We start from the raw sequence: 64959 nt of genomic DNA, 5'->3' as shown, positions 1-64959 counted from the left end.
CTTCGCCATTGATAAAATGATCAGTTTTATCTGCGGTTACAACTACAAAGGTGGTCGTTATTACAACCATCGTAGGTCGTCTAACTCTGATCCTTTGTAACTCCATATCCATCCGATAGATTTTCTCTGGAAGACTTCCTATTAACTTGCAGGAAGCTATTCTACCAGATTGGCAATTAATCCCTTAGTCGACAACTCTTGGTTGCGCTCTGGGTAGTAGGTTTCAGTAACTATTGTAGTATTGAGAATCACCCCATAGTTGCGACATGTTCCGAAACCTAGTTGCAACACTCCGTGAAGTTTGTTGGCTTCTTTGGTAGTGTCTTTTGGAGTTCTTGACTCTTCTGGTGGATGTAAATATATTGGTCTCTAGTAGAGATCCTTTACCATTTGATACCATCTCTTTGTGCGAAATCGTCCCGTTACATATGGCCCATGCCCAAGGTGTCATGTATTTGAAGCCAAGTAGGTCTCTAGGTAGTTGACAGAATCACTCCGTTCTACTTCTTAGACCTAGCCGAATGTCTTCTTTCACATGTCCTGCGAACAGGATCCGGTTGGACAGACAGCGACGACGTATATGGTGTTATTCTAACACCTTCAATTCTGTGGTAATATAGTCACAGGACACAACTGAGATTGATATATATGATGACGTGCGGGCCCCGTAAGGGAGCCGGAGGAGGGTGTTGGAGACCAGAGATCCTGATTCTGAGTGGGATTATCCTACTTAGGGTGGTTCCTAGGTATCGGGTTCTGGTATTCCTAACACAACGATAGCAACAGGAATAGCCATCGGACTACCAGAAGGTACCTATGGACGAATAGCACCCCGCAGTGGTCTCGCAGTCAAACATCGACTCATGACAATGGCAGGTGTGATTGACGTCGACTATACAGGTGAAATCAAAGTGGTCCTGGCCAACCTGGCTCAAGAGGACTATGAAGTCCAAAAAGGCGATTGAATCGCACAGTTGATCATTGAAAAAATCAACAAAGAGGATCTCCACGAAGTAGATCAACTGGAAGAAACCACAAGAGAAGATAAGGGATTTGGAAGCACGGACCAAAACCAGCCCGATACCACAAAAAGAATCAAGATCAAAGAGATCATAGCACAAGCCTTTGGATGGTACTATCGAAGAGGAGATACAACTGGAATTCTCAAATGGATATATGAAGACGAAAAAGCGGTCCTAGCAAAAATCAATATCAGCACGGAACTAGCAATCCAAGGCAAGAAATACCGAAGCAAAAAGGGATGGAAAGAATTGATTCTAAACGAATATCATCAATTTAAAAACCTCTTCTAAGAAGAGGAAGCTACTGAGCTACCACCTTGAAGGCTAGGAATCGATCACGAAATTCAGCTGGACAAAGACGAGAAAACTGAAAAAACAAAAGAGATTCCCTACAAGAAGTTATACCCACTAGGAGAAGCGGAGCTCGAAGAACTTAGGCAGTACATTGAGCAAAACCTAAAGTGAGGATGGATTAGAGACTCTTTCACATCAGGAGGATCCCCAATACTATTCGTCAAAAAGAAAGATGGAAAAATGAGACTCTGTGTAGACTACAGAGCCCTCAATTCGGTTACCAAGAAAGATCGATATACACTACCCTTGACTGGAGAGGCACTGGATAGACTACGGTCAGCAAAATACTTCACCAAACTTGACATCAAGGATGCATACCATAATATACGCATCAAGGCAGGAGATGAATGGAAGACTATATTCGCCTCAAGATACGGAATGTTTGAATACTTGGTTATGCCTTTCAGGCTAACCAATGCACCGGCTTTATTCCAGAGATGGATCAACAAGGTACTCAATAAGTACCTCGACATATGTTGCATCGTATACTTGGACAACGTACTCATCTACTCGGAAAACATGCAACAACACTAGAAGGATATCAGCAATATCATGGCTGCAATACAAGGATCAGGAATGAAGATCAAACCAACAAAATGCGAATTCCATAAAGAAGAAACGGAATACCTTGGATTTATCATCAATCGAAGCGGGATCAAGGTCGACCCAGTCAAAATAGCAGCAATATGGGATTGGGCCAAACCAAACAACAAAACAGATGTTCAATGCTTTATGGGATTCTGCAACTTTTATTGAAGGTTCATAGAGAGATTGGTCAGGCTTGCAAAACCACTCTATAACTTGACAAAGAAAGACAAGAAATGAGAATGGGGAGAAACGGAACAGAAAGCATATGATGCAATATGAACGCATCTAACATCGGCACCTATACTGGTCCATTTCGACCCAAACTAAAGGACAATGATCGAAATGGACGCCTCAAAATATGTATGCTCAGGCATACTATCGCAATAATACGAAGACGGAAAATGGAGGCCAGTATCTTACCGATCAAAGACAATGACCCCCGCAGAGTGCAACTACAATGTTACGAACAAAGAACTATTAGCAATAGTTCAAGTATTAAAGGAATGGAAGAGATACGTTTTGAACAATGACCATCCAGTCCGAGTTCTAACCAACCATAAGAATCTGGTCCCGTTCATGATTACGAAAGAACTGAACAACCACCAGATAAGGTGGATGGAATACCTTAGCAAATACAGCTTCAAAATCGAATACCGACTAGGCAAAGAGAGTGGAAAGCCAGATGCTATCACAAGGATTACAAGCGACAAACCACAAATGAAAAAAGACGAAAGAATCAAACAAAAAACACGAACACTATTACCAAAAACTTACTTTGAGGCAAGCGAGGTTATCCAATTCACATCAACTAAGAAAAGGGAAATTGAGAAGGCAAATGAAAGAGACAAAACAATTCAGGCAATAAGAGAAGCATTGAAGGAAGAAAAAAAGGAGATGAAAGGAATTGCTCTGGGTTTATGCCAATGGAAGGATGGAAATATGTAGTACAATGGAAAACAATGGATTCCGGAAAAAGAAGAGATATTGTTAGGCGGAGACAACTTGATAGACTTCAAGATTGTCTAGGCCAATCGAGATTCGTTTCTGTAGACGAAGATTGTCTAGGAAGGCTCAGACTTTACTCGTTTCGTTTATGACTACTAGGAGTGAAGTAAAATAGGTAAAGTAGGGTAGAATCGTAAAAACAATATTATATTGTTAAGGTCTCTTCTCTGTTACTTGATGATGTCTAAAGCTTGGGAGGCACTTCAATATTTATATTCCGCATTTGAGTGTTCATGGACTACATCTATTTATCATACAACTATGTACTTCTTCAATCGTAATTTACGACGTTGAGTTTTCTTCCAAGGTGCGAACACCTGTGGACCCTGAAAACCATCACACCGTCTTCGGTAATTACGATATTTCTTCTTAAGAAATGTGCTGTCCCCAATAGTAATATTCCGATTAGCAGAGTCTTTAGACTTATGGCCTAGTTCTTAAGTCGAACTGAGTTGGCCCCAATTGTCTTCACTATTGATAATATGATCAGTTTTGTCCACGGCTATATCTGCAAAGGTGGTCGTCATTACAACCATTGTAGGTCGTCTGACTCTGATCCTTTGTAACTCCATACCCAATCGATAGATTTTCTCTGGATAACTTCCTATTAACTTGCAGGAAGCTATTCCACCAGATTGGTAATTAATTCCTCAGTCGGCAACCCTTGGTTGCTCTCTGGGTAGTAGGTTTTAGTAACTATTGTAGTATTGGGAATCACCCCATGGCTACGACGTGTTCCGAAACCCAGTTGCAACACTCCGTGAAGTTCGTTGGCCTCTTTGGTAGTGTCTTTTGGAGTTCTAGACCCTTCTGGTAGATGTAAATGTATTGGTCTCTAGTTGAGATCCTTTACCATTTGATACCATCTCTTTGTGCGAAATCGTCCCGTTACTTACGGCCCATACCAAAGGTGTCATAACCTTGAAGCCAAGCAACACTCTGAGTAGTTGACGGAATTAGTCTGTTCCACCTCCCAGACCTAGCCGAAGGTCCCCTCTCATATACCCTGCGAACAGGATCCGGTCAGACAGATGGCGATGATGTATATGGTGTTATTCTAACATCTTCAATTCTGTGGTAATATAGTCACAGGACGCAACTGAGATTAATATATATGATGATGCGTGGGCCCCGTAAGGGAGCCGGAGGAGGGTGTTGGAGACCAGAGATTCCGATTCTGAGTGGGGTTACCCTACTTAGGGTGGTTCCTAGGTATCGGGTTCTGGTATTCCTAACATGAGCTCCCTCCTCTTAAGGCTTTGCCCCAAATGCCTATTTGGTACATAAAAATAAAAAATAAAAAATAAACATAAACATAATTTAACCATTAAATTTTTTTAAACATTAACTCCTTTCGGACCCGATGAGAGTAGGGTAAAAAACCTTCCACGTTTGCTTGGCCACTGTAGGAAAACCTTTCTCTCATTGTCCTTCCTCTGCCCGCCTTGGTCTTTCCAGATTATCACGGTGAAATTCATCCACCATTTTCCTTGCATTATCCATACCAGCAGCAGGTTTCCTGGTGTTCTCATCTTCAGAACATTCTTGCCATTTGACAAAGTACCATAGTTCACGTACCTCCTCCCATTGTAAGTCGCTCTCAATGTCCTTGGCCTCTCTGGGAGGTTGTTGTCAGTCTGCGTATACCGACTCTCTGTAGGACTCTAATAGAGATATGTGAAATACTGGGTGTATGTTCCATCGATCCGAGATATTGAGTTTGCAGGCGCGGTTTCCTCGTTTCTCTAAGATCACGAATGCTCCATATAATTTAGGACTGAGTTTCTTTGACTTTCGGTGTGTACGAATGTTCTTTGCGTTTAATATTACTTTATCGCCAATTTTGAATTCAGGTTGCTTCTTTGCCTTCCTATCGTAGTATTTGGCTATAGCTTCTCGTGTCTGTTGGAGTGATTCTCTTACTTGCTCGTGGATCGTTTTTATCCAGTTTGCATATAGTGTGGCTCCTGGATTTTGCTCCTTGCGTTCCTTCATTCATTTAGTTTGTGGATGGAATCCATAGTTTGCGTAGAAGGGTGTCATCCTGTGTGCATTGGTTACTGAGTTGTTGTAAGCATGTTCGGCTTGAGGTAACAGCTGGTACCAGTCATCCTGATCATAGTTGACAAAACTTTGCAGGTAACCTTCCAGCACTTGGTTGGTTCGCTCAGTTTGTCCATCCGTTTGAGGATGGTACGCTGTAGACATCCTCCTTTTTATATTAAGTATTTTGCATAGGGATTCCCAGAATTCTCCTGCAAACTTTGAATCCATGTCTGAGACAATTTCTGTTGGTAAGCCATGTAGCTTCCATATTTCCTTTGTAAAGGCTGTTGCCACATCTTTTGTGGTGGTTGTTCCTTCCAATCTGGTGAAGTGAGCCATCTTTGTGAATCAGTTAACTACTACTATAATTTGGGTACATCCTTGACTTTGGGGTACTTGTGTAATAAAGTCAACTGAAATTGATGCCCATGCTACGTAGGATATTGACAGCGGTTGTAGTAGACCATACTTCACGTGTTGTGGGGATTTGTTGCGTTGACAATCATCACATGACCGTACGTAATCGTTTACCCAATCTGCCAGGCCTTTCCAGTAAAAATCCCTCATAATTATCTCAAGGGTTTTTTCGTGCCCAAAATGTCCTGCTATTTTAGCGTCGTGACATCCTTCAGCTATTGTTATATAAAGGTCCTGATTTTTTGGTACGAATAGTCATTGCTTGTAGTAAAGCAACTTGTCGGACAAGGTCCAGGCTTTCAGGAAAGGTTTGTCATAGTCTTGTAAGCTTTCTAACTCATTTCTTCTTTTAAGCCATTCTCTATCCCCTGGGATGGCATTTAGGACATGCTCTAGAAATTCCGGGTTGAATTTCTTTAGTTCCTTACGGGCCAGTATGGTGCTAGTCATGAGTGTTTGTTCAGGTACTTCGGTTGCATTATACTAATGTGTATTTTCGTTTATTGACGCATGTAGTTGGGTCACTACTGGCTCTAATTCTCAGATAGTAATAGTCCTTGTTGCAATGTCTGTACTGCCGAATCCTAATGTACTTATTTCGGTATTCTCTAGGTTGTCTATTTCCATCATCTCTGCAGTATTAATGTTTTCTATCACTAGTTGGGCAATTCGATCACCGGCCTTGATGTGACAGTCTGCATCTTGATGGTTAAATAGTAGTATTTTGAGTTCACTGGTATAATCTGCGTCGATTACGCCAGCATCAGTAGAGATACCGCTTTTGACTGCGAGTCCGCTTCTAAGAGCAATCCTTCCATTCATTCCAGTCGGTATACCAATTGCAATACCCGTTCCAACAACTAATTGTCCTTGTGCTGGGACTGTATTTTCCTGCATTGCGTAGAGATCATGGCCTGCTGCCATTCTTGAGCCTTTAGTTGATAATCTTGCCCTGGTGTCTAACCGTTTTACTCGAATCACCAAGTCTGAGTTATTCCAGTTAGGAGTTTCCTGTATATCACCTATGCTTGTATCATTTGTTTTGCTGCCCGCTATTAAGCATATTTGAATTTTCCCTTTTGCAGTTCTTGTTACTGAACTGATTTGGAAATGTTCGGGTTTCAATATCGCCTGTTCGCGATGTGCAGCTCTCTCCTTAGAACGGTACTCCGGCCGTTGACTGAGTGCATCAGGTTTTCTCCCTCTTATTCCTGAGCAGTAAACAATTCTGAAGTTGTAATCCACTAACTTCTGCGCCCAACAGATCTGGCGTCCGCTCCAGACCTTCGAGGTGAGGAAATATTGGAGGTTTCGGTGATCGGTATACACAGTTATAGGTTTTTCAGTTCTAATCAGGTATTGGCGCCATTCTTTGAAAGCTTTCAATATCGCCATTAGTTCTTTGTCATGGATCTCATAATTTCGCTCTGTGGAATTCAGCTTGTGGGAATGAAAAGCTACAGGATGTAGTCTTTTTTCCACAAACTGGGATAGGATGCAGCCTAAGGCAAAGTCGCTAGCATCCGTTTCTACTACTATTTCTCTTTCTGGGAAGAAATGGTGCAAAATTGAGGCCAAAGTAAATCTTCTTTTAAGCTCCTGGAAGGCCTTTTCCTGTTCTGGACCCTACCGGAACTTCTTTGGATCACCTTTCAATGTTTCCGTAATAGGAGCGCAAATTTTAGAGAAGTTTTCTATAAAACGTCGGTAGGAGTTAGCAAATCCTTGAAATATTTGGACTTCTTTAACTGACATAGGTGATTTCTAGTTTAATACTGAATCCACCTTTCGGGTACTCATGGATACCCCATCGACAGCTATCATGTAGCCTAAGAACTCCACCTTTTTAACGTGGAAGAATTATTTCTTTATTGGTATCGTGAGCTGGAAATCTGTTAATCGTTGTAATACTTTTGTTACTAGCTTGATATGTTCCTTCTCATTTTTAGAATAAATCAGAATGTCATCCAAATAACATACAACCCCCTGATCTAGATATTCCCAAAGAACCTCATTTATCATATCCTGACATGTAGCTGGAGTATTAGCTAATCTGAAAGGCATGACCTTATCCTCGTAATGTCCATAGTGTAAGCAGAAAGCCGTTTTCCATTCATCTCCTTCTTTGATTTGGATGAGATTGTAGTCATCCTTTAAATCAATTTTGGAAAAGATGCTAGCTCCTGCCACGCAATCACGTAACTCCGACATTAATGGTAGTGGGTATTTGTTTAAGATGGTTATCTTGTTCAGGTTTCAGTAGTTTACTACTAGTCGTAGTCTTCCCTCTGCCTTTGGTATAAAGAGAATTGGGGTACCAAAAGGCGATTGGCTCTTTGTGATCTTTCCTTGTCGTAACATATCATCAAGGTATTCTTGTAATAACTTAAGTTGTTTATCAGACAGAGGATAAATTGGTCTCCAAGAAGGTTTCACTCCCTCGACTAATTTAATTTCATGATCGAAGGTTCTCTTAGGGGCTCACTTTGCGGCCGTTTGTGGGAGAAATAATTTCTTGAATTTCCAGTAGTGTTTTGGAATGGAATCGAAGTTGATCTCATTAGGATTCTCTGCAACTCCAATTTTTCCTATTTGGATCATGTTCTCATCCCAAGCGACAGTTTCATCGTATTCGAATATATCCGCAATTCCTTCATCCTCTTCTTCCACGCAGTTTTTGCATTTAGAGTCCCGAAATTCCCATCTTGTAGGTACTCCTATGTTGGATAGGGGGTGCTCTGAATGCTACCACCCGAAAGGGATTATCATCCTGTAATCACCTGCTGCTGCGATTTCGCACGCAACTTCAGATATGTGTTTGTTTCGTCCTATTTCAAGCCAAATAGGGTGTGTGTAGAACTTTCCTCCTGATGGAGTTGATACTCCATTAAAGTCTTGAATGTTGACTGGATTCAGTCTTTCTGTGAATGGGATTTTTAATTCTTTTACGAGTTCTTTGTTGATTAGAAATACATTGGATCCTGAATCTAATAGCACTTGTATTCTGTAGCACTGACAATTCGGGTTTATAACGTGAATGTAAGCATGTCCCTTATGACAATCATATCTTGTAGGCTTTGGTGCGCTAAAAGCGCGCTTTTTTAGGTAAGGCATCGAATCATTGTTTTGTCGTTTCGACATGTCTGAGGTTTGATAACAACTGGGATGTTTGTTACCGCGCCCGCATAGTTTCGACCATTTAGGTCTCCTCAGACAAACTTGTTTCCACTTGGTATATCAGGCAGCCCACTACTAGCTGTCTTTACCCCCTGCCGAGGGATTCCCATACCTTCCACTTTTACTTTCTGTGGAACTGATCCAGGGGGTCTCTGCCATCGTCCAGATATCATGGAAGCAAAAGCTGGGTGTGTAGGGCTGGTCAGCTGTCTCTTTGATAACCTTCCTGGGCTTATTATCTACCCTCGCTCAACCGTAGACAGTGTTCTCACTTTATCGAGTTCCGTTCGGTACCAGCGCGGCTCCTAAGAAGCAGTAACTAAAGATAAGGTCTAGAGCTCTTGTACCGATTTCTCATGTAGATCGAAGATGTGCTTTGCTTATCCTCTAGATCCTTCATCTTAGCCCTACTGTCACTCCTCCCAGAACCCTTGGTGCTGTCTGTTTCCTGTCCAGACTTTGGTCTTTATTGGAGACCTTTCAGTATTCAGATCACATGCCTGACTACACTAATAGTCATGCGTTAGGTCATTAGGGTGAGCTTGTGTTACTCCCTTGGGAAGCATAGAGGTGCTGCCAATGCGTACACTACTCTTTATTAATCCCCTTGTCCTTGCGGCAAGAAGGATGCGTGTATTCCCACTCAGGCCATGATTGCAAGGTCGCTTTCTTCGCTTCGACGTCCTCTTAATTTGCCGTTGATTTCAATTCCTAGAGAGTATGTCTCTTCTAGACTACCCGAACACTGTAGTTGTTGGTACCAATGAGATGACTTAAGTCATCTCTTCGTCATCACCTAGTTCCCAGAGTTTATTACCTCTTGGAACTTGGGCGGTAGAAACTTTTCTGGGACGGTTAACTGTTGCCACCTTTCTAGGTCTTAGTATCTTGAATGGACGGTCATCTGCCCTTGTTCTAGACATCTGAATTTGTCCCCAGCAGGTTTTGTAGTCGTGGTTTTTCTTGCCACAATGAGTACAATTGCCATCCTGCTTTCTTTCATCAATAGTTGACTGGGGGATTTCTTCGTAGGCAGCGTTGAAGTTTGTATGTGTTAACTTCATAGTTTCAGTGGATTTCTTTACCAGTTTATTGGGTTCCGATCCCCATTTCCTTTTCTTGGAGGGACCACCTTCCTTTACGAAGGGTTTCTCCCTTTTTTCCTTTGGTTGAATTTTGTCTGCAGGTTTCTTATCTGAAGATGTCCTTACAGGTTTCGATTTGTCCCGGTCTAGGTGGTCCCATTCCTGTTGTTCCTTCTCATCCCTTCCTGCTTCCTGGACTGCTTTTTCCCATTCAGCATGGGTATCATACTTGTTTAAGGAGAGTCGCCATCTAATCTTGGAGGTCAACTTCCTATTACATGCCATTTGTTAGGCTGGTCCCGTTAATCGGGCGTGGAGATTCAAATTATGCATTTTCCCCATGAAGGTCTGAATATTATTTTTGTACTCAACAGATTCCATATCCCATATGGCCTTTCGTCCTTCTTCAAGAGGTGCGTACTGACTAGTAAATTCGTGCTCAAAGCGAGTCCAGGAAGATAGTTTCGGGTCTTGTTCTTCTCCTCGGAGACCATCCATTGCGCGTCGATACCATACAGCTATTGGACTGACCTGATCCCCTTTTGTCCTACCCAGGGCATAGATGATGCGTTCTTGATCATCATCCCAGATTTTTGGGTTTCGTTCGAAGTAGTCTACACATTGGGTTAACCAATGGTAAACGCATTGACTAGTCTTTGCTTGGAAAAATAGGAGCGGGTCTGCTGGTCGTTTAACTGTTTGAGCTAATACTTTTGCAAGTACATCAGCTGTTCCACGCTGTTCAGAGGTTAGTCCCCATCTGAATCTGGATAGTCTTCCTCCATGTTTTCCTCTGTTTCCATTATCATCTCCATTACCACTCCCATCATCTGGGTTGCCGCCCGGTATTAAAGGAGTCAAAGGTTCTCCTTCTCTCTGTTTCCCTTTGTCTCAAGGAGGGATTTCCTCATGTTCTCCCCGTTCTGCAGTCTTTTCCCATTCTTCTAGGACTGATTCCAACATAGCGTGCCAACTACCTGGTTGTCCACTATCTAGTGCCTTAAGCCTGTCAAGAACTAGAGATAGAATATCGGATATATGGGCCTGATCCTTCTGGATGGTGCGGGTAAAGTCACTTTACCATTCTGAGTCCCTTTCTTGTCGTGCGGCTAAATTGGATATCAAGGTTCGCATTGCAGTATTTTGTTGGGTATGTTGTGCTCTAAACTCTTGGAAGGCATATTCCAGGATGAGGTCTTATTTCAGAGCTTCTTGCTGCAGTTGGGTAGTTACCTCTTCGTAATGCTCTTGCCGTGCATCTTATGCTGCCAATTTGGTGGCAATCTCCCTATTGATCCTTTCTTGGATCTCTCGGACATTCGCTTCTACCATTGTACACTGACATAACATGATAGCAATATCATTGTCATGTATATCTTGTCCTTCCAACAATCGTTGCTGGACAGCTATCAGCCCTCGAGTGTTGGCTTGAGAATCTACTGACAGGGTGTCAAAGGCAATATTGGCAGTATCAATACTGGTTGATATGTCTTGTCAGATTTGACCTATGACAATTCCTACCCTAGCCGCAAGTCTTGCGAGATCTGCTGCATAGGTATTTGGATTTGTGTGATAGATCATGAAGTGGGAGAAGGGCCTCTTGAGGACGGAGGAACACTGTGAGCCCTGCCCTCTTGTCCTCCAATAGGTTTTCGAAGAGCGGGAGGGAGAGAGGAAGAATGACTGAAACTTGTAGAGTTATCATCTCCCAAGGTATCCATTGGTTCTCCTGGAAGGATCTGTTGAGGAGGTTGAGCCATCTCCCTTGCTCGTTTGTGAGCTTCGTTTTCTCGTAAGCGAGCTATGAAGTCCACGTTCTGGGAGGTTTCCATTTAAGTAGAATATGCGGCAGGACACTTAGTATCCTAGCCATATCATGTGGTAGGAGGAGATAGGTTTTAATGGGAGTTTGGATGAGTTCCGAGTCTCCACGCTAGAGGTATAGTAGTAGAGAACCTGCTGCTAAGAGAGCTTTCCTCGCTGGTATCTCAGTCAAGGAAAGGTTTCCAACTGAATTCTGGTCCATAGCAGGTTTCGTATATTCTTTGAAATTGTTCCTCCGTAGGAACTAAGTTGGGGTCAGTATACCACAAAGGAGCTTCTTGTAACAGAAATGGTACTTCTGAAAGCTCAAACTGACTAGAAAACACTTGACTGATAGATGGCAAGTATACCTTAGTCGGTGGTTCAAAAATTGATTTGATTGAGGATAGTTCTTCAAGGGTATCAAGGCCGACCGTAATATCAATAACTTCACTGAAATTGTGAATCGAACCCATGCAAGTGGTAACCGATTAGAGAGCCTTGGTAACAAGAAAATCTAACAATATACTGTTAGGCGGAGACAAGTTGATAGACTTCAAGATTGTCTAGGCCAATCGAGATTCATTTCTGTAGACGGAGATGGTCTACGAAGGCTCAGACTTTACTAGTTTCGTTTATGACTACTAGGAGTGAAGTAAAATAGGTAAAGTAGGGTAGAATTGTAAAAACAATATTATATTATTAAGGTCTCTTCTCCTTTGCTTGATGATGTCTAAAGCTTGGGAGGCACTTCAATATTTATATTCCACGTCTGTGTATTCGCGGACAATATCTATTTATCATACAACTATGTACTGCTTCAATCGTAATTCGCGACGTCGAGTTTTCTTCCAAGGTGTGAACACGTGTGGACCCTGAAAACCATCACACCCTCTTCGGTAATTACGATATATCTTCTTAGGAAACGTGCTGTTCCCGATAGTAATATCCCGATTAGCAGAGTCTTTAGACTTATGGCCTAGTTCTTAAGTCAAACTGAGTTGCCCCCAATTGTCTTCGCCATTGATACAATGATCAGTTTTGTCCACGGCTATATCTGCAAAGGTGGTCGTCATTACAACCATCGTAGGTCATCTGACTTCAATCCTTTGTAACTCCATACCCAACCGATAGAATTTCTCTGGATGACTTCCTATTAACTCGCAGGAAGCTATTCCACCAGATTGGTAATTAATCCCTCAGTCGGCAACTCTTGGTTGTTCTCTGGGTAGTTGGTTTCAGTAACCATTGTAGTATTGGGAATCACCCCATAGCTACAACATGTTCCGAAACCCAGTTGCAACACTCTGTGAAGTTTATTGGCATCTTTGGTACTGTCTTTTGGAGTTCAAGACTCTTCTAGTGAATGTAAATGTATTGGTCTCTAGTTGAGATCCTTTACCATTTGATACCATCTCTTTGTGCGAAATCATCCCGTTACTTACGGCCCATGCAAAAGGTGTCATGTCTTTAAAGCCAAGTAACGCTCTAAGTAGTTGACGGAATCACTCTGTTCTACCTCCCAGGCCTAGCCGAAGGTCCTCTTTCATATATCCTGTGAGCAGGATCTGGTCGGACGAACAGTAACGACGTACATGGTGTTAGTCTAACACCTTCAATTCTGTGGTAATATAGTCACAGGACACAACTGAGATTGATATATATGATAACGTGCGGGCCCGTAAGAGAGCTGGAGGGGGGTGTTGGAGACCAGAGATTCCGATTCCAAGTGGGGTTACCCTACTTAGGGTGGTTCCTAGGTATCGGGTACTGGTATTCCTAACAGATAGGGACAGACATCATATGACAATACCTCGATATCCGAATGGCAGGACATGGAGGAACAGCTAAAACCACAGAATTCATCACAAGGTCATTCTATTAGCCAGGACTGCGCGAAGATGTCAAACAATATGTCAAAAACTACGACATATCCCAAACGACGAAAACGGTTAAATACGTACCATTGTAACGATCCCCTTTTTAGATAGTTAGTTCTTGGCGACGGGGAACGATACTTATCTTTTCTGTCTTCTTCTTTCTTTGTCTTACGATAGCTCTAGGCCTCTGCCTAAGTTACCGATACTACAAGACCTTTGTCTTCTATCGGAAACGCCTATCGTAAGCTTTCTCTAACTCGTCTGCATGACGAGCACTTCTTGGCGTAATGATAACGTTGCAATAAAGATAAAGATCGTAAAGGTGTTTTATGTTCATTAAAGTAATAAGTAGGAAAAGTACTTAGAACAAAGCGTGAAGAACCTATCTTCCTCGGCCTCATTGACCTCCTTATATAGTATTCTTCCCGCCTGTAGTCATGTGACCTAAAGTGGTCACATGTGCAAAACCAAATCATAACAAACTAGTCATGTGACCAAAGTGATCACATGCTCAAAACCCATGACCTTATAGCGAGGTCATGTACAAAACTCATAAACCAATCATAACGCAATAAACAAGTCATATGACTCGACTGAGCCATATGCACGAAACCCATGACCTCATAATGAAGTCATGTGCAAAACATAAATCATATGCGCAAGGCTTACCCGCAAGGCATACTCGCAAGGCATACTTATCAGGCGCATGTCCCATGACTCATACTTGAGCCATGTGTGAAAGCATCACAAATCCCACACATAACAAATCATATAACCCTAATGAGTCATATGTGTGAAACAATAACATACCTGTGACTCATAACTATGCGTCACGTGAAAACCCTTTTCTCGCTAAGCCACATTCGTGACAACCATATGGATTACTCAAATCAAACAAAGTTCCTGAACAACTATGGGAAACAATTACTATGGATTTCATCACGGACCTACCAGCATCGGAAAATTGCGATAGCATCCTGGTCGTGGTGGATCGTCTGACCAAAATGAGTCATTTCATTCCATTCTGTTAGGAATACAAGAACCAGATTCCTAGGAACCATCCTAAGTAGGGTAACCCCACTCGTAATCGGAATCTGTGGTCTTTAACACCCCCCTCCAGCTCCATTACGGGGCCCGCGCATCATCATATATATCACTCTTAGTTGCATCCTGTGAGTATATTACCACAGAACTGAAGGTGCTAGAATAACACCATATACGTTGTCGCTGTCCGTCTGACCGGATCCTGTTCGCAGAATATATGGGAGAGCACCTTCGGCTAGGTCTGAGAAGTGGAACAGAGTAATTCCGTCAACTAGTCTGAGAGTTACTTGGCTTCAAAGACATGACAACTTTAACATGGGCTATAAGTAACAGGACGGTTTCGCACAAAGAGATGGTATCAAATAGTAAAGGATCTCTACTAGAGACCAATATATTTACATCCACCAAAAGAGTCTAGAACTCCAAAAGACACTACTTAAGAAGCCAACGAACTTCACGGAGTATTGCAACTGGGTTTCAGAACACGTCATACCCATGGGGTGATGCTCAATACTACAATAGTTACTGAAACCTACTACCCAGAGAGCAACCAAGGATTGCCGACCGAGGGATTAATTACCAATCTGGTGGAATAGCTTCCTGCGAGTTAGTAGGAAGTCATCCAGAGAAAATCCATTGGTTGGATATGGAGTTACAAAGAATCAGAGTCAGATGACCTATAATGGGTGTAATGACGACCACCTTTGCAGATATAGCCATGGATAAAACTGATCATTTTATCAATGGCGAAGACAATTGGGGCCAACTCAGTTCGACTTAAGAACTAGGCCATAAGTTTAAAGACTCTGCTAATCGGAATATTACTATTGGGGACAGCACATTTCCTAAGAAGAAATATCGTAATTACCAAAGAGGGTGTGATGGTTTTCAGGGTCCACAGGTGTTTGCACCTTGGAAGAAAACTCGACTTCGCGAATTAAGATTGAAGCAGTACATAGTTGTATGATAAATAGATGTAGTCCACGAACACTCAGACGCGGAATATAAATATTGAAGTGCCTCCCAACCTTTAGATATCATCAAGCAACGGAGAAGAGACCTTAACAATATAATATTGTTTTTACGATTCTACCCTACTTTACCTATTTTACTTTGTTCCTAGTAGTCATAAACGAAACGAGTAAAGTCTGAGCCTTCCTAGACAATCTCCGTCTACAGAAACGAATCTCGATTGGCCTAGACAACCTTGAAGTCTATCAAGTTGTCTCCGCCTAACACAGTCAGAAAAGATATCGACACAAGAGGTTTTATACAAACATTCTTCCGAGAAGTCTACCGACTTCATGGTCTCCCAAAGAATATCATTACCGATTGAGGAACACTATTTATATCAGGACTATGGAAGAAAGTAACTGGAGAAATGGAGATACAAAACAGGATGAGTACAGCATTCCACCCGCAAACGGATGAACAAACGGAATGGGTAAATGCGATACTCAAACAATATTTACGGGCTTACGTCAATTATCAACCTGATGATTAGTACAAACTGTTATCAATGGCCAAATTCGCATACAACTATGGAAAACAAGAAACGATCTCCACCACACCCTTCTTCGCGAATTACGAACAATATCCACAAAGTCAGACCATATATCATACGATTAATGGTATAATACTGGACAAAGCAGATATGGGAAAACTACATGAAATATTACAATACGAAATGAGTCAAGCACAACACCAACAAAAAGAACAATGCGATAAGCACCGAAGACCAGATCCGAATATACAACCGGGAGATATGGTATGGCTAATACCACACAATATCCATATGACACGACTATCAAAGAAATTGAACTACAAGAAAATCGGACCATTTAGGATACTGGAAAGAGTGGGCAGCAGAGCTTATAAACTCGCCCTTCCTCCCTTGATGTGAATACACAACATATTCTACATCTCACACCTCGAATTACACAATGACAATAAGTTTCCCTCACAAACAATTATTCCTCCTCCTCCGATCAAACTTGATGGAGAACCAGAATACAAGTTCGACGAAATAGTCTATTCTCACTTCTTCCATGGTTACCTCCAATACTGAGCCAAGTGGACAGGATATTAGCCTGAACATGATAAAACTTGGTACTTCGCACAAAACTTCAAACACGCACAAGATGCTATCTCAACCTTCCACCAGCGATATCCAGGCAAGCCCGGCCCAGGTAATAATCACGTTCAACCAAGACAAAGGTGAGGGAAAGGCTCCAGTGCTATTGCAACAACATGAGGGCTGCGGCGATAGCCCTTGCCAAACCACACTGACCAGCTCTAAATACTCAGTGATGGGGCCGACCAATGAAGAACTCAGAGAGAGGGAAAAACAAGCACAGCATAATGCCATGTCATGGATGGTATGCTATGATGACGGTTGCCAAACACATTTTGGCGACAAAGAAGGCTCAGGATGGTTCCCGAGGGAATGTCGAAAGCATGGTCCACGCCCGGACCACGTCCTGAAGCATTGGCAGCAATGCTTCAGAAATGGGTGCAGGATGCACAGGGCACAGAAAATCTCTGTGGGATACTACCCGCAGAAGAATGGAAGCAGGGAAGAGTTGGAAGGAGAAGATGCCAGGAAGGCATGGGCTGCGAGGACGTGGTCCAGGAAGGGAGGGGCCCAAAATTCCTTGACAGACATGGAACCGGATGTCAGGAGCCTACACATGCAAATCCGGGTACTCCGAGAACAACTTAGCCAGGCCGCGGCCACAATTTTGGCAAACAACAAAATGATCGTGGAGCTAAAACAGCTGAATAATAATAAGTGGCACATGATTGAAATGGCGAATCTGACCTTAGAATCGGTAAGGGTCAGATGGAGGACAGCAGATGAAAAGTTCCACAAGCTGAGAAGGACTATGCACTCGGCAGGATGGGAACTATTGAAACTGGGAGAAAAGGCCTGATGGGACTCAGGCTTAGGAGATAGGAGCTAATATCACGAATATGGCTTGGTGAGGAAAAGGTTTTCATGTGACACATAGTTATGAGTCACAGGTATGTTATTGTTTCACACATATGACTCATTCGAGTCATATGATTTGTTATGTATGGGATTTGGGATGCTTTCGCACATGGCTCAAATATGAGTCATGGGAGTGCGCCTGGCGAGTATGCCTTACGAGTATGCCTTGCAGGTAGGCCTGGCGCATACAATTTATGTTTTGCACATGACCTCATTATGAGGTCATGGATTTCACGCATATGACTCAGTTGAGTCATATGACTTGTTTATTGCGTTATGATTGGTTTATGAGTTTTGCACATGACCTCATTATAAGGTCATGGGTTTTGAGCATGTGACAACCTTGGTTATATGACTAGTTTGTTATGATTTGATTTCACACATGGGACCACTTTGGGTCACATGACTATGGGTGGGAAGAACACTATATAAGGAGGCCGATGCGGCCGAGGAGGATAGGTTCTTCACACTTTATTCTAAGTACTTTTCCTCGTCCTTGCCGTCGCTTCGCCCTGAGTATTTCTTTCGCACCCATGATGGGCCTTGATGCCTTGGATTCTGGGGGAGATATCTGAGTTCGCTCAGTAGTTCCTGGGGTTCTTGGTGTTGAGGTTTGTTAGGTGTTGCATGGCAGATTACTTGTTTGCTTCTCATTTCATCACCTGCTGGTTATCTCATGATACTGTGTTAGGAATACCAGAACCCAATACCTAGGAACCACCCTAAGTAGGGTAACCCCACTCAGAATCGGAATCTCTGGTCTCCAACACCCCCCTCCGGCTCCCTTATGGGGCCCACACGTCATCATATATATCAATCTCAGTTACATCCTGTGACTATATTACCACAGAATTGAAGGTGTAAGAATAACACTATATACGTCGTCACCGTCCATCCGACTGGATCCTGTTCACAGGATATATGAGAGGGGACCTTCGGCTAGGTCTGAGAAGTGGAACAGAGTAATTCCATCAACTAATCTGAGAGTTACTTGGCTTCAAAGACATGATACCTTTGGTATTGGCCGTAAGTAACAGGACAATTTCGCACAAAGAGATAGTATCAAATGGTAAAGGATCTCAACTAGTGACCAATACATTTACATCCACCAGAAGAGTCTAGAACTCCAAAAGACACTACCAAAGAAGCCAACAAACTTCATGGAGTGTTGCAACTGGGTTTCAGAACACGTCGTAGTCATGGGGTGGTTCTCAATCCTACAATGGTTACTGAAACCTACTACCCAGAGAGCAACCAAGGGTTGCTGACCGAGAGATTAATTACCAGTCTAGTGGAGTGGCTTCCTGCAAGTTAATAGGAAGTCATCCAAAGAAAATCTATTGGTTGGGTATGGAGTTACAAAGAATCGGAGTCAAATAACCTACGATGGTTGTAATGATGACCACCTTTGCAGATATAGCTGTGGATAAGACTGATCATTTTATCAATGGCGAAGACAATTGGAGCCAACTCAGTTCAACTTAAGAACTAGGCCATAAGTCTAAAGACCCTGCTAATTGGGATATTACTATTGGGAACAGCACGCTTTGTCAGAAGAAATATCCTAATTACCAAAGAGGGTGTAATGGTTTTCAGGGTCCACAGGTGTTCGCACCTTGGAAGAAAACTCGACGTTGCGAATTACAATTGAAGAAGTACATAGTTGTATGATAAATAGATGTAGTCCATGAACACTCAGACGCAGAATATAAATATCGAAGTGCTTCTTAAGCTTTAGACATCATCAAGCAATGGAGAAGAGATCTTAACAATATAATATTATTTTTACGATTCTACCCTACTTTACCTATTTTACTTCGCTCCTAGTAGTCATAAACGAAAGGAGCAAAGTCCGAGCCTTCCTAGACAATCTTCGTCTACAGAAACAAATCTCGATTGGCCTAGGCAACTTTGAAGTCTATCAAGTTGTCTCCCCCTAACATACTGGCACTTCGAGCTATTCATCACAGTCGCTTACGAGCCCCTTTTGGTAAAATGTCTTCGGTTTCCTATCTATCGTCTACTCACAGGTTTTGTGTTCATTTGGGGGGATTGAACTTTGTGTTTGGGGGGATCACCAGTGTTGTTCTCTGGGCCAGCTCATGTTCTAGTTGGGTTTTAACGGAGTCCTTAGTTTTCACAATACAAAACGACCGCGGGTTCGCTTGATGACCATCCTGTGTCCTCAACCGTCATACCAGCCACATCACTCCTCAGATAGCAGGGTAGTACCTGCCCAGCCCCTCCTCATTACATTATGTTTCTACAGTTGGAATCCTATGATGTTGTTTATCACTATTCCCTTGGAGTTTTTGTCCTTGTAGCATTTGCAGGGGTTCAGTCAGGTGTCTCCTCCTTGCCTCGGTAGGGATGGCTTTGACTCTGAAAACTCTTACCCCCTGGTGTGGTGTTCATTACTGCCTGGGATAGTGTGGGACGATTGGCCGCCAGACACTCGCGTTGTCTGTGTGGTTGGGTGGTTCAGTTGTGGATTGTAGTTGGCGGCTTCACCCATTGCAAGTGGGGCCTACCTTCTATTTGTCTACTCCTGTTCGTTCACCCTCCCCCTTCATGTCACGTCAGTTGGGGGTGCCTCTTGCCCATTAATTCGGTCTGTGCTTATTGCTGGACCTGTGGGGCTGGCTTTGGCTGGTTCTGCTGACATTTTCCCAGCTTAGTTGGACTTCGGTTCGACTGAGTTGGATGGTGTAGCTGGTGCAGGTGCCTTCAGGTGTTGGTGCTGCCTCCTTTGTAACTCCTGGCTAAGGCTGGTAGGCCCCCTCAGCTACAAGGTACCGGGAGTTAGGGCTCTGTTGAGTGGCCAAGACCAGTGGCTGCTTGATGGGGCTAGGTATATGCCGTCCTGTGGCTGTCGGATGGTGGATCTGTCTGAGAGGCTGAGGGGACTGGATGGGCTCTGTGGCGCCTGGTGTGAGGGGCTTGAGGGGGGCTGACTGGGGGGAGAGAGGCACCTGCGAGCACCAGTTGGGCCTGCGTCAGGTTGGACGAGGTCTAATTAAGTGTTTCCAGTCTGGCTTGGGCTGTTAGGCGAAGCTGCTGAGTGCTGTAAAGCTCCCTGATGGACCGGCTGACTAATGGCCACCTGTGCGGATAGTGGGTTGCGACCATCTGGTTGGACTTGTTTGGGTCTTACGTGCTGGGCTTTGTGGGATTTGTTTGGTTTCTTTGGTTGAACTACGGGTCTTAGCAGGAGGAGGCATGGCATCATGGGTGAGAGATAGGCCCCACTGACCTTCTTGGTCTGTTACTACCTCTATGTATTTCTTTTATTTTTGTTGTTTTGTTTGGGGGACAGGCAGCAGGTACAAGTCCTCCCCACCGGTACCCTCTTCGGAGGCAACCAGCAAAGTAGGTTCATAGGGTCGATGGCCTGGCATGCGGGTGCAAGAGGTTAACATGTGAGTTGCCTCCTTCCTGCCATTGTGTCGCCTGTAGGGTTAGTTTGTGTGTTTGTTTGGTTTTCTACTATGGTAGAGGTTTCGCAGGATGGTATTTGGACCGGGTAGTAGTGATTTTATGATTGTTGGACAAGGAACCTGGTCGGGTTGGTCTTTTGCTCGGCTTCGGCTACACTTAGTGCTGGTTGGCTTCATACCAGAAGGGCTACGGACTTGGACTCGGGGGGGCACTGGGTTGTTTAATGGTCTTATAATTAGTTCTCGTGCGGGCATGACTCGAGGATGGCAGGTGCGGGGCTGTAGACCTAGTTAGCTTAGGATTAGTGGTATACCGGTTAGCGGTATCCCTGTGCCGGCGGGGGCTCGTCATATGCCAGTGTTGGCGGTATGAGTTTAAATAAAATTAGATTGAATTCTAAGTACTTTTCCTACTTATTACGTCAATGAATATAAAACACCTTTATGATCTTTATCTTTATTGCAATGTTATCGTTATGCCAAGGAAAGTTCTTTATGAAGAAGAGTTAGAGAAAGCTTACGATAGGGCTTCCTGATAGCAGACAGAGGTCTTGGACTATCGATAACGTAGGCAAAGGCCTAACGCTATCGTAAGACAAAGAAGAGGAGAAGAATAAAAGAGAAGTATCGTTCCCCGTCACCAAGACCTAACCATCCAAGGAGGGATCATTACACCATTCTGCATTCACTTCAGATACTCTACTAGTAAAGAGTATGAGTCTTTGTCTTAGAAGTACACAGGCTAAACTTTGTCCTGAGTTCAATGAACTTACAGGATAAATTCAAAGTATGGTTCTGGAGAATGGAGAACTAAAAGGACTAAAATTTGTTTTAAAAGAAAGAGGTCTATGGCATAGTGGTTTACAGCTTTAATGCAAAAAGCCTGGAACTAATAAATATAAAAGAAGTTGTCTTTTAGGTAGTCAATATTGTGCTTGTACAATCATAGCTGACCAACCTGATTTTAAAAATCAAAAATATCAACTTCAAGAGGAAGTTGAGAAACATAACTACCTTGTTCTCTTCTATCTTAAATTCCACTGTGAACCTAATTTTATTTAGTATATGTGGTGTACAGCTAAGCAATATACTAGATGTCACTATAGCTATAGTATTAAAGCTCTGAGATATCTTATTCTGGAAGAATTAGAATCCATCTCCAATAATTTAATATGGAAATTTTCACAGAGAGCAGAAGGATTATGAATACCTATTATCAAGAAGTTACATATGGCTCTACAGAATTTCAAACAGCTATGCAGCACAAATATAAGAACCATAGGTGGGTTAGCAATATGATTAACTCAGAGGTTGAGTAGGAGATATTTGTTTTGCCATATAATAGGTATTGTTATATGATATAATTATAATAATAATATATTATATTATCTTGGTAAATTTAGAAAATTAAAATCCTATACTGCAAACCCTGTATTCATGGGTAGTATTGTACCCTAGAGGGAACATCTTGGCATGAAAACCTGCACAGCCACACATAATACTATTTTTCAGCCTGGTTATGTTTTTGAATTGCTTGAACAATACATTTTTGTAATATCATTTTTTTGTTAGATTAAGGGGTTAGGAATGCCAGTGTCGATATTATTATTTTAAATAGCAGTAGCTTAATCCTCCTAACTGGTAATATTTTTCCTGAAATTTTCACCATAAATCTAAATTATGATATTTGATATAACTGTAGAAAATATAAGTTAACAGAAGGCTCCTTTAATACTGACAAGTATATCAAAAATACTAATTGAAGGTATTAGCAGTATACTATATGGATTATAGAGGCATATGCAATAAAGTAATACATACTTGATCAGAGTAGTATGTAAATACTATATATAAAGATTATGGCTTATACAGAAGAGTTGGTCATATATGTACATTAGCAAATCTAGTATATTTTCTTCTCTTTCTTTTTAGCTTACATATTAAACAAAATAGAAAATCAAATACATCTGATTTAAAAAAAAACTTTATGTAGATACAAATTGAACATTTAATATTTAAAAATATTTTATTGATATTAATAACCCCTTAACCTAATTAAAAGCAGGCATTACAATAATTACTCTCTGATACAATTTTTAAGTACTTTGTATGATACTGTGATATTATTATGGTGTCTGAGAATACTGTAGGATTTACGGGATATTTCATGTAACTTGTGTGAAATTTAAAACCTTTATAGTTAAAATTTTAAAATTGATTATCAGAAAAACTTACATAATATAATTATAATATAGAATCTGAGAGCACTGTAGCATTTGAGGAGATTTTCGAAAACATACATAGTATATGAGACCTTTACCGTACTTAACAACTAGCCTATCACTTAATCAAGTACACTAGAGTCTTGACTGCTTTCTAAATAAGTATTTTAGTATTATGTTGGAAAAGTAGAAGAGGTATAGGCACAGTTAATGGCAATTTGTAGGCAGCTACAACCAGGAAAGTAAATAATAAGTTAGAAACTAGAAATAGAATACCGGTTGCAGGAAATTTAGTTTATTGATTGAACCAAAATGTGAGTACTGTAAACGAAACTGCGGGTTTAAGCTGTACGGTTTATCTACTATCACTATTGAAATCTGGGGTATTGGTATGAGTATTTCTTTCAGCTCATATACGCTGTATTCATATATTACCTACAAACTCTTTGGATATCAGGCTCGTACCGTAACTGACAGATCAGATTTTGTGGTTCTTTGTTCTTGGAAGATGTTCTTTGTTCTTCTTATCGATAGCAGATTGCGATCAAGTACCCAGTTGATGACAGGCCCCACTTATGTGTTTATAAATAGCCGATAGACCCGCCGTATTGTCGGCATCCATCCAGCCCTCTATCCATCGTGTTGTCTTCTTACTTTTTTTCTGCTGCGCGAATGACGATAACTGATCCTATAATTTGTGAATTCAGGAGTCTAATTATTAGAAGTCAGGGTCATACTGGGTATACGTATAACAGCGAACCAGAATGAACAATTGCAAGCAGAAGAGAGAAAAACGGCCTCAAATCATGTTCAGATAGAGTCCAGTATCAGTATCCGCTTCCGAGAAAAATGTTGCGGAAGGCAGAAGTTTATTGACACTGCTTTTCCGGAAGCTTAAGAGGTAATACAAATTCACGGATATGGCAGATCCTGCAAGTGAAATAATCTTGTCATTAAGGATAGCATGACACACATAAGAATGAATTCGAGTAAAAGCATGCGAACAATGGTGGGTCCGCGCTTGATTATTTATTAACGGTATCGGTATTCACTGGAGTTCTTCCGACTTGCTGGCGCATCCTTGAAGCTTATCTAAGGATAAAATGGGGCTCTGCGTGGCGGAAAATTTACGGAAAAAAAGCCAGCAATCTCAGGAGTTCAGAACTTGCCATCTTTCCACATCTATCGCAACCTGTACTCAACGAAACCAGGAGTCGCCGCATTCCTTATACTTGTTCGCGGTATGAGAAATACTTACCCGATATCTCGGCGAGATTTGGTGAGCTTACCATCATTTGCGCTCTTACTGCGTTGATTGCGACACCAGCGTCGTCGGTACCGTGTCAATTAGCTCGGAGAATCTGAAGCCTTAAGAACTATCATAGTTTGAGATTCTCTCCCTCAAAAATATATATATACCAAACTTTTTTGTTCCTCATCTACAAGCTCAACAAAGCTCGGGATTTCATAGAGATTCTCTTTCAGAAGAAGGAAGTTTCTCTCTCATTTTTCATTTTTTGTTCTGAGTTGTGTGAACTTCATCAAGCAGATTTGGATGACGGTTCTGCTGTAGGTTGAAGACGAATTCCCATAAACCGCTGGACAAATCCCTGTCCGGACTGGTAGTTGCCATCTTCTCCCCCCTCCAACTGGCGGAATAGTTGTCCTCACATACACCTCACCAACCGCCATAAGGTAATACCGGATCCAATTTTTTCATCGGCTTCACAAGCAAACCTGAACTTTACCCGGACGGTGCACAAAAGTACTATCAACCCCTAGGGCCCGAGACCGCCTCCGCAACATCCTACACTATTGAGAACTGCGGGCTACAAGAAGGCCTCTTAAAAGTGGTTTCGTTCCACCGACTATAAAGCTGGGGTTAAATTAAGCCTCTGAGCTTTATAAGTATTAGGTTTTTAATTACAACAATGGCTCGCCCGTCTTGCCCGAAGCCTATCCTACGGGAGAAAGGACCTAGATGCCACCCATCCACGCTCTCATTTCCCACTGCCTCCGCTTCCAATTCGAAAACTCAGCATGCGTCTCAGCTCGCACTAATCTCCCATACTTTATCTCCTCTCCACACTCTACTTTCACAGCCCATACCATTCGTTAAAACACAAACCATCTCGGGCACTCTTGCAGAGTGTCAAACAGTTCTTAGTCTTGGATATTTTGGCAGGGAAATGGGTAGGAAAAGAAGTTTAGCCTCTGCGGAAGGCAAAGCTATCAAGAGGGTCAGAAGAAAAGGTTCCACCAACAATGTCAATTCTCGGGATCTTGGTGGAGACGAGCTTCTGGAGCAACCTCAGCCCGTCTCCGAGCGGAAGGTTGTAGGAGAGGTCTCTGTCGGGAAGACTACACTCGAGACTCCTGCGAGAAAGGTAAAGTCTACTTTTATAAAAGCTTTCGATAGCCAATTAAGTTCTAACATATAATAGATAAAGTTGCCCCAACCAGGAAAATCTACCATTCCACCAAAGGACAAGAAAAATAAGCCAAATAAGGAACTTGCCAACACAACTTCAACAAAGTCAAAGGCCAATGGGGGAGCTACCTCGAAACCAGTTCCAGGCTCCCAAAAGAAAGTTATTAAGAAAAATGGACTCAAAGATGTTCCACATTTGCCCGAGTCGGGTGTTCCCAGTGGGCAATCCACAGGGTCAACCGTCCTTCTCCCTGATGGGGCCACGGCGCCGGTAAGTATCTTGAGTTGTATTACTCGTATGAGCTTCTTAGCCTATTACTTATCTTGTAACTGTTGGTATCATAGGGAATGACAATTGTGGAGCGGGATTCCACTTCTAAGAGCCAATTCAAAAACTTGAAGCTCAGTACGGGCTCGATTGCTAATACATCTGGGAAGACAGTTGTTTCGGTTCTTAACTCTTCAACTTATTCAAAACTTAATAGCTCCACTCACTAATCATTCATCCAGGGCACATCCAACCCGGACAGAAAAACAGAAGCTCTGTCTGAACGATACTCAGGGGAGTACCCGGATAAACAGCGGGTCAAAGGCATACAAAATCGCTCGGCTTTTTGCTATAGGAATTCCGTACTACAATTACTCGCATCCAGTGAAGTTTGTGTACAAGAGATGATCGGGCATATAGAGATGCATATAGAGGAGAGTTGTAGGTACCCAATTCTCATATTACCAGTTTCAGGAATGTCTAATTTGTTCAAGGTCGCTGTGGTCCTAATTGTGTTTCCTGTGCGCTTGGAAAATTCTTCCAGAACCATTTCACTTCTGCCGGAATGGATCAGAACGAGAACACATGTATATCACTAGTGGCTCAGCTTTGCAAGGGTACAATTGCTGTATACGCAGGCCGTAATAAAGAAGAATGCTGACTTCTCAACTAAGTTCTCCCTTATCAATTCGGACTTGAAGGCAATCAAGAAGATACATCCGAATACCTGCTTGCTTTACTCAACAAAGGAATGGACCAACTCAATAGGTATTCATTCCCCACACCAATAGTTGCTATTATTAGATCTAACACCACTGTCAGTGCGCAAGAAACAAATTCAGAGGAGAATTACTTTGACCGTTTATTCGGTGCAAAGTACGATTCTATTCTTACTTGCCGCATCTGCAAAAATCAATCAGTTACACCCGAGCACCAGCTGAGCCTTCAGTTGACACCAAAAGTAAACCCGAAGGCTACAATAAACCTTAAAGCCTGCTTCACAGATAATTTTTCGGGGGAGGATGTCGAGGCCTCCTGCGACAATTGCGGCCATAAGGCAAACCTTTCGGATAAATCGAAATGTTTTTCCAAGAAGACAGAGATTAGGAAACTTCCTAAATTTCTTATTATCACTATTTCAAGATATAGCATTGGGAACTCGGGTGTGTCCAATAAGATTATGAATCCTGTAAAGGTGGAGGAGAAACTAGTCCTGGAAGAAGGTGACAAAAACGTCACCTATCAGCTCACAGGTATAATCTCCCATAAGGGCAGCGAGCTCAAGTGTGGTCACTATATTGCCTTCATCAAACAGCCCGACAAGACTTGGGCCAAATGTGATGATAGTACGGTAGGTCCAGATTATAGCGTTTCAGGTGTTTATGCAGAAATGCTAATCCGGTTTTAACAGGTAAGACAGACCGACCTGAAGCAAATAAAGTCTCAGCAGAATACCTTCCAAATTTATATGTTAGGGTATGAACAGGTTACTCGTTAACTACCAGGGTATTTTGCTGTTTTTTTTTTTGTTTTACATTTTCGCCTTTCAAAGTAAATAAATAGGGGATTTGTTCATATCTTCTTCTATAAAAATACCGGCTGCTGCAAACCATAGCTATGAAACAAAAAGTGCCTTTGCTGTAAAAGCTTTAGTAAATTTTGCACCTATGATCTTGAGTTCTGACCATAAATAAACGCAAGAAAGTACTTCTGGGACTAACTGGTTCCTGGCCTATGCGGGAGAGGCAAGTGTGAGCATGACAATCATTAGAAAATTTACATGTAATGAATACTGAAGTCCAAAAGGGGGAAAGAAAGGGGAAATTTTAAACAAACTAAACACTTAGGTGAAGAAAATAAGGCTGCATCAATAGATACATAAACACATCAGAAGCAAGTAATATCCCAATAATTCCAGATCAGATTTTACTACACGAGTAAACAAGTGATCTGCTTATGAGTGAATTATCTGCTGCACGCTTTGCAAGAAATCATCTCCTATCCTGAGGCATGTTGAGTCCAATGAGTGGTTGAACGACTGTTAAGTGAAGAGAAAAGGGGGAAAGAAAAAAATCACGTCCGGGTGCTATTGCAGACTTGGTGAATAAAGAAGAGAGAGTATAATACTATAATAACACTAACATTCAATGATACACTCTGTTATTGAGCTTTCCTGCATTAGTAGTGTTAAGAGAAAGTAAAAAGGATTTCTCTTTCTCCAAGAGATGTAAAAGTTCTGCAAAAGCGCCTTCCATATCAGTAATAAATAGTAAAATACAGTGATCAAAACTGAACCTATAGTATTAACTGCTAAGATTCGACCTGCAGCTATTGGGAACTTTTATCCAAGAAACTTAAAGTTTCTTATTCCCTAGCATGGCAATATCCTTGCTGGTACAATCGGCAAGTTTGTACTTAGCTACCATTCTTTACCTGTCATACTTGGATATGAACATAGTAGAAGTACTGGTAGTCAGGTATTCTGAAAGCCTGAACTTCTCTACACTCATGAGAAATGGGTGGGGTGGGGTGTGGGTTTGGTCACTGTGAAAATTGGAGTGAGTAGACAGTATGCCAATGCTGTATAGTTCGATTAAAGTGAATTATGCTAAGCCAATTTATCAGCCAAGGTGCAAATATTGTAGCGACAGCATGAAAAGGAACAGTCAGATGTCAGTAACTATTGTCCCATCCCATAAGATCCCTTTTTGTCAGTGTCAGTAGGATGCTGTCTTAAGATTATAAACATATCAGCATGCTCCATGATCCTTACTACTAAGTCATGTTTAAACTCAGGATTTGTCATAGCTTCATTGGTCTCTTCAAGTCCATCAGAGTTGGTAAACATAATGATACTCCAGTCTCTTGTAATGGAACTCAGAGCTAGAAAGATTTCAGTTAAATTTGTAATAGTAGATTGTAAATAAACAGTAGAAATAAGAGTTGATTATCTACCTTTATATCATGAGACAATTGAGAATAGGAGGGAAGTTAAATAAGCTGTAGAAGGAGTAATAAGGTTCATAATAGGAAAATGAGAATGTATGAAATTTGTCAGTCTGTTCTTCTGAGTTGATAGTTGTAGTTTGGTATTCATATCAGGAACTTTAATATAAGTATATAAGTTCCTTTATATAGTATTATTCTTAAACTAGCAATTATAAAGCAGTACTACCAATTATCAAGCTCATAATAACTAATAACAGTAGAATAATTACTGAGAATCCTTTTACTCTCATCAGAATAAAGCTGAAAACTTTATCATTTGAATTACATTTAGTTAAGTATTGTATTTCTTAAGTCTTCTAGTAGTTTACTAGCTTATTTGTTACTTCATAGAGGCTAACACAATGCTATAATAGAAATCCCCAAAACTTTCTATTCAGAAAATTGAAACAGTTTATGATACCTGTCTCTTTATAATGCTTCTTCTGCATTAACTCTTTACCAACTCTATATAACAATTTCCGATATACCTGTCAATTTATTACTTTTCCATGCATAGTTGCAAGCAAGTGAGCAAGTTGTGATTGCAGTTTATAGTGGACAGGGGTTGAACTCAACAAATTCAAAAATCCATCTCGGTCCACACTTTGCACTATAACAAAAAAAATCTTACACTACGAGAAAAAAATAATCCTTAGAGTGCCTTTCCACTCAAATGGGGACTTCTAGTATCATACATCTGGTATTTTCGGGGGGGAGGGTTCCCGGTGGGTGAGTGTAGGTTAGGGGTGAATATATACTACGGAAATGAATCTATGAGAATTCGTCATGGCCCCACGGTTACAATTCATGACCAATGATCAACTTCACATTCCGAAACACTGGCAAGATCTCCCCGCAGATTCTTGTCAAACTAAACCAACGGTCAGTCACCTAAAGTTCCTGAGGCCCCGACGGAAATGGAATCCACTCATGGCACTTGACTTGCTTCCGCTGCTGTACGATACCTTCCAGTTGTAAGGATATTGTCCAGGAATGACCCTTTCATACGGTATTTTTTCAAACGAGAGATACGTCTACCCTCTTTCCCCCTCCCCAATCTCCCCTCTTTTGCCACTACATTTCACCTACCTTGCTAGGAACTGAATATGTTCTCGGGTCAATCAATTGAAACTACCTCAACTAGCAAGATGCTCTAGGAATACCGGTGAAACCCCTATCACTGCCACTGCTCACGCCCTGCAGGCCTCTAGACTAGGTAACCAAAGCAAATGCAACCCACGGCAGTAATCATACTCGTGCAAAAAAAAAAACAACCCTGAAAGCTATCCAAGACAAGAAACAGACAACAATATTACTACTCCAAACCTTTAATGGAAGACGGGACTATCCCAGCCAACCTGACACCCCTAGCGCCATGTTCCAATATTCTATCCTTACCAGGCGCGCTCCACCACCACCCATCAACACAACACATATGACCGAACCTTGAAGCCCATCACAGCTCCTCACTCGGCCGACACAACAAACCATCTGTTGAAACGACTATCATACCTTGAATTTTTTTGAGAAGATGGAGGGTGTTTTCCTATCTATACAGAGAAGAACCAACGAAACCCTGAACATGAGCTCCGCGAAATAGGGGATGTGAGCACCGGATGGGAATCCGTCAACTACGGTTGTCAATTCCAAAAGTAACGCCCCGACCCACGAAACGAACGCAACCTCCTCTCCGGTTCTGCTCTCGAATAGCCCTGACCAGAACAGAAAAGGCAGTAGCTAGCCGGAGAGCTGCGACCATGATGAAATCTAGCGGTGGGGAATGAAAGTCATGGTGTAACCGCGAAGTTCCCGTGTTGGAATACTTCACTTGCGAGAGGCGTGCCGCGAAATGGCAACGACGTTTTCCGTTGAGGCGTGCTGGGTGAGAAAGGCGAAACTTGCACCCGCCAGACTGACTGACCAACTCGCTTTGCCGCTCACGATCGTGTACGGGGGGCGTAGAGTGCATTCTAGTGGTCTTTGCAAAAAGGATTTTGAGAAAATTTAAGTTCTCTAGGTTGCCAGTAATTCCCTCTCCACTCATATACAGTTGAATGACTCAGGCCCAAGATTCCTAAAATATACCGACTCCCCCCCCCCCCAACAAAAAAAAAAAATTTATTATTATTATTAGCCTTTATAGCAACTTATCCCACACCCATCTTCCTCACTTGTATGTTATTTAGAGTGCTGTTATTACAAAGTTTAGGGGGGGGTCGTCCCTCCGCGATTTTGTTTTCGGAATCGCACGTTTAAGCACTAAAATCACGAAGAACTGAAATCGTGAACGTTACGATACCGTAATTATGAGGCTTTTTTCTTTAGCCAATAACAGGACATTATCATACCCCTTACAAAGATCCGACCGGGCATGAAATGATTTTCAAGTTTTACAGTTCTATCCTCATCTGTATCAATTCCAATCCATCAATTCTATATTCTAGTAAAAAAAAAAAAAAAAACTAACCACTTATGATACCATACCGCCAACTATCATAACCCAAACTACTTCAAGTTTCTACATTTTCAAAACCATCTCTTTTCCAAACACTACCTGAACTGTACCACACTACTTTCCAGCAGCGAACAGTTCACCCACTGGGATATCCCACAGCCAATTTCGCAAAGCCAATGAAATCTATTACTATACTGACAAGCAAGGAGAAACAAGAGAATGATACAGAGAAAGGCAATAAGGAAAGATAAAAGAAGGAAAGACATGCCCAGTAATTCCGTCCATCTGTTTGCTAAAAGCTGAGTTCCACTGGCAGAGGCGTTGGTGGTGTTTTCGCTGCCCTTGCCGTTGGGGATGGTAGCCACCGATGTGCCCCAGTTCGAGGCAGGTGGACCAGGGCAGGCTAGACCTCCGGGGTGTTATTGGCGCTGGTTGGCCTGGAAGCGGCGGGAGAGAGCGATTTGTTCTTCTGGTGAGTACTCAATATAAGCCTTGTAGGCATCTGAACGCCACTGGCCAAGGGTTTGAATATCTGATTCTGGGATGCCGACCTCGGCCGCCCAGGTTGCAGCTCCTCGGTGGAAGCTATGCCCATTCCACACGCCTTGTCCTAGGCCAGCTCATGTGGCCAGCTGTTGTAGCTTTGAAACGACATATTCTCGAGTAAATAGTAGTTGTTCTTGGTGTCCGACACAGAGTAGGGGTGCGAGGCGGTGCCTGTGGGTATCGAGTTCAAGAAGGTCCTTCATGGCATTTACCGGGCATCCGCTGTCGCCGCTGGCGGCAATGGTAAGCTTTATACCTTTCCGGAAGGGGTCTGTTTTAGATGAGGGAAGTGTTAGTTCCATATAGGATCCTTCCCCGCGCATACGGATGCTTTACTTTGTTAAAAACCACTTCTGGAATGAGGTGCCGAGGTTCCTATTGGTGGCTTTGTACGTGAATTCACCTACTCAGAGGAACCCGGCAAATGTTAGTGTAAATGCGACCTGTAATACTACATTGTTGTAGTTATTGGTCCTCTTGTAGGTCAGTATCTGGAGGAGGTATGGGCGTGTCAATGGTGTTCGGGTACGTCTTTCCGGCTCGCTATGGTCTCGCTTAATCCCCTGAATTGTCTGCTCCAACCTGGGGTCTTTGAATGCTGTGCAGTCGATGCCGAGATCTAATTGGTATGATTTGATACCTGCCAAGTAGAGTTTTAGTGTTCTTACTTTAACTGTGCCAGCCAGGGAGCATAGCCATTCTATCAGCCATGTTGCTCTGGCAGGGAAGCAGCCACCGTTATTGTGGCGGAAGTCAGAAAGGGCACAAAAAAGAGTAAAGTGGGAATGTAGTGTACCGTAGTTTCGCCTTGTATTGGGCGCAAGCCCCCGCCAGAGATAATAAGCGGCTACTCTGGAGAGCCCCAATTGCCGTAGATGCGACAACCGTATTTCTGGAGGTTGGATATTGGCTATACTAACTAGGGTGCTATGTCAGTTATTTTCTCAAAGTCAAAACGTGAGAGTGCATCAGCGAGATCATTCTCTGTGGTTGGTATCCATCGCGTTTCTAGCTCGAGGTCGTATTCTACTGCGAGTAGCAAGCACCTCCGCAGAACTGTCATTGAGCCCCCTCTAATGGTTCAGTTTTCGATTCCGTAGGCCACTGCTTGATTGTCTACATACATCACCACCTTCTTTCCCTTCCATTCTTGCCCCCAGTACAAAAGTAATTGCTCTACGGCCCACATCTCCTGAGTGTTGATATGCTCTCGGGATCTGGCCAGGTGCCTTGGCAGCGCTATAGAGAAGGCGGAGGAGGGTAGTGGAAGTGTCTCGCCATCGTTAAGGTAGTAACCGCCAAGTCCCTTCGTACCAGCTGCATCGGACCAGGTAAAGACTCGGTTCCTCTCTCAGGTCAGTATAGACCTCTCGGGTATGTGAGCCAGCAGCTCAGACCACCAGGTAAGATCCTTTATTGCTTCATGTGATATCCACCGTTTTTGGTTTCGGCCCTCCCACGAGAGGTATAGCTCCATGTTGTATAAATGTCTTAAGAATGCCCGACCAAGCGGTACCACCAATACTACGAAGTTGAGGCAGCCAGTAATCGATTGTATCTCAAGTAGTGACAGCGATGTCATTTTCATAGCTATGCTAACGATGGTGCATGCTTTCTCCAGCTTTTTAATTGGTAGTTGGACTACCATTTTCTCAGTGTCTAATTCAACTCCTCCAAAACTTGCGACCTTACCGTCCTCATTTTTGGCGACCTTGATGGATAGTCCCACTTTTTGACAGAGTTCCGAGAATATCTTTGGACATAGAGTCGTACTCTGGGAGGCTGGCAGTACGATCAGAAAATCGTCCAGGTAGTGGATGACCTCGGCGTTTAGAGCTTCTTTGGCAAGCTGCTTCTCCAAGATCCAATGTAACAGTTCAGCGAAGAGGTTAAATAGGTATGGTGCCATCCGGAGGCCAAGGGGAGGAATCTTTCCGCATAGTACTGGTTCTCCCAGTGGAATCCCAAGAGTGGTATGTCGAGCGGGGAAACGGGAATGTGCCTGAAGGCACTCTAGAAATCCCTCTTGACCAAGTGGCAGTCTTTACCGAACTTTTGGATTGCCTGTATAGCACTTTCAACTGTGCTGTAGGCAATAGCACCATAGTGAACCGGGATTCCGCTGTTTATTGAGTTTGGGTCCTCGGGCGGGTAGGAGAGGTGGTGGATGCAGCGCTTGGTCCTATCAGCCTTGTCGGTCAGGCCAAGGGGCGAGGCAGTGTAATTGGGAGGAAGAGCGGCCTCGCTGCTGTATCTTTCCAAGCGGCCTTTCTGCAATTCTATTCTTATATCGGTAGTCATGAGTGCGGGATCTTCCCTAGCACTAGCGAGGTTGAGGTGGATAGTTGCTGCCATGCAGTGCCCTTCATAACCTATCCTTGCTCCGAATTGACATATGCCAGCAATTGCACTAATTACAGATGGATCTGGATAGTTACAGGCAAGTTGCTTCCAGCTTGTGTATTTCAGTGGGCCTGCAGCCATGGGGATATTATGTGGGGTAAAAAGCGGGTAGTGAAGAGCAGTGTTGGGGTGGGTATGATGTTGGCTAACAGTCATAGGAAAGGTAATGTGATTTGGCCAGATTGGCGAATTAAGATCTTCTATGTGGGTAATGGATATTGGTCGGTAAGAACCGGAGCGGGGAACAAGTGATTGTCCCTTATTTGCCAGTGGGCACTGAACTGCCTGGTGGCTGCTGCCACATGATATGCAGATATGCGGGTAGAGGCAGTGGGTTGCTCTACATTCCCGAAAGTTCCAATTGCGACACGCTTGTCCGTTGGGGGGTAATGTTCCTGTGCCAGCTGGCGAGATGCTAATCGCTGGTAGGGTAGGTTGATTGAAGGGTATTCGTTGTTCCATGGCGCTAGGAGAGGGGAACGATGGTGTTCCCGGGTAAGGGTAAGGGTATGCTGATCTTGGGAATGATTTTTGTGTTAGGAACTCATATGTTCTGCTTGCTGCTGCTGATGCTGATTTATAGCCAGATGCCTAAGTAGCTCGCGGGATGGGGTGGGCAAAACATTGAGACCAGCTCACTGTCCAATAGGCGCCATTCGATTGCTTGGTATATGTTCTTTCCACTTGCGACTCGTTTCCGGTGAAATTGAAAATGGTAAGATCTAACTCCCTCCCACATATATTTCTCCAACAATTCATACAAATTCATTGTATATATCGACATCGCTGTGGCAAGTTCTCCTTGTAGTGCGTGAGGGGCTAACTTAATCAGAATTCCGCTATAGGCAGCCCAAGCTTTGAAAAAGCTGGACATATGGTATTCCCCCTCTTTCCCGTCTCGCTCTGCTTGCTCGAATTCCTCCAATGTTTACAGTTCGCTGGGATTCGCCACGTTCCTTTTCCGTTGCTAATAGCCGGTAGATATTTGTTGGCTTGAAGCGGTTCTCAATTATTTGGATTAAAGTATTTCGTTCGACCCCTGGAAACAAGAGCTCCACAGATTCCACCACACCCGATGCACTCTCACTTTCGAAATTCATCAATGGTTCTGTAGGGTCATACATACCCGGTACCCTTGACTCGGTAAGCCTATTCCGTCTGCTGTTCTCTTCGTTTCTCAGTCGGGCCAGCTGGCCCTCTACCTCTGCAATTTCCATTAACCTCGCATTTCTAGGGTTTTCCAGCAGTGGTGTCTGCTCTACTGTGCGGTTGTGTGATGTGGTAGAGTTGGGCTGTGGTGGTTGGGAAGGGGCTGGGTTCTAGAGCGGAGACGGAGGACTACTCGCTCAATGATATCTTCTTCATGGGATCTCAGTAGTTCGCGCATGTTGCTGAGATTGATGGGGGTGCTAGGTGAATAGTGCGGTGCCAATAGAGTTCCTATTGGGCTTAGGGTTGCTAGAATTACGCGTGAGGAGGAGGATGTGGGATTCCGGGTATCAGAATCTTGCATATGTGGTAAGGTGTTGGTCGAAGGTGAATGGGTGTACTGGGGTTCGCTTGACTGGGGCTCCTCGCTACCGCTGGAGCCATTTGTCTCATCGCTGATGAGTTGTTGGGCCTCTTGGCTGAGGGAATGACCGTACCGAGCTGGAGGTTGTCGGCTGCGTGTGTTTTTGCGGACTCCTCCGCGTGCTGTTCGACTGTTTGCTGAGGTAGGGTTTCCACGACGCGTTGAACCTCTACGGCGAGGCATTGTCTATTTATCTAATTACTAATTGCAGACAGTAGCTCAGGGAGGAGGGATTGGGTGAGGATTGTGTAACTTGAACGCGTTCTGGCGTCTCTGGTGAGCACGAGGTAAATAAAGAACGCAAGCGGTAGGAAACAGGAGGTTAGGTGATCTTGTGGTTCTCTCCGGAGGAAAAGGGGGGCTCAGGGGAGTATATGTATCGGGGGTCCACGGACCCCTCATGGTGAGCTATGACCCCGGCCGGGCAACCGGCAATACCTTATTCCGCTAACCACCGGAGCGCAGCTCGCAAAGATTATGTGATACGCCGTGCTTTCCCAATTGGAAATGGGTTGTACCAACCCGACATATAATTGCTTCTATCAGAATGCCTTTATGATTGCCCTATATCCAAGATATGCTGGTCAAAACTACCAATCGTGAAGTGACGATAGAAGAAGCAAGAACTATGCAGTTGTAATCTGTCGGTCTTTGTGATATCATACACGCGAATCAAAAATGCAAATCATGCTTTTTTGGCACCCGATTTTGGATATCCGGATCGGAATCCGGTGAGCCAAACATTTCTGAGACGATATTAAAATCTGGCTTGGCAAAAAAAAAAAAAAACTTGAATTTCGAAATCAAAATTCCGGCGAGCCAGACACCGCCGTAGTTTTCTTGTTTTTTTTGTTTCCCACTCCCCTTGGCTCCCAAAAGAACGGGTCAAAGACGACTGGTCAATCTTCGATTATCAGTACCCAAATGTGAGGAAGGAAAAAAAAAAATATAGAAAACTACCATAAGTTACTCATTTAGCTTCTGTAAAGTCAGGTTATAGTTTACACGCCTTACCCCTTCCCATCTCTCGGTATATGAAGAAAAGGAAAGGAAAGGAAAAAGAAAAGGAAAAAGAAAAAGGAGGGACAAATACCACGGCCAATAACCGAAAAATAAAAAAAAATAAAAATAAAAAAACATACAATAAAGCAGCCCCCACAACAGCATACAAACTAATCCTCAATCTCAACCTCAACCTCACATCCCTGCGCAAAAAACATCTTGGCCTGAACGTCGTATGGATTTTCAATACTGTAAAGATTACCTATCACACCCATTAGCCCCCACCACCCACCGTCAAGGACAGGATTTCCTTAGAATACCTCTAGGAACCATAAACTGCCCCCCACCCCTAACTCTGAACGTCGTCTCGCCAACCTGAACCTGAACCTTCCCCTGGAGCAGGTAAAACACGAGGTGCATCTTTCCGCTATTCTTCGTACGCTTGATACCGCCGGGCGGTATCTCTATCATGCCTGTGCCAAAGAACGGTTGCGTGCACGTTTTCACAAAGGTGAAGTCGCCATTCGCAACCTCCACTGTCACGATCCTATTGCGGGAGAAGGCTAGCTCCGCTTCCTCCAACTGATCCGAGGCAGCGATGGGCGGGAAGGGTTTGACGTAGCCGCGGATCACACCGATTTCGCCGTCGACGACTTGTGATTCCCAAGGCTCTTCTTCGAATTCTTCGTCTTCTGCATCTTCTTGCTTTAGGGCGCGTTTGCGCTTGTTGCCGGCGGATTGGGCGGCTGCGCTACGTTTCTTTCTGCGCTCACGCTCGCGGGCTTTTTCATCTTCATCGCTTTCCACGCGGATGATTTCCGCGATTTCCGGGAGCTTGATTGTGGATGCGGCAGCTGCAGCGGTGGTGGTGGTGGGGTCCGCTAGTGTGTAGACTACTTTTTCGCCTTTCCAGAACTCTAACGGCTTCATGCGGTGTCTTGTTGGCCGACCGTTGGTGATTGAGTCCGGCTCTACCGAGGGGCGTTCACGGATAACGCGCTGGCCGCGGGGGCGGGGCGCGACGGTTTGGGAAGATGAGGAGGCGGAGGGTTTTGTATCCGCAGCAGTAGTAGCGGCGGTAAGTTCTGGGGAAGCGTCCCGTGGCCGAGAGGCTTGGGCGGTGGCTTTCTTGGAGCCTGCAGCGACGCCTTTGCCCTTGCCTTTTGAAGCAGCTGGCGCCGCTGGCTTAGTAGTCCCCGGCAATTGGCGGACCTTCTTACGCGGAGGTTGGACAGCTTCATCGTCGTCTACTCCCTCCCCTTCCTCTTCTTCGTCAATAGTCTCAATTGGCGCTGAGGCGGGTGAGGACTCTGGAATCTCGCGCTCACGATTCGAGCGGGATTTTGCCGCGCCTCGAGTCCTTGCGGTGGGTTTCGCCCCGGGTTTTTGGGAAGAGGATACCGTTTCGGCCTCGGCTTCGGGTTCATCGATAGGTATTGCCTTGGCTTTACCCTTGGCTCTTGAAGCTGCTCTGGGCTTCGGTAGGGGAGGAGGGGTGGGATCACGTTCTCCCTCCAATTGTTCATCCCCGACTTCATCTTCGCTGGGAGGTGCTGTGACCTTTGCTCTGCCCTTTCCTTTAGCTTTGGAGCCCGCTTTTGCCGATGATGTTGACGCCACTGAGTCCTCGGTGTCCTTGGCCGTAGAGTTGGCTTTACCCTTTCCTTTGCCCCTCGCGACAGCTTTGGACTTAGATTCTGGGACGATTCCCTCTACCTCACTGCCGTCTCGCTGAGGTTGGATGACCTTAGCGGAAGCCTTTGTTTTACCCTTTGCGGCAGCTTTCGGTTTAGGAGCCCGAACTTCCTCTAGTTCTAGCTCCGACCCCGGCTCCAGAACATGGGCTTTAGCCTTGCCCTTTCCCCTTGGGGCAGCTTTGGGCTTAGGTGCTTGCACTTCTGGCTCTGAGTCCGACGAAATCTCTTCAACCTGAGGCTTAGCTTTACCCCTAGCCTTTGCGGGAGCTGTCTCCTTGGATGCCTGGACCGGCTCTGGTTGAGAATCTGCTATCGCCAAAGCTTTGCCTTTACCCTTAGCAGTGGTTTTAGCTTTGACTGGTCTAACCACTTCTTCTCCAGATTCCGACTCATCCGACTCATCCGACTCATCCTGAGCTTCTGCTCTGCCATTGACCTTCGTCTTAGCCTGAGCCCTCTTCGTCGGAGGAATAGGTTTCGCTTTCTTCTCTGGTATTGGTGCTGCTGCCTTTTGCTTAACCATCTCCTTAGCTTTACCCTTTCCCTTCTTAACCGGCGCGACTTGCACATCCCCTTCCTCATCAACCATGACCGTGTCCTCATTTTCCAGCATCTGCGAAACTTCCTCCTCAATCGGATGTCTCTCCTCCTGCCGCCCCAAATCCATAGCACTATCCAGGCCATTATCAATTCCCCCATCACTCATCTCCACATCCCCGCCCCCATCATCCTCACTATCCCCATCATCCTGTAGCGAAAAGGCCTTCTTCTTCCCCCCTCCAGCAACCAAAGCCGACTTCTTACCCTGCATCAACAACCCCCTCTTCTTCTTGACTGCAGCAACCGGCGGCGTCCGCTGAGAATTCTGAATAACAGCCTCTTCCTCAACGACCTTTGGCATGGCCTGTTTCTGTTTAGTCTTAGGCTTAGCACGCGCGACCTCAGACTCCTTCTTCTTCCCAACCTCCTTGACAGAAGCGGAGGATGAGGATAAAGCCCTATGCACCTCGTTCCTGACAGGTGATATGGAAACACGCTTTGCCGGCTGATTCAGCAGGCGCGGAGAAGCCTCTTTATCACCAGTACCGCTACCGGCGAAGTCGAGTTTTCGATTTGCGGGATATAGTGGGGAGGGTTTGTCGGGGGAGCTAAAGCCCACGGATGAGGCCCTTCGAGCAGGCGTGCCAAGATTGGTCTTTATAGGATTCCGTGCGCGAGGCGGGAGCGAAGTTAGCCTTCGGGTGGAGGGGACTGAAGATGAAGGTGGTGGTGGGGCGCTGCCTTTTGGAGTGAAGGAAGGAATGGTTAGCTAGCCCGTAAAACCAAGTGTAGAAAAGGAAAAAACAATATTGAAAACAGCGCACTGGGAAGGAAAGAAAAGGAGAGGAGAGGAGAGAAAAGTGATTTTTTCCCTTAGTTGCGATATTTGTCAAATTGCCAGCAAACCCCAGCGGGGCAGTTGTGAGTGAATGGGTGTATTTACTAGTAACAATCTCCATACTCTCTGACGATATCGTCTTATTCCCCACCACCGCCCTCGTCATCCCTTCACCCTCATTCCTCTTCTGACCCCCATTCGCCTTCCCCTTCTCCCCGGGATGCATGTTCGGTGGCGGCGCCGGAGGGTCAGGCGAGAAGAAAGCGTCCATATGCTCCATCCCGAAAGCATCCCTTTTACCAGTATCCTTAACCATAAAGCCAGTTTTTCTGCGTGAAGGAAAGTAAACCGTTAGCTCATTTTCCGCAAGAAACGCGAAAAGAGGAAGGGACAGAGAGAGAAACTGTCTTTCAAGAAAGGATGGAAGAGGAAGCAAAACACACCGGCCCGCGACGCCTATGTCTGTGAAATTGGTTTCGCGCGCTTTACGCTGTGATGGGGACCCTGGGGCCATTGTGGTAGCGGTGGTGGAGATGCGTTAAAGTGAGTTGGTGATGGCGATGCTATTCTAGTTAGTTGGTTAGTAGTTGCTGGTGCCGGTAGTATTCGCGGTGGTAGAGGTGGGAATAAGGAAAAGAGAACGTGTGTTTGAGGTGTTGACATAACTTGTCCTTGTCTTGGCAGAACCGTTCCCTAATACCAAAACGCGCCTTCCCAATGTTTTCTCGAAGCACACAACACTAGTCAACCCGCCAGTACCTCCCTCTTGCACGATTGGAAATAAAATAACGCGCCTTTTTTCTATCATAACATCTCACGAGTAACTAATATAACATACAAACATTAATAGCCCACAATGACAGAAGAAGACTCCCAACCACCAGAAGAGCTCTCAGATGGAGACACCGAAGCCGCAAAGGAGGTTACAAAGGAAGCTACAAAGATACTCCCCTCAATAGACAATGCAAAGATACTCAAGGGGGAGACATACACCTACCATTCCCCAATCCCCAAATCTATCCAGGAAGACTCCGAAGGCGAGGTAATCCTCGGCGTAGACGAAGCCGGCCGCGGCCCGGTCCTAGGTCCAATGGTATACGCCGTAGCATACTGTCTAAAGAGCGACAACCCCATGCTACGAGAGCACAAATTCGATGGTTCCTCCCCCTCCCATTCCCCCCTCCCAAAGCCAAAATCGACTAACCTAAACCCCCCGCAGACTCCAAAAAACTAACCCACTCCCTCCGAACCCACCTCCTTCAAACCCTCACCACGCCAGACACAACTCTACACCGCAACCTCGGCTGGTCCACCATCTCTCTCTCACCCCGGGACATCTCTTCCGGCATGCTACGCTCAACCACCTCGTCGAGCACCTACAACCTAAACGCACAAGCCTTCGACGCAACCACAACCCTAATCACGGCTGTCCTCTCCAGTGGCGTCAACATTCGGGAAATCTATGTAGACACAGTCGGCACTGCGAGCACCTACCAATCTAGACTACAGAAGCTCTTCCCCCACATTGCCGTCACCGTTTCGAAGAAGGCAGACTCGATATACCCAATCGTGTCGGCGGCCAGCGTCTGCGCGAAGGTTACGCGCGATGCGGCGATTGGGGTACTCGTGCCAGAGGGCGAGGAGATTGGGAGTGGGTATCCGGGAGATGAGAAGACGAAAGAGTGGCTGAGGAGGGAGATGGAGCCCGTTTTTGGCTGGGAGGTTGGCATGGCGAGGTTTTCTTGGGCGACCGCGAGGGATATGCTTGAGGGTGGGGGGAAGAATGGTGGGGGAGGGAAGGGGGTTGAGGTGGTCTGGCCCGAGGAGGGGGATGGCGCGGAGCAGACTCTTACCGGGCTTTGGGGGGGCGCAGCGGGGGGGAAGGGACCCGCAGGGTGGTATGGGAGGAGTGTCCATGGGGAGTTTTAGTCGGAGATTCATTAGTATGCATTTTTTTTCACCCCGCTTTGCGCTTGTGGTGTAGAAAGGCGTTTGTAGACATAAATAGGCAATCCATTATTTATTCCCCAACAAAATGATCTCAGCCGAGTGAGAATCCATGACCACCATACAAACCTTCAGGTCCCTCACTGCCTTCATAAAACAACTCCCTCACAACACTAGACATTGCACCAATAAACAATGCAAAATATCCCTCCTCAACTCCAAACCAACACCACAAATAAAAATACCATGCATCAAGCACTTCGCATTGTATCTACAACCAAACCTCGCCCACCCCAGATCTATCAACTGACCAAGAGGCATCATCACAAACAAGCAAGCCCATATTAATCGGAGAGAAGGAAGGAAGAAGAAAACACAAACGCCTGCCATCAATACCGAATTCACCAACCACTACATTGCAGCCGAAGACGGAGCAAGAGAGGGGAAAGAAAAGGAGAGAATAGGTAGTGAGGGGATGAAAGGAAGAAAGAAAGAGGAGGAATTAACACATACAAGAACGGAATCATGATAATGGAAGGAATAAAAAAAGAAAAGAAAAAAGTGCATACCCAACCTGACCCAATTCGGCGGCTCTGCCAATTCCTTCGTAATTTCCCCTGAGGGGGCAATATCAACAGCAACCACCTCTAACCTTCGTCTGTTCATCCATGCTCAGACTAGTCTTCGCCGTATTCGTCTTAATCCCATGGCTCTTGTCATTCAAATCATACACCCCACTCTTAATATTCCTATAAATCTCCCTAGCACAATCCACAAATGCCTCCTCCACGCCCTCGCCCGTCTTCGCACTGGTCTCCACGAACGCCTTAATCCCATTCCCCTCAGCCCAAGCCCTAGCCTCCTCAATGGGGACCTCACGCTTGTCATTGCCAAGATCACACTTATTGCCGACAAGGATGATAGAGATGTTCGCGTCGGCCGCACCGCGCAGCTCCTCCAGCCACTCCGTGGCGTGCGTGAACGTCGCACGCCGCGAGATGTCGTACACCAGTAGCGCGCCCGTTGCGCCGCGAAAGTAGGACTTGGTTATCGCACGGAAGGACTCCTGCCCTGCTGTGTCCCAGATTTGCAACTTTATCTTTTGCGCCGTGGGGCTCGTGTCGACGGGGATAATGCGGCTGCCGAATTCCACGCCGATGGTTACATCGTGGGTTGGATTGAAGCGGCCCTCGCAGAGGCGGATGGTGAGCTTTCAGTCGTTGTCAGTTTGATTACACTCATGGATGGGTAAAATGATGGATGGGTGGATGAATGGGATGGGGGTGGAACGGGTGGGGCGGGGGAGGGGAGGGGGAAAAGGCACCGAGCTCTTTCCGCACCCGGAGTCGCCGATGTTAACAACTTTCTGTATTGTCGTCCGGTCTGTCAGTGTGATTCCCTCCGTCAAGTGACTACCGTTCGAACGTGACTTACAGCAATATAGTCCCATGGTTGCGGCATCTTTGTGGCAGTAGACCTTTCTCCTTCTTTCTTCTTCAGTTCCCTTCCTTCCTTCGTGAGGGTTAGTCGAGCAGGCTTGCTGAGCTGCTCCTCCTTTATCTCGATTAATAAAAGCAGAGAAAGTGTGAAAAGGCGAGACTTTTGTCTCTCAAGCAGGTGGTGGTGGTTGTGGTGGTGGTGGTTGTGGTGGTGGTGGTTGTGGTGGCGGCGGAGAAGAGGGAAAGGGAGGAAGTAAAGTAGACTACCGTAGGTGCTGCTGGCTGGGCCCGTGGCAGCAACGGTGGTTGCTGCAGGTTGAATCACGGGTCACGGGGGAGGAAAATTCCTGGGCATTTTGGGGGCTCAAGCTTTGGGGTGCAGTTCGCCTCGCTTGTGTAATATTCAAGGGTTATCACTCATTTCTAGGATTCTGGAGGAGGGAACCCGTGGCAAATAGTCTAGTATCATATCTTTGTTGATCCATGAATGTGACATTTCCACGACCCGGATTAATTGATAGCGAGGTCTCGTTTAGACTAACCTCTGTCCTGGGAAAGCCATCACAATACAGCATGATACAGTATTGTACAGGACTTGTCTTAAAAGGTGCTGGAACCCGGGATTGAGAGTTGACCCTAACCCTATCGGCAAGTTCATGTTGTGTGGGATTCGGGCTTAGGCGGTTTAGCTGCCGAGAAGTCCGAAAAATATACTCTCATTGTACGATATTATGATATCTAAATGGATTGTAGTACTGTACCTGTAGCATATGATACTCTGAAAAGGCAACCGCTCATAAGTATTATAGCAGTATATGGTAGCTTTCAGGGTTCCCAATCCCACCAGCTCCTGTAAAACCTTTTAAGTCCCAAGCATAGGGAATCATGTAGTCCAAGAATACCGTAGCACCACTCCCATTTATCGACAGTATGATAACGGGGAGGTCCAGAAGTATGCCTCGCGGTTTATTCAAAGGCCGGGGTAAGAAAGGACACAACATCTCAGGTATGACCGTCCCGATGACCCGTATTCTGGGCGGTTGTGGATCTATTCCAAGGTGCAGTTGGTTTCCAGGGTTCTGCGGTGGCTGCCGAACTAACCACCAACTTGAACATTTAGATAGTATTCTTTTCTCTCTCCCGCAGCCACAGTGGAGATGACTGTGATAGGAAATCTCAAGTGGGATGTGATAGCTCCATAGCAAGATCAGAGTCATAGTACACCCCTGTGCGGATCTGGGGTCTGAGAACCTACTCTGGAGATGGCTCCAAGCACACCCCCTTCGGTACTCGAGTAACTTGAGAAGCACCCTTGCGTTTTTTACCATAGACAATCCCGAGGGCGCGCGGACACTCCCTAACCCTGATAGCTAAATCCAGATAAGAGATTTTCCGGTAGCTTACTTACTCGAGTACTCGAGTAGATGAACTATGGAAACTACCGGTACGCTAGTTATCGCTCGTTTCCTCATGCAGAACCCACCAATCGGCATCTCTCCGGATTGCCTGGGAGGTTATCTAGTCTATCCGTTGTGCTAAATAACTGGTCTGTTGCGACAGGGTTAGAGGAACGGTCTAAGATATGGGGGACCCATTATAAGGGGAGCAATCCACACAGCTCAGAAGATCGGATGACCCAACAACAGCCAGCATATGATACCTCTCTAAGAGCGTTAGTTGGCTGTCTCGGGCTTATAGATATCGGGTTTCCCAACCTTCTCAACAGGGACCAAAACAGGGAGCACATACCCTCAAACTTACCTATCAATGTCCTTTGCAATCGCTTATGACCTAAAACCAACTCGATTACGGATCACCTGCGTTAGGCGGTAGGGACATGAACCTGATATACAGCGCCCTTCTCCTTTAACGGGAGTAAGCAGTGACCCCGCTAATTCAGATTGAGCATCTCTTGAACGTAGACCGGATGCGCCCGAGCTAAGGATGCTGGATAAGGGTTGAGCAAAACAAATTCCCTAATAAGAGACGATACTAAGGGGCTCAGAACAAGAAGAAGAAGGAGAAAGCTAATACCACCAATGATATTACAGTTTAATTATAACTCCCCTAACCTTGCATACCTAAAACGAGTCAAGACTCCCCATCTATGGCACCGCCTGAGGCACGTGGACTGGTAGATTTCAATTTTTCACCCTTTCGAGCAGATTAAGCGCAAACACAGAGCGGAAGGAGTGATACTCGCACCGGTAATGGTATACATGGTCTCCTAACTGCGACGATAACGTCTTCTACAACGCACGCCCAGGATAGCGGACTAATGAGCCTTTATGATAGCAAGATCAGGATATCTGATCCCACAGCCTCTGGTTGAGTACCGAATGCGAATCATTTGTGAGAACCGGGGATTCTGTGCCCCATCTTGAATCAGATAAAAGATAGTCCTATGATGTGCTTGCTATTGGTTGGCAAATTGTCGGAAGGGGCTACGACGCTAGGCAAGAAAGTTATTACCACTCCACACATGCCGTTGGGCCAATTTCTGGCATTGCGGGATTCCTCCCTGCCCCCCAGGACTGCTTGGGGAGCTTTAAGTTTCGCGGTGTTGTCCCTGCGGCCCGCCCTTTAACTATGATATGTCGATCCTATAATACGGTCGAATCCCTCCACCAGAGCCCTTTTCTAATCTTTCAGATGACTAAGTATTGGAAATCAGCACCCCGTATGGGAAACCATCGGGGTTGCACTTGGCTCATTCACACAGCGTGCATTTTCACCCATGGCTGTCATTCACCAAGCTCCCGCTGGGCGAAGAATCGGGGCCACAGCAGAAACCTACGTATAGGGTACTGCTAGGTACGGTGGGCTACCACATAGAAGCCCCCCCTGCCCGCCGCCCTGATCGCCTGAGTGATATGTGGTGACCGGGGCTCAAGCTCATTACATGGGACCATAGTCTACCGCCTGGCTGCCTGATGCGGCGAGAAAGTGCAGCTGAGGCTTGGCTGAGACTTGCTTCCTCGGGCAGGGTGAAGACATCCCTGCAGCAAGAGCAAGCTAAGCGAGCCCTAGGGCTCTCTCTGGCTGCCCAAAAGAGGGATCCATGGAGCATTTTCTTCAAGGTGCACGTTTCTGCCTTCTGTTTGGCTAAGACATCGTTGCTAAAGCAGGGGAAGTACGGGAACCTATGTGGATCATTGTTTGGAGTGGGAGAAAAAGCAAATCGGTATCTACCGTCCTCGAGCACCGTATCGTATCTTGTGCTACAAACGAGGTTTTTCGGTAAAGAGATGGTTTGGAAGGGTTTCTGGGTAAGTTGCCCCTGATCAATGAGTTGGGACTCGGGAGAGAGGGGGGGGAGTCACTCGATGGTTCCGGCATCACCCTGTCTACAGTGTGATGCGAGGGAGTCGAAGATTGGCTTGCCGGTACCTGGCCAGTTCATAGTGCCGGTATGTAGGGGAGTGAAATGGACATACAGTACCGGTATGCTGTACCCGTACTATATTCATAAGGGCAACAAAGTACCGGGTTGAGGATTTGCTGATGCTGGGCTAGGTTGCTGCCTTCGGGCTTGTATGATAAATATCCCACTGTTCTGCAGTTAGAGAGTCTTTCTGCTGCTGTCGGATTGAGTCAAGCGGCTGGGTGTGAGCTTACTATGGAAGTTCCAGGCGTTGTCTTGGCCGATGACTAACTTTGAACCCCGCTAACTTTGAGTTTCCACATCCATAATGCTGGCCACCACAGCAAGGTGTCACAAAGCAGAGACCTCGTTCTTTTCGCAGCCTCTTTTCTGTGTGTGTTCTCTCTGTGTGTGAGTTTTTTTCTTTCTTTCTTTCTTTTCTTTGCCTTTCCCTTTAGAGGGGAGAAGTGACAGGTTTTGTGCTCACACTCTCCTCCCCTCGTGCTCACTTTCGGACCCTGGCTGGCTTTTTTGAGCTTGTGTGGAAAAAAGTTACTACTTTTCTTAATACCGGTATTTTTAATTAGGTACCCTCGACCACCCACCCCTTCAGTTGGGGAAGTACCGTAAGCAACCTTCTCAGTCACTTAGTCACTCTGTCCAACCTCTTCCAGTAACGGTAGATCCTGACTTATTTTAACTTATCTGTTGTTTCCGGAGTGACTATCTCTTCTCAAGGTCAGAGGCTGCATGTGTGAATAAGTGCATGCGTGCACGGTAGTATCATAGTCGTCTAGCCTTGCTTGCTCTGTCGCCTGCTCGCTTACCACTCCTCAACTTTCCCACCACCGTACCGCTCTCGTTAGCCAGCCACCATCACCAGGGCCCCCCCCCCATTTCAGCTCTCTCCTCCCCCCACAACTCTAGTCCTCATCACCACAACAGCAACCACAACTACCACTAGAGAGGCCTCATCTTGTACATACAGTAGATTATCGCCCCTACTCGTCATCCATCTTCTGCCGCTCCCTTCTTTGGCCCTCTGTCTTGATCGCCCCAACCCACAAATACCCGCACGAGCCTCGTTCATCAACCGCCCACCCGTCTTTGGCTTCCCTACGCACTCCCGTTAGGGGCCAGTTGTCCATTCATCCATCTTCATCATGTTTTCAGAATGTAGTACCTTATCTACCCCTAATCTTGACAAAGCTCCCTTCAGTTCATCAGAGCCGGACACTCGAATAATACTTTCCTTCTCGCTTCCTCGGGCTCTTTTTTTTTTTTTTTGTCGTTTCACTGCTAATACTCAATGTAAACAGATGCTTCCCGCTTTCTGGCTCAATCACAGACCCGTGTTAGTGCCATACGCGAGGGAAGACTAAATGGGCCCCCAAACCCGGCTCCATTATTTCACTCCGCCACAGATTACCTACCCGACGACCCGGAACACGAACAGGAGGTCCAGGATTTCTATGCCCTGAAGAGCAGTCGGCGGCATTTCGGGGGTTACAATCTTCCGACCAATGTCGCCGTAGGGGAAGAGGATGAGGATGAAGGAGAGTATTCCGAGGATAGCACACAAGAGCTACGGCGTAGTAAAGGGAAGGGGAAGGACAGGCTTTTAGGAGCGGGATCTGGGGGTATTCGTAGTTCATGGAGGGCCTCTAGGTCTGCTGGTTCTTCGTTGGTTGGGTCAACATCGCAAACAAGTTCGGTGCTGAGTGGTGGAACGGAAAAGGGGAAGGGGAAGGGGAAGGATAAGATGGTTGATATCGGGTTGGATGATAGCCTACGGTTAGGGATGATGCCTGAGAATATCGATCCCGAGGATATGGTACGATCGTTGGAAGACTACAGGGCGTTTGAGGGTCATAGTCTGTTAGCGGACGAGGATGATGATCAGGGTCCGCCGGATGATATTGCCATAGAAATGCCTCCGGATGATGATCCTCCGGCCTTCCAGCAATTTCGGAGGACCCCGCCACAGGTCTCCAATAATTTACCCTTTGCAGCGTCAGCTAAGGCGGATAGTTTTATGCCAAGGCTATCGTCACCTCATCAACGGGGGCCTCATATGAGCACGGTACGGGAGCCCTTTATTTCGCTTTCCTTTTGCCTACATGGTAGTGTTGATGAGCTTAAGCTGATCGCGATAAATATGATAGATACCGCAGCAAGTTGCCCATCCCCCATTAGAACCACCCTCACATGACCACCTATGGGGTACCCTTTACATGGTGCTGATGGCCTGTATGTTTACTACATCGTTTGTTGTATGGCTTCACACAGAGGAAGCAAAGCTACCCCTTGACACGATTTACCGGACATTACATTCGGCCATACATCTTCTCACTGTGGATACCTTTCTTGCCATCGCTGTGTCATTAGTCTGGATGTATCTTCTCCGATCATTCGTAAAACCGCTGATATATTTGATATTGGTATCGGTGCCTGTGGTCCTGGCGGCATTGAGTTTATACCCACTCATTATGTCGTATAAGGGGAAAATGGGCGGTAACGGGCCGCAAGACAAGGCTATGCGATGGGGAAGCATTTTCCCTGCATCGATGGCTGGATTCTGGGTCTACTTTGCTTATAAGGGGAGGAATGCACTGGGAAGGGCTATCGGGATTATCCAATTAGCGTGCAAAATTCTTGGGGAAAACCCAGCGTTGGTCTTGTTGAGCTTTGGAACCCTTGTGGGCGTTTGTGTTTTCACTTGGATCTGGGTCGGAATGTTCACTAGGGTTTTCTGGATTGGAAATACGCTAATGAATGGTATGTTTGAATAAGATTGTTGCAAAAAGTTGTTTTATTTGCTGATTTTATAGGAAAACCTATGTGGACCTTGGATGCCAAGAGTACTACGCTAGGAGTTTACTACATCTTGATGTACCTGTGGACTCTGGGAGTGACTTCTGGGATTCAGAGGTAAGTTCGTAACTCTCCCAGGGGCCAATCAGAGTCCTAACCACCATTCAGGGCGACATCCGCCGCAACCGTCTCCCAATGGTACTTCCACAGACACGCAATCCCAACCACTTCCTCAAAAGCCATAATGTCCGCAGCCCTCCACCATTCGACTACCACCCTCTTTGGAACGATCTGCTTCTCAACGCTAGTTGCCCTACTAGTCCGCCTACCCTTAATGGTTGCCCCCCGCCGTATTGCGGGCATTCTGCACATGCTTTGCTTCAACTTCATCGCCTCCCCCGTTGCAGCCCTAACAACCCCTTTAACCCTAACCTACGGTGCCATCCACTCCCAGCCACTGATCCAATCATCACGGGCCGTGGCAAACATGCGCTTCGTGGACACCGCGGGTTACGGCGCTGGTGGCAAACATCCCCGCACGGCATATAAACTCAGCAAGATGCTCCTGACCGCAACTCGCGGCGTGACGGCACTGAGTTTGGGAACCGGAGCGTGGGTCGCAGCGAGGGATGGTAATGGCGGGAGCGGATATGGGTATATTGTCGGCATGATTGCTGGCGCGATTGGATGGGGGGTGCTCGGCGCGACGGAGGGGTGTTTGAGTAATATTGTGGATGCGTGCCTGGTATGCGTTGGGTCGGAGGGACCGAATGCGGGGCATTGTAGGGAGGCGCAAGTGGTTTTCGGGGGGTAGTAGTGCGCCTTTCTTTGGAGGGAGGGGGAAGATGATGTTATGGTGATGTACTATCATAGACTACGAATTACCATGATTAACTTCTTCTCCTTTCCCCTTCCTTCTCCCTCGAGTGTTCTTCTTTCTCCCTTACTTTCCCACCTCTTGAATCACCCTTCGTATACCAACTCGAAACGGACTATTATCGTTAATGCAGGTTCGGCGTCAGAGGTTTTTTTCCCTCTTCTATTTCCTTACAAACCCCGCATTCTTGTATTTAGCTCCCCCCTCCTTTCCTCCCTCCCTCCATCGGTTTCTATTATTATTTTTCCTCTCTGTTAGGTTGTCTTTTCTCCTAGTTACGTCATGCTACTTAGAGGTTTTTTTTCTTCCACCTTTCTTTTTCGACAACAGAATGGGAATGGAATGGATGATACAAACGATTAAATTTTTGGTTTTTGCTGCTTTTGTTTATCGGTGTAGGCCTGTATTTTGGGGAATAGATAGTTTGTATAGCTGCATAGCAATGAGTTGAGGTGCGGGGAAGTAAACCGAATGGGTGGGCAGACAGGGAAGGAAGTGTAAAGTAGATTAAATTATGATAAACACAATGTCATATGAGCAGTGAGTTTGGCGGGGTATTTCTTTTGTGGCGCAGCGATGCGGGTGGCTGAGGCATGATATTATACAGTAATATTATTATGATAGTTGGCCTAGGTTGGTGGGTAGTGGTGCGGACATGAGCTCTCACTCGCGTGGTCGAAGGCGGGCTACAATCGGTGTCATAAACGAAACCCGAGTTGGTTCAAAACGGCGAAAATTCTAAAAAAAAAAAAAAAAAAAAGGCCCAAGGATAGCGAGAGCAGAGTTAAAAAGCGATTTATTTCCGGAGGTTTTTGCGAGGGAAGTAAATATCTAGAGAGGAAGAGGAGGAATTGATGCCTGGAGGAAGTCTACGGCTGATAAGATGGGTGGTGGGAAGATCTGAGTTGGGGGATTCAGTGACCATTCAGATAACTAGATGGTATAGACCACTAAGGAGGATCAGCTGCTTTTTTCCGCAGACTGTGGAAGTATTCTCCCAACCTACTTTATCATACTCCTCCTCCCCCCGCCTTTCGCTACCGGTAGCGAAAAGGAACTCCAGCAAGATTGGCGCGTCAACAGGACGTCGCAGGGCCATGACCATGATACCCGGAACTCTAAGGGCGAGGAATAGGAGCGAGCGAGGGCAACGGGGCAATTGATTGTATCATGTTGAGAGATCCCGCGTTATCGATAATATTATCAACCTGCAATGGTGGGAAATGGCTGTGTCCGGCTCTTGTGAATAGCACACCTTCGCCTTCCTGCTTCCTTCCAGTAACTCTCCCTCCCCCGTATTATATACGTAAACCGAACCACATGAAATCTGCCAGACACCATCCGGTCGAAAGCGGAGTCAACGGGGATCAGAAGTGGAAATTGTAGGGCCTCCAGACCCAGACGAGCACTCGAGTATTCCCCGAAGAGATGGGTGAAGGTCTGGAGGACTTGGTGGGTTCATGCCTGGGTGCTCCTGGTGGCTACAGAGCATGGTAAGCTCACTCGCGTCTCCGACCAACTGCTCGATCCAACACGGGTATCATACGTTTCTCGAAATATGTGGAGGTTCACAATTACCTGACGTCCCCACCACCACCACCCGCTCGACACCGAGTACAGGTGTACGTTCCCCCCTGTTTGAGCCGGGTAGTCGGTTCAGTCTGCCAGTCCTCTCTTTCCCTCCTTCCTTCCATTCCAGCATTTCTTTTTCTTTTTCGGGTGTTGATGGTGATCAGTGCACTTTTTCACCATCTCATTGGCGCCCCATCCCTACCTAACCTACCCGCGGTCTTGCCCAGCGCGACTGCGGTCTATATATATGTGGAAAGCGGTAACTAACCAGGAGCACCAAAATTGCACGGGAGGTTACGGTGAAAAAGGGTGTGTGTGTGTGGTCTTTGGCGCCTCATTGTACCCGGGCAGATAGAGGCTTGGATTGTACGAGTACTAGTACTTTGTGAAGTATGATACTGCGCCGCACCATCATATGTGTAGGGATACCGGTTGTCAAGGTTGGGGTATTTATATCTTTTGCTCACCATCAGCGCCCCCGATGTTGTGCTCTTGAAAAACATGTTTATAAGGATTTTTGCGTGCCTTTTCGATCGAAATATACATGCTATTCCGAGAGGTTCTTATCGTGAATTATAATGTCTTTCTTTTCTTTTACTTATCGTGGTGGTGGTAGGGGATGTTGCTCATTTCCGGGAGTGTCCTGACGTTCTTCACTCTTTTACCGGGTGCGAATGACGAATGTATGATAAGTTATTGGTCGCGTGAATATGATGAGCAAAATTTTGGTGAAACCTTCCTTGCTGCGGCCTGGTACGACGTGATATAAGACACGTGACTAACAGAGCTTACCGGTACCGGTACATTGTACTCGAGTACGAGTACATGTAGGAGATAACCTTGTGTGAGGTGGTGAGGGGGGGGCGTTGTTCTTCTCAGGATAGAGTACCGTACAAACTACGGGGCCCAAATACATGATGGAGATCCACTCCATTGCCTTTCATATCGACGCAGCACCCTCTCCGGTCTTTATCCACAACTCGGCCATCCACGACTTGAGATTGATTTATTGATTACATAAGTATCATAGCTAAAAGTTTGTCAGCAAGTTTCATTCAACTTCGGTCGAGATGTCACGTGCCCCGCAAGGTATGAACAGAACAACGTCGGACAAGTATCATAGACCACTACCCCATCATATTTTCCTAATTTTTTACTGTTCAATCATCTTTTTCGCGGGTTCCGATATCCCAAATGACTTGGACTCGATTCATTTTTTCTTCCTTTTTTCCTCTTCTTGAGCGTAGCAAGCATCGATAACTCTTTTTCACCTCGAGACTAAGCTGAACGCAGAGAAAAAAACTCGTATGATTACGTAAGCAACCCGACCTTAGACTTAGGTGCTTCGACAGCACATCAAGGTCAGAATTGCAATGATAATATTCGATAATATATAATCCCTTTACAGGTATCCAAGAGGAGAATCGCGAGTACCGAGAAGACCACCTTGCGGCCACGCCCCGGAGCAATATATATCATAATATTATTATCCCGAAAATGTTTTCCCCAAACCTCACTAATTAAAAGCCCTCCGAGTAGGGAGCATAATCGGTTCTTGTGATCGTGTGAAGCGCGAGCAAGGAGGGTGGGTTGCTAAAGGTCCTGCTTTCCGCTCAAGCGATCACTACGACTCACTCAATTTCACGACCTTATTTTATCATTATTGAGCTTCCGGCACCGCCGCTGACGCTGTACTAGTACTGTGCTCCTTCTTGGAGAATCAGAACCTAAAGAAGGGGAGATGGTTTCCACTCCTCAGATCTGTGGAGGGGGAGGTTCCTCCGTTTATCGTGGTGTCATACATAGGTCGTGTGCTATTCACTGTGGGTGCTATTCACTGTGGGTGCTATTCACTGTGGGTGTTCGCGCTCAGGCTGATATCGTACCGCCTTCAAGTGCGTCCGGACGATCCCGCCCGTCTTCATCAGGCCCCTCCATAGAGGTCTCGAAACCGCGGACAATGGCCATGGCATGTTGGAGTTTATGGTTTGCTTGTTGTTTACGATTCGGCCTAGTGGCCTGGAAGTTAGACCGCCGCCTCGTACTAGGTATTCTACTAGATGAGGTCGAAGTCATCTGGAGGGTAAGGTAAAGGGCTGAAGGTTTAGTGCATGCCTGAGCTGATAGAAATTGAGGTTATCATACAGTATGTACCATATGCTCCACCGCCTGAGTGAGCCGGGCAGAAAGGTTGGTTACTGCTGGCTCGGGTTTGGTGCCCTTGCCCTCCGCTGTGGATATATTGTCCTCCCAAGAGCGGATAGTATCATACCTACGGCAGGGACGACTGGTGAACACTTTAGCTGAAGCTCAAGTATCGTGAAAGGAGCTATTAGCACGGAAGAAGAGGAATGAGAGTGACCCACACTAGGAAGTACTAGAGACCCAAAAAGAGGTAGCGATTTCCCAAATCATTCCTTCACACTCGACCAACAAAGTATCATGACAAATATATCGCACCACCCATCCAACAAACAAACGAACAAACAAAGTATCAAACAAGCGCCCTACTCTACTCTGCTCCCCCATTTATCACCCAATCGGCCGTCCGATCCAAACCCACACCACATCCTCCTTCTCCCCTCCCAACGTGCCCTCCATCCACCAATAACCTCCCCCCTAAACTCCCCGAGTGACAAGACATGACCCGACCCAGCCCCACCCATCCCACCATCCACCCATCCATCCATCCAACCCATCGGACAACTCCCCGATCCCCACCCGGCAAAGACATCCGCAGGGAACTACTAATCCCCCCTCCCCAATCCCATTAACCCCTCACAGGCCCACAAAAACCCCACTTCCATCAACAAATCTAGTTCGCCAACCCCATCCGTCCGTCCGCCCGCCACCGCACTTCGCCGGCCGGTTTGCTTGCGTGGCGTATACTGTTACACCCAGATCGCTTGTATGCATAAGGTGGCGTGGACGAAGCAGATTGCGGGGGATCAGCTGCTACCGCAGGGATGGGCCATCCGTGGGGAGGGAGGGGGGGGGAGGTGGGAAGAGTAAAATGTACTCAAGTACAGTACAGCACAGTGCAGTACAGTAAGTCGGGGTGCGCGTGCCATTCTTCGGAGCCCGAGTACTCGTAGTGTCGAAGCGTTTTTAAAAAGGACTGCTATTGCATACCATACCACCAAGATCCAAGCAGAATGGCCAATTTTTGGGGGTATGCAATAGCAGTCTTTTCTAAAAACGCTTCGACATTATGAGCACGGTAGATTGCTTGTTTGCTCTTCTTTGGTTCAGCTTAGGGTTCAGCTGAGCATTTCTGGGTCGGATTGCGTGTGTGCGCACTCACTCACGCGGGTCCGTGTACGGTGCTTGTTCATGCAGTAAAGTACTCGAGTATGGTGTTGTAATAGTTAGGTAGGTAAGGTAAGGTAAGGTAAGGTAAGGTTGTAGTGAAAAAAAAAAAAAAAAAAAAAAAAAAAAACCTCGTCTCATCGTGGGATGGGCTGCTTGCGCCGTGCTGCTGGTCGTACTGTACTGTACAGGATGTCTAGTTGGGTGGTGGGTACATACATGCGTCTGCCGGCAAGCCTCCAGATCGAGTTTTTTTTCTTCCCCTTCTAAACATCCTCGGGGGAAAAAAATAAAGCTCGGGTCTCGCGGGTGGTTTGCCATGCGTTGTTCTTACTTTTACAAATTTAATGATCAATTATAAGATCACGCGTGGGGCATAATACGAATAAGGCACCTGCTTCCCTGCTTGGTACGGCTCGATTCTGCTTGGCTGCGGAACTTGACTTACCTACAGGTACGTACAAGTCTCTTTCTTTCTTTCCTTCTTGCTTTTTTCAAGGAAAAACAAACTCTGCTTTTCAAACTGCTGCGTGCGCCTGGGTAACGCCCTTTCTCTATTCATAAAATAATTGGAATGAACAAGAAGACACATAAACATAAAATATTCAAATAGCCGTTTTAGAACCCCCTAGAAGATAGCCAAAAGAGCCGTGATTGGATCTCTTCACCCATTTTTCCGCAACCCGAAAGAGGAAAGGAAAAGAAAAGAAATACAAGCTAGAAATCGCTAGAACATTACAAATCAAAGGACCCAAGGAAATTTCTATTGGTTCAATATGCCGCTAATATTTTCCGTCTGGGAACCGGGCTTGCAGAGCTGCCTTGCGTTGTTTCTCCCTATCCGGGTCATAAGCCAGGAATTCGTGGAGGGCTTTGCCGGCTGGCACCATTGGCAAGACAGGAACCTTCTTCTGTAGAACGTGTCAGAATTGAAAGAACGATTAGGGGGTAAGGGAAGAACTTACGTCCACAACGACCTCCAAGAGGATTGGCCCATCGTATTCCAGCATCTCCTTAATCTTACCTGGAACGTCGGCGGGATCCGAACATCTCATCGACTTCATACCCATAGCTTCACCAAGCTTTACAAAGTCTGGGTTCTGCTGATGAGTCCAAGAGAACCTATCTTCGTAAAACAAACTCTGCCATTGGGTAACCATCCCTTGCTCCTCATTGTTCAACACGATGACCTTGACACCAATATTGAACTGCACAGCAGTAGACAACTCAGTAAGAGTCATGTTAAAGCTGGCATCACCGTCAATATCGATAACAGTGGCTTCAGGTCTGGCAACTTTAGCCCCAATAGCAGCCGGGAGACCATATCCCATAGTTCCCAAACCACCAGAAGTAATCATTGTACGAGGGTGCCTCCATCTGAAGTGCTGAGCAGTCCACATTTGATGCTGACCGACCCCAGTAGAAATAACAACTTCCTCCTTCATGTGTGCAGTTTGCTTGTTGATCTCCTCAATAACAGTCTGAGGCTTGATCATAGAGCCAGGAGTCTCTCTCTCAAAGGCAAAGGGGTAGCGCTTTTTCCAGTCATTGATTTGTGCAAACCATTCTGGACGTTCGGCCACTGAACTGACTCGGGGGATAAGGAGAGCAAGGTTTTCGGCAACATCACCCTCAACAGCCTCGGTCGCTTGGACAACCTTGTTGATGTTCTTGGGCATAATTTCAAAATGGACGATGCCTCCACGGCCCTCGGCACACGCCAACTTGGCCTGTGGTGCGAATTCTGGGTTTGTCGTTAGCGCCTGCGATTTCAAGCATGATGAGCAATATTCTTTCATGATGAGTACTAACTTGCGATATTTCCCGTGACACGATCATCAAATCTTGCCCCAAGAGCAATGATCAGGTCAGCCTCTTGCATCGACAAATTTGCATATGGAGACCCGTGCATGCCCAGCATGTGCAAGCTCTTCTCATCGAGCTCGTCAAAACCTCCCAGCCCCTGGAGGGTTGTGGTGACAGGAATCTTTGCCTTGTCCGCAAACTCCTTCAACAACTTTGGCCCCTCCGGCCGCTCAATCACACCTTGTCCGGCGTAGATGACAGGTTTCTTTGCCATGTTTACAAGCTTAGCGACCCTCCCGACACTAGCATCAAGATACCTCCTCCTGGCCTCCTTCGCAGCCAGGGAGGCAGCAGATGGATGAGAAGGCAAGTCACTTGCTACGGGGATGGCTTTCCGTAAAATACCGGCCGTGACATCCTTTGGCAAATCGACAAGGACAGGTCCTGGTCTGCCTGATGTGGCGATCTCGAAAGCCTCATTTATCCGACGTGGGAGCTCCGCGACATCCTTTATCATTACGTTCCACTTAGTACAGGCACGGGAGATTCCGACAACATCGGCTTCCTGGAAGGCATCGGTGCCGATTGCGCTAGTAGGTACCTGGCCGCAAAAAACCACGAGAGGAGTTCCATCGCTAAGAGCGTCTTGGAGGGGGGTAACAACGTTGGTGGCCCCTGGGCCAGATGTAACCAAGACAACACCTGGCTTACCCGAGGCACGTGCGTAACCCTCAGCCATATGCCCCGCACCCTGTTCGTGGCGGGGCAAAATGAATTGAAAATGTTTTGACCGGTAAATAGCATCGAAAACAGGGAGGATGGCACCGCCAGGATATCCAACTATCAAAAAAGACCGATGAGTCAGCAAGCTAAGCGTATCAGAAAATTTTGCAAGCATAAAAGGAAAACATACAGATATGCTTAACCCCATGTCGAAGCATCATTTCATGGAATATCTGACCACCCGACATCCCAACAAATCTACGATAGAGCCAATTCTTGTTAGCAAATCTCGATCCAGAGAATCTGCAGGAAATTTTTTGCCACTTACGAATCGTCCATTTCCTGGCCATGTTTGGGCTGGAGTGGGTGCGGCGCATGTGCTGCCGGAGGCGCTGTTGAGGGAGGATCCTGATCGAAGGCTGGTGAAGGAATTGGTCTTGCCCTGTATATGGTAATGAGTCACAACTTCAATCAGACCTTAAAAACTCAAAGTTTCATGAGGTTCCGCCAGTAAACAAAAAGATTTCAGGATCTAGAGACTTACGATGCAGAGGTAGATTGGTTTCGAGGAACATTTGGAATGACCTTACGAGCAGGGACAGCTTGTTTGCGCAGATGGGGTGAGATAACCTCAGTTATGGGGGTTGTCGCAAAGTTCCTGCCTGGGGACCATCGACAAAGAATCCTCAAAGGAGCCCTAGAAGCGGATCGCAGCATGGCGTTTGCCAACCGGGGAAGGAAGAAATAATTAACTCAAGAAAAAAGAAGGAAGGCGATGAGCGAATTGAAGTCTGAACTGAGCAGAGATGGACGAACTACGGGGGGAAGAAGGGGGTTGTCGAAGAGGAAAATGTGGGGAGCAGGGGAGGAGGGTCAGAAAGACGACTTTTCCTTTTCTTTTCTTTTGCTAGCCGTTTTTTCTTTCACCCAGGACTCGTTTCTCCCCCTAGAACGGGCTATAATAGGAACGACCTTGAAACAATTCTAGTGGGGCAATCCAGATTGAAACCGTAATTTTCCTTCCTTCTTCCAAGTTTTTTTTTTTTCCTCCCCTTCCTTAGACTATGGTTGGTGCTGTTTTCAGGTCCGGAAGAACCGCCGCCAAGCGCACAAAATGAGCTTGTCGTCCCAACTAACCAATAGTTTCCCCAGAGATTATGTCTCGCTAACCCTCTTTGTCTCCATTACCCGACTATTCCGAGCACGAAAACCAGCTTCACGCATAAATTTCCATGGATTTAGCCGTACCGGTACTCAAGTACCGTAGTACCGGTATTTTGTAGGGCCTCGCATCAACCCAGCGGGACTTTGGACTTGTGATAGTGTCACTCGTATCATTACTGGTAATGGTACTCGAGTACTTGAGCACCCGTATATCCAAGAACCATGATTTAGATCATCATAATATTATTATGGTTCTATAATAGCGAGACGGGAGTTTAAGGTCCAAACTTCAAAATACGATACCAGTAGTCAAGTTGACAGCCTTCTATCAACCGACAAAATCGAAGCGGGTTACACACTTCCACGGCTCCCGGACCATACCTATACCTGAGCACACCCCGACCGTACTCGTGGAAATCACGTTTTCGCCTTACTCGAGTACCAGTACACTGCTGTTTGAAAACTCTTCTTAACCGCACACCATACCCGTAGTTGCGGCCGCTCTTCGATGGGCACTAACGTGATACTGGTATCACAGCACTCGAGTACAGGTGCTCGGGCGTGTGAGCTACAAGCCGGGAGTAAACCTTTCATATAGTCTACCATGCTCTTGGCAGCAAAACCCTGCGGATACCGGTATGATACCAACAGACCCCACTGGGAGATAAGGGGGCACCATCAAAAAAGGGTAACCTCTGCAGAGAGTCACCTTCCCTTTGGCCCACTATAAAACTGTGAAAAAAAAAAAAAAAAAAAAAAAATAGTCAATTGTTACATTTTAGAATTTTCTACCTTCGGAGAGCCTTTTTGTGTGTCGGTCAGCTCTCACCTAAAAAGTGGTATGATAATAATAATATTATTATCATCTGTTTGGGTGGTTTGTTGTGTGCCAAGAACCCTAAGAAAATTGCTGAGCAACTTCACCCTATCATCCATTATCTCAAGGAATTGTGGGGAAATTTTAGAAAAATACTTGTACCATAGGCTTTAAGTCATTCTTGCTCTTTTCTGTGGAAGGATTTTTTTTCTTTTTTCGCATTGTTTGAGTGATAAAAAAGACGGGAAAAAGTGTGCAAGCGTTTTCTTGTGCATGCACAAACTCTTGTAAGGAATGATTGCGCTTACCTCAATGACCCCCCAGTACTACCAGAGACACTAGTTTCTCGGGACATTTGATTTATAAGCGATAGTTATTATATCAACATAATAATCCTATCGTCAAGACCGCCAGAGGGGAGTAATCGCCGTGCTACCACTGACGGCAAACTTATACCTCGTGGACGTACAATTGGTCTTGGTGAGTATATTTCCCGGTTGATGGTATCCAAAAGGCTTTCTCCATAGGACAGGCTTAATTCACTACTACAAACAGGGCTTGGGAATTATCCCCGAACTGGATACCTTCCTGAGACCTCCGAACGAGGTACTGTATTAGTATTTGTCCAAGCTATATCGGTAGACTATTTTAAGTCCCCGGCCAAAAGAGGTTCGGTGAGAAATATCATAGGATATGGCATCTTACTGTCACCACGATATTGGCAAAAATTCTCCTGAAAAGCTTGTTGAGAGAAGTTCCATCATCGCTTCGGTGACTATGACCAAGCAAATTCAGATCCTTTGAAAACTTGGTCCCCGAGTCATGTGATCTATGATACCGAACTAAGAATTTTTGAATTTCTCGTTACCCTACCGGTATCATAACTTATACGAGATCAGGTAGGGTAACACACGATATGCGCAATCCGCTCTGCCAAGCCATCACGGATCCAAATTGGACCCCTAACTGAGGAATTGTTAATAGTCGATATCGAAGAAGCTTCAACTGGCTGTGGTCGCGAGGCAATCCATTCCTTACTCCGACGTTGAGGCTCTACCGAGTTCCTTTTTACCTTCTGTAAGTCCAAAGTGATTGCTGGTTGACCCCGGCAAAGCATCCGGCTACACCAACACTTCGCCGGCTTCTTGGTTAAACGGAACGTGTCCTCTCGATTCGAAAGCCTACAGCAACTTGAAGACATCGACACACAACCAACCTCCTTACAACGATTCAACCAACCCTTTCGGTTCCTGGGCAAATAGGAACTACGCGTGATACGGCCTCCACGATACCTCTTCTAAACGATATTCGGAGAAAAATTGCCCTTCATGAATCTCTTCCGAATTGCGGGAGACCTCTCCCATCTCATATCCATCTTCATTTTACTTCACAAGATGCGTATATCGAAGGTTGGAGGATCCCCCTCTCCCATCATTTGTTTAATAGAAGGATGTCATGTTCGTGAGATCGATTCCGTTACATTGATCGTGGTCCGCTGACGATTGTGTGTGCGATAGAGTTGCATAGGAATATCGTTCAAATCTCAGGTTTTGTATCTCATTGTTTATGTCACACGTTATCTAGGTACGGAAAATTCCCCACGGGTTAAAACCCCCACGAGCCTTCTCGGTTGGGTGGTCTTTTATGCACCCCTCGGATCTAAGTTTTGGTTCTGTGGACGACGGTTCTGACAAGTTGCAACGATCAAGATTTACTATGGACCTTCCAGCACTCGGTTTACAATAGCTTGATGAAGATCATCTTCATCGGCTCGTCGGCATACACAATTTACCTCATGTTGAATGACTTTAAGCCAACGCACGATCCAAACATTGACACGTTCAAAGTCGAGTACCTCATTGGTGGATCGGCAATCTTGGCCCTACTGTTTCCTTACAAGTGGACGACAGCAGAGGTATATTTCCATCCACTTGATTGACCGGGGGAACCGGGCAGTGTTTCGTAACAATGGGTAGCGGCGTTGGCAGCGAATTTTTTTTCACACATTGTTCCTGCTGCCGCCGCATACCGACCGGTTCTAGTTCCTGCAGGAGCTTTTGGGGATTTGTGAGGCTGATCGGACGTTGCTCTTTTTTTTTTTTTGCTACAACTAGGTTCTTTGGTCGTTTAGCATCTGGCTCGAAAGTGTGGCCATTCTGCCCCAGCTTTTCATGCTACAACGAACTGGTGCGGGAGAAACGATAACAACACATTATATTTTCGCGCTGGGCGCATACCGGGCATTGTACATCCCGAATTGGCTGTATCGGTACTTTATGGAAAACTACACAGATCCCATCGCCACAGTAGCGGGTATTATTCAGACCATCCTCTATTCTGACTTCTTCTACATCTACTATACCACGTACGAATTACCCTTCCTTCCCCTGATTTTCCCGGTTTCCTACCTGACCCCCACCTTGAAACGAGGCTGCCGATCATCGGTAAAACGGGAGGGGACGACTGATAGGTTAAGCTTTTGGAACAAGACTAATGGACCGTGCTTATAAACAGAGTATCGAAGGGTCGCAAGTTCGAGCTACCAGTCTAAAATACTGCTCGATAAGGTAGTACGCGCTACTCACTTACCGTGTGTGCGTGTCGTGCATCTGACCACGGGGGGGATTCAGAGTTGTTCAGGATACTGTATCCGTGATATATATAAAAAGCTGTGGGTATAAAAACTTTCATTGAGCTGTAGGTCTATTTTTTTTATTACTTGGTCTCTTGTTCAAATATTCTTGGCAGTCTGGTTCCATGTAGCACACCACCTGTAATTCCTGGGTGGAGGGGTTGCTGGGGTATGGGATGTGCCGAGAGATTTGACGGGCGAGAAAGTGTGGGCGCATTTTGTCTTTTAGGTCCGATGGATGGTTCAGCCGGATGCGGGGGGAACGCTCATGGGAGGGCGTAAGCGGAAACGTGTGGGTTTGAAGTTACCGTATTCATTTTTTTTTTTATAGAGGGTTCGTGGGAACAGTGAATAAAAAAGAAAAAGACTTAGTGTAAGAAATAAAGGGGGCCCGTTCTTGCTTGCAGGGCTCGCGGGCCAGCGAAGGGCACCACCCAAGAGAACAGGTGGGAAAAAGAAAGGAAAGGGAGACTTAATAATCAGGGGGGTTCGCTATACTTTACCACAGGCCCAGGTTGTTCCTCATTCGGTTTCCCGCTGCATTGCAACTTGTACAATTATTGTTCCTTTTTATACTGTCTCCCAAACCCTTTCTCTCCTTTTTGAAATTCTCATCTGTACTGATTAGTCCCAGCAATCCTCACCAATGCTTTGAGCAGAGGACAAGGAAAGATTATGTACGGGCTTTCTTCAGCCAGTCCTATCAAGTACCCTATTTTACGGTGGCCCAACCGGTGAATTGGGTAGAAAGGAAGCTGGAAAGGGGGTTAAGAGGGGGAAGGGGTAGTGGTGATGGTGATGGTGATGGTGATGGTGGTCTGGCCACAATACGGCGATTGTGGTCCGAAGAAGCGTTGATTTTCGTCTGGGATAAGGGAAAAAATAAAATATTCCGAAACACAGGTCGATCTGCCAACCATCGACTGATGATCATAATAATAAAGGCCTTTTTTTTTTTTTTTTGGTCTGTAACAACCCCCAGTGGGGAAGGGAAAGTCAAAATCAATCTCTCCTGACGAAAATAAGAAAAAACAAAGCCTTACCATAGGAGTAGGGAGAAGAAAAAAAGGCTACGATACGGTACCGCGGAATATCAAACGGCCAGGATTTCATTATCACCCAGGTACAAATGGGGAGTACAGTACCCTGCAAGATATTATGGAAATCTCTTGATACACGAGAAGGGCACCTTTAGGGCTCACCGGGAGAGCTGATTCCATCTATAATTATATTATCATAATATTATATTAGTACAATAATAGTAATCGCAATATCATAGTAAATAAGCAGTTGAGAATCCAAACACGCGCTACGGTACGAGTACAGTACTGTACATACAATTACAGTATCATTACCACCACCACTATCGCCACCATTAACTTATCAATCTTCCAAGCAGTCCAAAACTCCTTGCTCTTACAGTAGTTCCGCTGTGCAAAAGCGTTGTCCACCACAACCAAAACCCACGGGCACGGTTCATCCTATCATCCCCCCCCCGGACTCCTCCCTCCCTCCTATGATACCACCCTATCGTTGCTGCACACTACCATCAACCATGACACCACAACCTAACTGGCAAGCCACCCACCACCAGTTCCACCACCCCCATCCCCATCCGGGGAACAGGGGAAAAACTCAAACCCCACCACCACTTGCGCAAAAAGAGCAACGACAACGACGAAACGATAGGGCTGTCAGAGACAGATAGCTACAGCTACAGGCCAGGATGCAGAGGGACAGACGGACAACCAATTTCTAAATAAATTTTTTTTTTTCATTCATCCACCGCTCCTCCTGCCCCCTCAAAACCCTACCAGCTTCCTCCTTTCCTTCCGCACACACTCTTTTTTGCGAACCCGTTGTTCTTGCTGCTGCTGCCCAGACCCTTAGCCCAGGGTCTCGACTTGCTGAGCTGTTTAACATTTTTTTTTTTCCTCTTCTTACCAAGAGTTCTACTCGTACCCTACCACATAACCTCATTCCCACCCCCATCCTCATTATTCCCCTTCACCCAACCCTACCCTACATAGCTACTTACCCATCCATCCATCCATCCATCACTCGCTCACTTCACACACCTGCCAGCCCACACATCCAGCCCGATTTACAAATTTCTACCACCACTACCACCAAGGGGAGAGACATACAGCATAAGCAGGGAAGAAAAGAAAAGAAGAGAAGAGGTCCCCCCCCAAAAAAAATTAAAAAAACCCGCTACTAATGAGGCACTACTCGTTGTCGATCATGACTTTGTTTTGAGTTTTGATTTGCTTTTTTTGGGGGGGATTGCTATTCTTGCCTTAACTTACCTTATTTCTTACTTAGTTTTCTTTCCTTCTTTCATGGTGGATCATTCGTTCGGGAGGAGAGAAAGGGGGAATTCGGGTTTAGGAAATGCGGTGTCGCCTCGATCCGGGGATTATTATTATAGGCAGATGGATGGACGCTGTTGTTGCAGGAGCAGTAAATTTTTTCCCTTTCACTGTTTTCGCTTTCCGTGGGTTGGGGTCTCGAAAAAATTTTTACTTTTTTCTTTTGAAACCTTTCATGGGGTAAGGGATTTGACGGACGATTGATCGATTGATTGATAGGTGGCATGGCATATTTAGTATAGCTTGCTGGCGGGGGATTATCGCATCCATGGATACTAACAGATCGATGGCGGCTCGTAGTCCTATGCGT

At 45.6% G+C, this 64959-nt stretch overlaps 8 protein-coding genes, besides 1 other annotated feature; 4 read left to right on the top strand and 4 right to left on the bottom strand.

Annotated features, from left to right (window-relative positions):
* The first annotated feature begins 24216 nt into the window (after nucleotides 1–24216).
* GSTUM_00009405001 (uncharacterized protein) lies at nucleotides 24217–27400 on the top strand. XM_002840678.2 has 6 exons: nucleotides 24217–24313; nucleotides 24400–25459; nucleotides 25517–25774; nucleotides 25849–25953; nucleotides 26014–27122; nucleotides 27183–27400. Exons 2-5 carry the CDS (start codon nucleotides 25004–25006, stop codon nucleotides 26368–26370), a joined length of 1176 nt encoding a protein of 391 aa, XP_002840724.1. The 5' UTR covers nucleotides 24217–24313; nucleotides 24400–25003; the 3' UTR covers nucleotides 26371–27122; nucleotides 27183–27400.
* An 11344-nt stretch (nucleotides 27401–38744) lies between these two features.
* GSTUM_00009402001 (uncharacterized protein) lies at nucleotides 38745–39406 on the bottom strand (the record flags this gene model as incomplete). XM_002840677.2 has 1 exon in its annotated part: nucleotides 38745–39406. Exon 1 carries the CDS (start codon nucleotides 39132–39134, stop codon nucleotides 38745–38747), a length of 390 nt encoding a protein of 129 aa, XP_002840723.1. The 5' UTR covers nucleotides 39135–39406.
* Nucleotides 39407–40669: 1263 nt separating this feature from the next.
* GSTUM_00009401001 (uncharacterized protein) lies at nucleotides 40670–41742 on the top strand (the record flags this gene model as incomplete). Its single annotated transcript, XM_002840676.1, has 2 exons — nucleotides 40670–40970; nucleotides 41033–41742. The coding sequence occupies 2 exons, from the start codon at nucleotides 40670–40672 to the stop codon at nucleotides 41740–41742; spliced, it is 1011 nt and encodes a 336-aa protein (XP_002840722.1).
* Nucleotides 41743–41792: 50 nt separating this feature from the next.
* GSTUM_00009400001 (uncharacterized protein) lies at nucleotides 41793–45126 on the bottom strand. XM_002840675.2 has 4 exons: nucleotides 44961–45126; nucleotides 43195–44747; nucleotides 43085–43126; nucleotides 41793–42970 (listed from the first exon to the last, which is right to left on the bottom strand). The coding sequence occupies exons 2-4, from the start codon at nucleotides 43219–43221 to the stop codon at nucleotides 42392–42394; spliced, it is 648 nt and encodes a 215-aa protein (XP_002840721.1). The 5' UTR covers nucleotides 43222–44747; nucleotides 44961–45126; the 3' UTR covers nucleotides 41793–42391.
* Nucleotides 45127–47311: 2185 nt separating this feature from the next.
* GSTUM_00009399001 (uncharacterized protein) lies at nucleotides 47312–50276 on the top strand. XM_002840674.2 has 5 exons: nucleotides 47312–47739; nucleotides 47883–48646; nucleotides 48729–49341; nucleotides 49395–49494; nucleotides 49546–50276. The coding sequence occupies exons 2-5, from the start codon at nucleotides 48326–48328 to the stop codon at nucleotides 50189–50191; spliced, it is 1680 nt and encodes a 559-aa protein (XP_002840720.1). The 5' UTR covers nucleotides 47312–47739; nucleotides 47883–48325; the 3' UTR covers nucleotides 50192–50276.
* A 757-nt stretch (nucleotides 50277–51033) lies between these two features.
* GSTUM_00009398001 (uncharacterized protein) lies at nucleotides 51034–52018 on the bottom strand. XM_002840673.2 has 3 exons: nucleotides 51801–52018; nucleotides 51261–51735; nucleotides 51034–51204 (listed from the first exon to the last, which is right to left on the bottom strand). Exons 1-2 carry the CDS (start codon nucleotides 51954–51956, stop codon nucleotides 51622–51624), a joined length of 270 nt encoding a protein of 89 aa, XP_002840719.1. The 5' UTR covers nucleotides 51957–52018; the 3' UTR covers nucleotides 51034–51204; nucleotides 51261–51621.
* A 3068-nt stretch (nucleotides 52019–55086) lies between these two features.
* Nucleotides 55087–55161: a sequence feature (Short protein (GSTUM_00009397001, CAZ84909.1) was converted to a misc_feature.).
* Nucleotides 55162–55670: 509 nt separating this feature from the next.
* On the bottom strand, nucleotides 55671–58508 carry GSTUM_00009396001 (uncharacterized protein). XM_002840671.2 has 6 exons: nucleotides 58209–58508; nucleotides 57993–58106; nucleotides 57855–57922; nucleotides 56948–57781; nucleotides 56101–56879; nucleotides 55671–56046 (listed from the first exon to the last, which is right to left on the bottom strand). Exons 1-6 carry the CDS (start codon nucleotides 58379–58381, stop codon nucleotides 55918–55920), a joined length of 2097 nt encoding a protein of 698 aa, XP_002840717.1. The 5' UTR covers nucleotides 58382–58508; the 3' UTR covers nucleotides 55671–55917.
* A 2113-nt stretch (nucleotides 58509–60621) lies between these two features.
* On the top strand, nucleotides 60622–62662 carry GSTUM_00009395001 (uncharacterized protein). XM_002840670.2 has 5 exons: nucleotides 60622–61054; nucleotides 61163–61229; nucleotides 61355–61560; nucleotides 61760–62010; nucleotides 62160–62662. The coding sequence occupies exons 1-5, from the start codon at nucleotides 60974–60976 to the stop codon at nucleotides 62194–62196; spliced, it is 642 nt and encodes a 213-aa protein (XP_002840716.1). The 5' UTR covers nucleotides 60622–60973; the 3' UTR covers nucleotides 62197–62662.
* The last annotated feature ends 2297 nt before the right edge of the window (nucleotides 62663–64959 follow it).

Source organism: Tuber melanosporum (genome assembly GCF_000151645.1).
Source record: "Tuber melanosporum whole genome shotgun sequence assembly, scaffold_57, strain Mel28".
NCBI lineage: Eukaryota > Fungi > Ascomycota > Pezizomycetes > Pezizales > Tuberaceae > Tuber > Tuber melanosporum.
This window is presented reverse-complemented; position numbering and strand designations above follow the sequence as displayed.

What these genes read in the sequence shown, in the direction of transcription:
- GSTUM_00009405001 (XM_002840678.2), top strand. Translation starts at nt 25,004, where the DNA reads ATGGCTCGCCCGTCTTGCCCGAAGCCTATCCTACGGGAGAAAGGACCT. An exon ending in TCGAGACTCCTGCGAGAAAG is followed by an intron (nt 25,460 to 25,516) that starts GTAAAGTCTACT and finishes AACATATAATAG; the next exon opens with ATAAAGTTGCCCCAACCAGG. An exon ending in CTGGGAAGACAGTTGTTTCG is followed by an intron (nt 25,954 to 26,013) that starts GTTCTTAACTCT and finishes TCATTCATCCAG; the next exon opens with GGCACATCCAACCCGGACAG.
- GSTUM_00009400001 (XM_002840675.2), bottom strand. Translation starts at nt 43,221, where the DNA reads ATGCCGCAACCATGGGACTATATTGCT. An exon ending in AACCATGGGACTATATTGCT is followed by an intron (nt 43,127 to 43,194) that starts GTAAGTCACGTT and finishes ACGACAATACAG; the next exon opens with AAAGTTGTTAACATCGGCGA. An exon ending in CCGGGTGCGGAAAGAGCTCG is followed by an intron (nt 42,971 to 43,084) that starts GTGCCTTTTCCC and finishes AACGACTGAAAG; the next exon opens with CTCACCATCCGCCTCTGCGA.
- GSTUM_00009399001 (XM_002840674.2), top strand. Translation starts at nt 48,326, where the DNA reads ATGGTTGATATCGGGTTGGATGATAGCCTACGGTTAGGGATGATGCCT. An exon ending in TGGAAATACGCTAATGAATG is followed by an intron (nt 49,342 to 49,394) that starts GTATGTTTGAAT and finishes CTGATTTTATAG; the next exon opens with GAAAACCTATGTGGACCTTG. An exon ending in GTGACTTCTGGGATTCAGAG is followed by an intron (nt 49,495 to 49,545) that starts GTAAGTTCGTAA and finishes ACCACCATTCAG; the next exon opens with GGCGACATCCGCCGCAACCG.
- GSTUM_00009398001 (XM_002840673.2), bottom strand. Translation starts at nt 51,956, where the DNA reads ATGCTGGAATGGAAGGAAGGAGGGAAAGAGAGGACTGGCAGACTGAAC. An exon ending in CTCCACATATTTCGAGAAAC is followed by an intron (nt 51,736 to 51,800) that starts GTATGATACCCG and finishes CATGCTCTGTAG; the next exon opens with CCACCAGGAGCACCCAGGCA.
- GSTUM_00009396001 (XM_002840671.2), bottom strand. Translation starts at nt 58,381, where the DNA reads ATGCTGCGATCCGCTTCTAGGGCTCCTTTGAGGATTCTTTGTCGATGG. An exon ending in AACCAATCTACCTCTGCATC is followed by an intron (nt 58,107 to 58,208) that starts GTAAGTCTCTAG and finishes TACCATATACAG; the next exon opens with GGCAAGACCAATTCCTTCAC. An exon ending in TCTTGGAGGTCGTTGTGGAC is followed by an intron (nt 56,047 to 56,100) that starts GTAAGTTCTTCC and finishes CACGTTCTACAG; the next exon opens with AAGAAGGTTCCTGTCTTGCC.
- GSTUM_00009395001 (XM_002840670.2), top strand. Translation starts at nt 60,974, where the DNA reads ATGAATCTCTTCCGAATTGCGGGAGACCTCTCCCATCTCATATCCATC. An exon ending in TTATGTCACACGTTATCTAG is followed by an intron (nt 61,230 to 61,354) that starts GTACGGAAAATT and finishes GCAACGATCAAG; the next exon opens with ATTTACTATGGACCTTCCAG. An exon ending in ACAAGTGGACGACAGCAGAG is followed by an intron (nt 61,561 to 61,759) that starts GTATATTTCCAT and finishes TGCTACAACTAG; the next exon opens with GTTCTTTGGTCGTTTAGCAT.